This window comes from Spinacia oleracea, chromosome 4, assembly GCF_020520425.1.
Source record: "Spinacia oleracea cultivar Varoflay chromosome 4, BTI_SOV_V1, whole genome shotgun sequence".
NCBI lineage: Eukaryota > Viridiplantae > Streptophyta > Magnoliopsida > Caryophyllales > Amaranthaceae > Spinacia > Spinacia oleracea.
In genome coordinates this window covers 61896161-61968249 of record NC_079490.1, presented here as the reverse complement: position 1 = coordinate 61968249, position 72089 = coordinate 61896161, and the positions used below count along the sequence as shown (strand labels likewise).

The 72089-nt window shown below is 37.8% G+C and overlaps 1 protein-coding gene, 1 long non-coding RNA gene and 1 other non-coding gene across 3 annotated transcripts; 2 read left to right on the top strand and 1 right to left on the bottom strand.

The window, feature by feature from the left end:
- The first annotated feature begins 21745 nt into the window (after positions 1-21745).
- Positions 21746-27414, top strand: LOC110796850 (uncharacterized). The gene is made up of 3 exons (XR_002535687.2): positions 21746-22104; positions 23785-23858; positions 27089-27414. It is a non-coding gene; the product is annotated as an uncharacterized lncRNA (long non-coding RNA).
- Positions 22590-22681, top strand: LOC130460521 (small nucleolar RNA snoR69Y). Its single transcript, XR_008920378.1, has one exon. It is a non-coding gene; the product is annotated as a small nucleolar RNA snoR69Y (small nucleolar RNA).
- A 406-nt stretch (positions 27415-27820) lies between the features above and the next one.
- Positions 27821-30247, bottom strand: LOC130471581 (uncharacterized). Its single transcript, XM_056841789.1, has 6 exons — positions 29918-30247; positions 29748-29830; positions 29290-29681; positions 28860-29242; positions 28629-28772; positions 27821-28138 (listed from the first exon to the last, which is right to left on the bottom strand). Exons 1-6 carry the CDS (start codon positions 30245-30247, stop codon positions 27821-27823), a joined length of 1650 nt encoding a protein of 549 aa, XP_056697767.1.
- Between the last annotated feature and the right edge of the window lie 41842 nt (positions 30248-72089).

The following is a 72089-nucleotide window of genomic DNA, read 5'->3' as shown; positions in this document are numbered from 1 at the left end:
GTTTTCGCTCCTAACTTTCAACTAATGAACGAATATAGGAATTCTAATCCCTTTTCAGGTTTAATACACTTACTATTAGGTTTCCAATCCTGATTCTCATCTACTTTGTGAAGGAAATATGTCCTTCACCCAATGTGCATTAGTCTAATACCAAGGTTCAGATTAATTACGAACAATTAATTCAGTGAGATCAAGTTTACGATCAGTGAGTTCAAATCCTAATTAGGATCACATCTTACTCTTGACCGATCCTATAAGGTCACACCATTGGCATGAAACAGATCATCGGATTAAATGAATCGGAAATTCATTTAATATCTTTCGGGAAAATAGTTCGGAAAACATAATTATACGAAATGACCTTGGATCGGAATCTTATATCGTATTGCGTATATTCGTAAGCTAGGTGAAACAAATAATGGTATCGTACGACATTGGAGTGTATCGTACGACACGATAAATAAATTGTCGGACGATAATTTAAACGCAAGAAGAAGTGCAGCCCACGAGCCGAGTGCGCGAAGCACTCGAGGCCCATGGGCAGGAGTGCATGGCAGCACCAACACAACAGTGCTGGCCCATGGCCACGCGAGTGCTTGTGTTTGAGAGCTTATCACAGAAGCAATCGGTGATGCACGCAACAAGGCAAGGGCGCGGCCCAAGGCCCACTGCCGTGTAGGCCCATGGCTGTGTGTCTGTAAGTGTGGTTGGCCGGCTAGGCTTTGGCTTGGCGGTTGGCATACTTACTTAATAGGTTATTCTAATAAACCTAACACACAAGTTGTTTTCCACACTACCCTAATTCTCTATGTGCCTCCGTTAGAAGTGTTCTTCCCAAAAGCAAACAATGTTGAGTGACTTCTAAGCCATCGATCTCAAGAAGGATCTGAACGTGTCGGTGGACCAAGTAGAGGAACGACATCTGGAGTTCTTGTTCGTGTTCGTGATTCGTTGAACTAGGGTAAACATGCTACAAACGTAAGTATTGCTTAATATGTAATTTATACATGTTTCCTGGCTTTGGGGTTATTTCGCTATCATGTTATGTATTTAATTGTAAATCCCTACAGTGGTATCATGAGCAACATGTATTCAAAGTACTTATTAGCATGTTATATATATTTGTCATTATTGTCGAATTTCTCTGAATAATTTCGTGAATTTTGGAATTATTTCAGGATTATTGGATAAGTCGTCGAAAGTATTATGAATTCGTAAAATGTCAGAAATTCGATTTTTCTGACCCTAATCTGATTGGAAACAGCGTTTTAAGATCATTTTATGAGAAGAAAGTCTAAAAAAAGGCCTCGAAGTACGATGTTTTCGGCGTTTTTGGTAATTAATGAATTAAATCATCAAATTTGGAATTGTTTTCAATTAATTGCTCAACCTAATGAACTCGGACTTAATTGAAAATTTTCTCTACTATTCTTGGGTATATTATGAACATATGGTAATTTTTTCGTTCACGAATATTAACTATGAACCCTAAATTTATTCTTACCTAATTTAATGAATTTTAGATCGAAAATTAATTTTATTAATTTGTTAGATCTGGAAATTTATTTAGGTGAGAAGGGGAATATGATTTCATGTTTAAATGGCAAATGTAAAAATTCATGGATTTAAATTTTGATTGGATTCGTTAATTTTAATCGATCACCTAAACCAAATTTGATAAAAATCTAATTTTTAAATGTTTAGAACGATTTAGTTTTGGATTGGATTATCAAAATCATTCAAATTTTTGTTCATGATCATCTACGTTAAATTTGAATATAAGTTAGCCAACATTTATAAATTTCACGAATTGGATTGTTTGAAATTTAATAAAATCACCTAATATATTATTTTTCGTAATTAAAACGATGAATTTTGTTAAAATTATGAAAATAATTTTTCGTGCAATTTTTGTTTCGGATATAAATTTTTTTTTTTTTAATAATAATCGGACAACAAGCCACTTGCACGAAGCAAGGGTTGTTGCCCGTGCGAGACGAAAAGGGAAGCACGCACACGAAGGCAGCATGGGCGCTGGCCTTGTGTGCGGTGCGAGATTGGTACGAGCAATGATGTGTCTGCGTGCAGAGCTGGGCGAAGCCCTCGGTCGAGCTCGCGACATGTCACACACACCCTGTGCGCTGCGATGCCTCGTGCTTGCGCGCTGGGCCTTGTGCCTTCGCGTGGGTGCGATGGTGCGATTGCACTGCGCGTCGATGGGCTGGGCGCTTTCCTAGCCCACGATGCAATGATTGTGCGGTTTTCGCTTCGTTTTATTTCAAGGCTTAAAATTTGGGCTTTGGGCTTATTTTTGCACGAAGGGGCTAACGGTGGACTTTTTGTTTATTTTATTTTATTTGACATGGGCTGGGCTGCAAGTTTAAATATTTAAAATTATAAGGTCCAAATTAAATATTGGTTTAAGTGGGAGCCGTTTAAATAAAATTATTTAAAATAATTAATTTTAATTATTTTTGTAGGGCACCTTTATTTTAATTAAATGAATTTTTGATTAGAATAATTCTAAGGACTAATAATTCGGAATTGATTAATCTTTTAAGACACGTTTACATGAACGTGATTTTTTAATAAATGATGTAAATACTTGCATATTTTACTTGGGCCATTAGTTTTAGGACACGAATGGATGAATGCACAGAGATTATTTTATGTATTGCAGGTATTGAAGGTAACTAGTATTGCCAATCTAGGATATTTAAATACGGTATGCGTACCGTTTTATCTTTGAATGTAAAGTTTTAATTATGGTCTGCGTACCATTGAAGTTTTGATGTAATAATTAGATTATTAGGTTCAAGTTCTTCTAGATTATTTAAAATTTTAAGTTAGCTTTTGAATGGAGTTCAAGACGATGCCAAGCTAACAAGGTGAAGAGAAGATTGGATGCTTCAAGACCAAGTTTTTGGGCTATACTAGGTCACCAAAGTTATTTATGCACTTATATATTGAGTGAGTGTATATTATGCATGAATGGTTGTTTGTATGTTTGATTAAGATTTAGTTCACTAAGCAATCAAACCAACATAGGAACAACTAGGTCTAAAGTAATATTGAGTTTATAATTGCGTTCCAAATCAAGCACTTACAAAAATCTAAGGACCTAAGATAGTAGGTTTCCGCCAAAGCGAGGTGCTATTTTAGTATACTTAGATGGTAAGGTATCCCAAAGGAACACGTTGATTATGGTTTTAACTTAAACAATATTGGTAAATATTGTGTCAATGGGATAAATTATGGTATTAATTTATTAACCAAGAGTAATTTAGAAATTACTAGCTATTGGTTTTTCTTTCCTAGAATCTTAAAAGACTTAAGACATGCCAAAGCATGCTTAAGAATTTAGGACTTTGTTTCATTCATTCATTATGGACCATGTTTAAGAATTTAGGAATCGTTTCATTCATTATGGACCATGTTTTTTGCATGAATGCAATGTTGAATAGCTTTAATGATCGCATGATTGCTTTTATTTCAAAGTTATTAAAGGATTATGAATGGTTATTTATTGCAAATTATTTTCAATTGTAGAATGTCTAAAACAACACTCAAAGTATCATAAATTTTGGATGTAAAGTTGAACTTATCAAATTTTCTTGATTGGGAGAGGAAACTTCGACTAGTCCTCAGATGTAACAACATTGAATATGTTGTTGATAATCCCATCCCCAGCTATTACTGAAAGAATATGACTCTAGTGATGGATCTTATTCTTGGCTCAATCCCCAAATATTGGAGTGCAAGGTTTATTGCATATGAACCATGGGCACTTCTAAGGCATCTTAGGGACATATGTAGTGGTAGATTCCAACATGGGGGGTCAAGACGTTGACTAAAATGTCTTTGAATTGGTACATTCATTTAGGGATTTTAAGCTTAATACTCCACTAGGTTGTGGCTTTGAAGTAGAAAGACAAAAGGCAAGGGAAAAAGTCATTAATGTCGAAATGACTGTTGGAACACCAATTAAAGCTCATACGAAGAAAAATGGTTGGACTATTCAATCGCCTAGAGTTACTTGGTGATCCATTCCCAGATTCTACAGCTGCGGGAATATTATTGAATTCCCTTCACCCTGGATACAAGAAATTCAAGTTACTCTATTTTTCTAAAAGGAGAGAAAATACTGTTAGTGAGCTAATCAATATGCTTTATCACAATGAATTGGACTTTGTAAATTATAAGCAAGTATCAATAAAAGTAAAGAGTAAGAAAATCAAGAAAAAGGTTCTGAGGAAGATCCAAAGCAAGGGTGCATCTTCATCTACTCTAGAGGGCAAGTGGCGCCTTCCAAGAGGCAAATGAAGAGGGATCGTTCTCCATCTACATCGCAATGCTTCTATTGTAATGAAATTTGTCATTACAAAAGAATTTTCCTTAAGATAAAGGAAGATAAGAAGGACGGAAACGTTGCTTCTCCTTCAGGTATGTATGTTATACATTGTAATCTTGCAAATTCTACTTCTTGGGTATTAGATACTGGTTGTGGCTCACACTTATGTCCCAATTCACAGGGACTAAGGAGAAGTAGAAAACTTGATAAAGACGAGATGGATCTACGCGTGGGAAATGGAGCACGGATTGCTGCATTAGCCATAGGATCTTATTTTATATCTTTGCCTAGTGGGGTTTTTTTGGAACTAGAAAACTGTTACTATGTTCCTAGTATCACCAGAAACATCATTTCTATTTCAGGTTTGGATTCTAAAGGTTTTAGTTTTCAATTTAAATACAATAGTTGTTCTTTTTCTTTAAATGGAATGTTTTATGGTTCAACACAACAAGAAAATGGTCTATATGTGCTAGATACAAGCAAGAAAATCTATAACATAAATACCAAAAAGTCTACAACTGGTGATTCCGATCACATATATGTGGCATTGTTGATTAGGCCATATAAACACAAAACGCATGGAAAGACTTCAAAAGAAGGGCATTCTAGAATCATTCAACTTAGAGAAGATTGATCAATGCAAATCTTGTTTACTTGGCAAAATGACAAAGCAACCTTTCTCAAAAGTAGGAGAAAGAGTAAGAGAACTACTAGGGCTAATACATACGGACGTATGTGGGCCTATGAGTACGAAAGCTAGAGGTGATTTCACCTATTTCATAACATTTACGAACGATTTTAGTAGATATGGCAATATTTACTTAATGAAACACAAGTCTGAATCGTTTGAGAAATTCCGAGAATTTCAAAATGAAGTAGAGAATCAACATGGCAAGAAAATCAAAGCTCTAAGATCAGATCGAGGAGGTGAATATCTTAGCCACGCGTTTGATGACCATCTAAAAGAATGCGGTATTCTTTTCGAATTGACTGCTCCGGGGACACCTCAATGGAATGGAGTGTCGGAACGGAGAAATAGGACCTTACTTGATATGGTAAGGTAAATGATGGATCAAGGCGAACTTCCTTTACCATTTTACGGACATGTGTTGCAAACAACAGTACTCACACTGAATCGTGCTCCGTTTAAAGCTGTTGAAAAGACTCCATATGAATTATGGACTGGGAAGCTTCCAAAGTTGTCTTTTCTAAAGATTTGGGGTTGCGAAGCATATGTCAAGCGATTAATTTCGGACAAGCTTGCACCAAAATATGAAAAATGTTTCTTCGTTGGGTATCCAAAAGAAACTAAGGGGTATTACTTCTATAACAAGTCAGAGAATAAAGTATTCGTTGCTCGTGACGGTGTCTTTTTGGAAAGAAATCACATTTCCGAATTGACAAGTGGGAGAATAATAGACCTCGAAGAGATTCGAGACGAACAACGAACCAATAACTCTTTTGAAGCAGTTCAAGGTGAAGAACCTCCAAGGCTTTTAGAAGAGCCAGTGGGAGTATTTCCTTAAGAAGTTGTTGCCCCTCATAGGTCACAAAGAACTAATGTTCAACCGGATAGATGGACAAGTTTCCTCTTGACTGAAAACTTAGAAGTTCTCATATTTAATAGTGATATTCTACAAGCAAGATATCACGATCCCAAGCTCCAAGAAATGGTTAGAGGCCATGAAATATGAGATAGACTCCCTGTCTGAAAATTAAGTATGGGATCTTGTTGATTTGCCGGATCAGTTTACACCTATCGGAAGAAAATGGGTCTTCAAATTGAAGAAATACAAAGATGGAATTGTATAAATATACATGGCTAGATTGGTAGCAAAAGGTTACAGGCAAGTTTACGGCGTTGACTACGATGAAACCTTATCTCCAGTCGCTATGCTTAAGTCTATTTAGATAATCCTTACGATTACCGAGTTTCATGACTATGAAATATGGAAAATGGATGTCAAAACTTCCTTCTTGAATGGTGTTTTTGAAGGGACTGTGTTTGACACAGCATGAGGGTTTTGTCGATCCAGAGAATCAAGGAAAGGTATGCAAGCGTAAGAAATCCATTTATGGATTGAAGCAAGCATCAAGGAGTTGGAATATACGATTTGATGAAGCAGTCAATGAATTTGGCTTCATCAAGAATCAGGACGAATCTTTGAAGGAAATATGTCCTTCACCCAAGGTGCATTAAGTCTAATACCAAGGTTCAGATTAATTGCGAACAATTAATTCAGTGAGATCAAGTGATCGGAACAGCTAGCTCGAGCAATGCTTCCGATCAGTGAGTTCTAATGGATATTGAACTCACAACTTACTCTTGACTGAACCTACAAGGTCACACCAATGACACGTAACAGATCACCGGATTATAAGAATCGGAAATTCATTTAATAGCTTTTCGGGAATTAGTTGGAAAACGTATTATACGATACGACCTTGCATCGGAATCATATATCGTATCGCGAATATTCGTAAGCTAGGCGAAACGAATAAATCGTATCGTACGACGGTGATTCGTCGTATATGAAACGATAAATAATATATCGGAAATATATTTAATCGCGGATACGAAGAGCGACCCACGAGCCGAGTGCACGAAGCACTAGAGGCCCATGGGCGCGCGCTGGGCAAGCAAGCAAGGCCACGACAACACGACGGCGCTGGCCCATGGCCGAGCGAGCTGCGCGTGTGCGCGCGGGCCGAAGCAGCGACACAGCCACAGCAGCGAGGCCCATGGCCCAGCTCGCTGTGTTTGTCTCACGCGGGGCTTGCTGGCCGGCCTTGCCTTATGGCTTGGTCGGTTAGTAAGGTTATGTTAATAACCTTCTAAACTCTTTTCCAACATAACACAATTCATACACACAACCCTAGGAGAAAACAGAGAACCCTAATTCTCTCTGTGCCTCCACAGTGTGTTCATCCCAAAAGCAAAGTATCTTGATCGATTGTCTAAGCTACGATAATCATGACGGATCTGATCGTGTCGGTGAACCAAGTAGAGGAACGAAAACTGGAGTTCTAAGTTCGTGTTCGTTGACAGATTATTATGGAAAACACGCTTCGAATGTAAGTTTGCTTAATCTTTGCTTTATACATGTTTCCTGGCTTTGGGGATTGTTTCCGCACATGTTATTATGTTTAACTGTATTCCCCTACAATCTTGTGTATACAAGAAAGTCAGTGGGAGTAAAATTTCATTCCAAGTCTTGTATGTAGACGACATACTTCTTATTGGAAACGAAATTCCTATGCTGTAGTCTGTAAAGACTTGGCTTAGAAAAGTGTTTCTCAATGAAAGACTTAGGAGAGGCACAGTACATATTGTGCATCAAGATCAATTGGGATAGATCTAAGAGGATGATTGGACTAAGCCAAAGCACTTACACTGACAAAGTTCTAGCTAGGTGCAGTGTGATGGAAGCCAAGAAAGGTCATCTACCCATGTCACATGGCGTATATCTAAGCAAGACTCAGTGTCCCGAGACATTTGATGAGCGTAGAAAGATGAGTGGAATTCCATATGCTTCGGCTATTGGATCTATCATGTATGCTATAATTTGTACAAGGCCGAATGTTTTGTTCGTACTCAGTGCAACGAGCATGTACTAGTCAGACCCAGGTGACGCGCATTGGACATCTGCCAACAATATCCTAAAGTACCTAAAAAGGACAAAGGATCAATTTCTGGTCTATGGTGGTACATATGAGTTGATTGTTAAAGGCTATACGGACGCAAGCTTTCAAACCGACAGAGATAATTTCGGATCACAGTCGGATTTTGTGTTCTGCCTTAATGGCGGAGTAGTAAGCTGGAAAAATGCTAAGGAAAGCACTATTGCGGATTCTACAACTGAAGTCGAGTACATTGCTGCCTCAGAAGCAGCAAAGGAAGCTGTTTGGATTCATAATTTTATCGAAGGACTTGGTGTTGTCCCCTCCATAAAAGGACCAATGGCTTTATATTGCGAAAATAGTGGAGCCATTGCCCAGGCAAAGGAGCCTAGGAGCCACCAGAAGTCCAAGCACGTACTGCGGCGATTTGTAATACCTCATAATTTTCGTAATTTATAAATATATTTTATTGTATTTATAAAGATTTTTACCAATTTAATTGCATTTAATGTGATTTAAATGTATTTTATTTTAAATAATATAATTATTAATTATTTACGGAAACCGGATTTTATTAAATAAATTAAACAAATTTATTTTTTCGGGAGCCGTTGGGTCGTATTTTGAAAACGAATTTAATTTTAATTAAGTCCAATCCAATTTCGTTGGCAAACCCAACAAGGCTTGCAAGAAACTAATTTTAATTAAGCCCTTAAGCAAGCCCAACCCAAATTAAAAAACCTAGCCCATGAGGGACGGAAAAGCTATAAATACAACCCTTTCCCTCATTAAATCCCCACATTAATTTCTGAATTCTCTCTCTCTCTCTCTCTCTCTCTCTCTCTCCCTCCCTCTTGCGGCACTTTCCTCTCCTCTCGTGCCCTTGCCTTCGGCCGCAAGCAACCTAGCAACCAGCCTTGCTCGCTACCCAGCGCACACAGCCCATGCCTCGCCTGCCTGCCTTGCCCGTGCCTCTCACATCTCCCTCGCGTCCCTCTCGCGACAGCAGGCGCACATCGCTGTGCGTTGTTGCTGCGTTGTGCCGAGCACCCGCGCCCAGCTCTCGCCCATTGCTCGCCCCTGCTCGCAGCGCACCCGCGCACCACTGCTGCGACGAGGCCGAGTGTTTCGTGCTGCTGTTGTTGCTTCGTGTCGCTGCCCCACACGCAACACAATCGTGTTATGTGTGTGTGTTGTTGTTGATCGATTTCCGTATACATTTTAACTTTTCCAAATTCCGTTTTAAATTATTTAATTATGATTATCGTTTTGGATTATTTAAATTGTTGGGAACGGTTATGAACACCGTGTTTTAATATTGTCGTATTTAAATTGATGAGATTGATTTTAATCATAAGAACTATTATTTTTCAGATTTAATTATTAAATAAAGTGTCAATTTTATGGTCAAAACATGGTTTTATTGATGATCTATTGATAGGATTTTAATTCCAATTGTTCAAGCAATTGATTCACATAATTTAATAACGATTTAAATTATGGGAATCAGCTTAAATTTTCAGATTTATTATAAATCTTTAAAGTGTTTATTTTAATGATTATAAAGCCAAAAAGTCAAATTTTTTATGCTAAGACTTGAGTTGACTATTTGAGACTATTAAATTAACGAATAACGATTAATTTCTAAATTAAACAAAGGTTTAGAATCTTAAATAGTTGCTGGAAATTTAGTAAACATGGATAATAATTAAGTTTCTCCTTTGTGTTTATAGGAGTTGATTTCTAGCTTGAGTCGTGATTCGCACAGTGGCACCTATACTTAGTTATTCCAGGTACGTACATGACTAGGGTGACCACCTATCCCGTGAGGACTTTATGAAGTATATTGATTGTTAATCATGTGAACTTAAAGTGTTGAGAATTCATGTTTGATATGTAAAAAAGCATGTTGGGAATTATTATTGAATCTATGTATTCTACGTGAATAAGCATGTTATGGATTGATTAATGCTTTATAGATTCTACTGAACTATCATGTTATGGACAAAATATAATCGTTGAATTATGTCAAGCATGTTGTTCAAATTGATATGCATGTATGAGTGTTTCGCATGCAAGTTATTATGATTATGTTATTGTACGGGATGACTAGCATACATTGAGCCTATTGAATATTGCCTTAGTGCATTGTTGTAGGGGAATACAGTTAAAACATATAACATGTGTCGAACATCCCCAAAGCCAGGAAACATGTATAAAGCACAGATTAAGCGTACTTACATTCGAAGCGTGTTTTCCCGAGTTTAGTATCAACGAACACGAACAAAGAACTCCAATTGTCTTTCCTCTATTTGGTTCACCGACACGTTCCGATCCATCTTGATAATCGTAGCTTAGACAATATTCAATAGTGTTTGCTTTTTCGGGAAGAACAGGTTTAAGTAGAGTGCAAAACTGAAACAATGTAATTTCAGAATTAGGTTTAGGGTTGTAGAAAAACTGATTGGTGTGTGTGGAATATAACCCTAAGGTTATATTAGTCTAACCGGCCAAGACACAAGGCCTTGACCGGCCCCGCACACACACACCGCAAGCCACACACGCGCACGCCCATTGCAGGTCGAAGCCCACAGCAGGCGAGTAGCAGTGATGGGCCGCGGTCCTTGCTTGCTTGCTCGCTGCTTGCTGCTGCCCCTTCTGCGCGCACACTTGTGCCGCGGACCGTCTTGCTTGCTGCATGAGAGCTTGCTGGCTTGTTGGGCCTTGCGCGCATGCGCGCTTGGCTCGACCGGCCGGCAGCTCCGTTGCGGCTCGTATTCGCGACGAACGCCTTACGGCTATTATTTATCGTATCGTACACGACGAATCACCATCGTACGATACGATTATTTGTTTCGCCCAGCTTACGAATATTCGCGATACGATATACGATTCCGATGCAAGGTCGTATCGTATATTATGTTTTTTCGAACAAATTTCCGAAAAACTATTAAAAGAATTTCCGATTCATTTAATACGGTGATTTGTTACATGCCATTGGTGTGACCTTATAGGTTCAGTCAAGAGTAAGCTGTGAGCCTAATATAGATTACAACTCACTGATCGGAAGCATTGCTCCGGCTAGCTGTTCCGATCACTTCATCTCACTGAATTAATTGTTCGTAATTAATCTGAACCTTGGTATTAGACTTAATGTTGTTGGGTATATTTTAAAATTATGGTAAAATTATGAGCGAGCAAGCCAGGCAAGCCTTGGCTTGCGAGCTGCGAGCAAGCAACGGGCAAGGCTGCCTTGCCTTGCGCGAAGCGTCGAGCATCACAGCAACGAGCACATCGTGCCACGAAGCAGCGATGGGCTGCGGCAGTGTGTGCGATGGGCTTGCGGGGCATGGGAGACGAGCTCGTGGCCTCGTAGGCCACACGACACATGACACTCGCTTGCTGCTGCCCGCGTTGCTGCGCCTATGCTACGGCGAGGCAGCCCGCATGGCTACGACGAACCACACGCACCGCACACCCCTTTGTTCGTGCTAACGAAGCAACTAATAAAAAAAAATCAGTTTAAGAACATATTTGCATTTAGTTATTTTTCACAAAGTTAACAATTTTTATTTTCGTAAACTAACAACTTTACAATTTAATTAATTTTTACAACAATCCAAATTTGCAAAAGTTATTAAATCTAGGCTAACAATATTCAAATTTTAACGAAAGAACAATGTCAACAAAAAATTTGAACATTTTGATAATTGAATCTAAAATTTTAAATCGTTCTAAACATTTAAATTTCAGATTTTAACCAATTTGGTTCAAGTGTTGATTAAAATTAACGAATCTAATCAAAATTTTAATCCAATAATTTTTAAAATATGCCACTTTATATGAAATTATATTCATTTTCCCAATAACCAAATTTCCAGATCTAAATTATTTAAAAAATATATTAGCGATCTAAAATTTACGAATTTGGGGAAAGTAAAATTAGGGTTTATATTAACATTTATGGCCGAAAATTTTACCATAATTTTAAAATATACCGAACAACATTAGGTCAAAATTTTAATCTATTCCGAGTAGTTTAGGTTGACCAATTCATTGAAATACTATCCGAATTTGTTAATTTTAATTCGTTAATTAACAAAAACGCCCCAAAACTCATACTTCGAGGCCTACTTTTGCAATTCCGCTCTTGTGAATTGATCTTAGAAAATCGTTTTGAATCAGATTAGGGTCAGAAAAATCGAAATTTCGACAATTTATGAATTCAGAACTGTTTCCTGCGATCTATCCAATAATCCAGAAACATTCGAAAAAATTACGAAAAATATAAGAAAATTCGACAACATACAAAAACATCAGGCTAAAAAATGCTTTAAATACATAAGGCTCTGATACCACTATAGGGGAATACAGTTAAAACATATAACATGTACGGAACATCCCCAAAGCCAGGAAACATGTATAAAGCACAGATTAAGCGTACTTACATTGGAAACGTGTTCTCCCGAGTTTAGTTTCGACGAACACGAACAAAGAACTCCAACTTTCGTTCCTCTATTTGGTTCACTGACACGTTCAGATTCGTCTTGATAATCGTAGCTTAGACAATATTCAAGAGTGTTTGCTTTTTCGGGAAGAAAAGTATTGAGTAGAGAGCAAAACTGAAACAACGTAATTTCAGAATTAGTTTTAGGGTTGTAGAAAAGCTGATTGGTGTGTGTGGAATATAACCCTAAGGTTATATTAGTGTAACCGGCCAAGACACAAGGCCTTGACTGGCCACACACACACACACCACAAGCCACACACGCGCAAGCCCACTGCGGGCCGAAGCCCACAACAGGCGAGCAGCAGCGATGGGCCGCGGGCCTCGCTTGCTTGCTCGCTGCTTGCTGCTGCCCCTTGTGCACGCACACTTGTGCCGCGGGCCAGCTTGCTTGCTGCATGCGAGTTTGCTGGCTCGTTGGGCCTTGCGCGCATTAGAACTCACTGATCGGAAGCATTGCTCCAGATAGCTGTTCCGATCACTTGATCTCACTGAATTAATTGTTCGTAATGAATCTGAACCTTGGTATTAGACTTAATGCACCTTGGGTGAAGGACACATTTCCTTCAATTGTTTATTCTACCGTCGTGTAGAATACATTTAAGGAGTTTATGTGAATTGAACTAAAGACTATTCGTGCTAAGGGCACACCCCCGCTTGTTAACAGGCAATGTCGGGTTATCTCAAACAGTGTTTTTGAGAAGGAACAATGTCGGCTATGTTTGATCACAAGTCCTAAAGGATTAAAATTAAGTGTCATGGTTTAATTGTGTAATTGTTGAATTGCTTGCATGTTATGTCGTTGGGTGGAGTCTTGAACATAACATACTAATTAACGTAAAGTGTAACCCGAATGAGCTTCAAAACTCTTGTAACGTATATACATTGAGTATGAACAATGGGGGGAGTCGCGTCGGAGAAACTCGTACTCCTTGAATAATACAAGACGTTGTTTCATTCTTTTGGTTAATCGCTTAAAAAATTCGTAGGAATTCCGTCGGCATGGTCCGACTGTCGGTAGAATGCCCGACCTTAGTTATATGGTGCTTGGTGGGCTCCCAACACCCTCAGTTTCCCTCAGTGGTCTTTGTTATTATATTTTACGGGTTCGAAGCTAATTCGTATTAATCTATGAGATAAGAGTCGTGTCAAGTCTCGAGTATGTCTTCATGATTAATTGTTTAATTGAATGGCTTTTGCATGTGGATTATCATTATTGTTGAGTGAAGCATGTTAGACTAGTATTTCATTCTAGCTTGTTCGTACTCAGCTTTTGCTGACTTCGTGCTTCATGTCTTTCGGTCATGGCCTTTGACTTAATGACCCTATGATGATCCATTATTGCACTTGCATTGTTGGGGAGTAGTTTTCAATAAGCAGGTTGGTAGAGATAACTTGCGGGAGAAGTTATCATGGAAATAGTATCGAGAGACTATTTCATCTTTTGCATTTAATAACTCTGTTTTGATTTTTAGTCATGACTATCTCTATTATTACTTAAACTTTAGTTAATGGATTTTGAACTATTTAATACTTTGGTTTTGGGCCTTAATGGTTCCAGTTTGTTAAGTGATCATTAACTATTTAATTTGATTTGAAAGTTAGTTATTTCTGCTGCGTAATTCTGGTAAATAGCCTTAGCCGTTATCACGGTGGCGGTAATATCTTGGTAATTCTTTTATATTAGTCGGAAAAATGTAATTATAAAAATAAGGAATTATCAAGGTGTTACAAAGTGGTATCAGAGCATAGTTTCAATCCTTTTTTGTAGGAAGCTATACTACAAAGTGGTATTTGCAGAGCTCTAGTTTGAGAGCTGCTTTGCATTAATTAATAGTGCAAAGTGGTAAATCCTTAAACTACGATTTTAGAAACTACTTGATAGTAATTCATAATATTTGAGTAGGATTTGCGGAACTTTAGAATTTTCGAAAATTATTTTCGTAAAGTCAAAACGTTATTTTTTAGTATTCAATATTTTGAAAAGCCAAATACCAATTACTTAAAGTTATTGAAAAACTTATTTGATTTTATTTAAAATTTCTCGAATTTATTAAATTCGAACAATTTGAATTAAATTTTTTCTAATTTGTTTCCTTTTTTGGATTTTTCCGGATTTAAAAAAAAGATTTATTTTTGGATTTCCCGAATTTTTCAAAATATATATATATATATTATCTCTGAATTATTTACTTATTTCTTTCATTATTTATTTTCGGAAAATAATCGGATTAATTAATTAAAGGAAATTTTGTGCAACTCTACCTTTAAGTTTGGACTTTTTGTGAATTACTACCTTATAAAAAAGTTTTTTAATTTTGCTACCTTATAAGTTTGTTTAGTTTGAGTAACACTACCTTGTAACGATTTTTAATGATTTAATAAACTTTAACGACAATCCAATTTCGTAAAATTAATAAATCAAGGGCTAACAATATTCAAACTTTCAAGAACGATCGAATCAACTTTAAAGTTTGAACTTTTAATTAATAAAATCCGAAACTTTATATCGTTTATAAACAATTAAATTTCAGATTATTAATAATTTGGTTTAAGTGCGGTTAAAATTAACGAAACCATTCAAAATTTTAATCCAATCATTTTTAAAATTAGCCACTGACCCATGAAATTATACCCCCTTCCCCAATTAACCGAATTATTAAACCAAAATTAATTAAAATTCAATTAGGGTTGTAAATTTTACGAATTGGGGAAAGGAAAAATTAGGGTTTATACTTATCGAAAAAATCTGAAATTTTTACCATAGATCAACCATGTACCCAGGAACATTTTGTCAAAATTTCAAGCAATTCCGAGTAGTTTAGGTCGACCTTTTAATTGAATTACTGTCCGACACTTTTAATTTTTAATGAAAAATTAACAAAAACGCCCAAAAAACGATGCTTCGAGGCCTGTTTTCGCAATTCTATTCTCATGAGTTGATCTTAGAAAATTGTTTTCCATCAGATTAGGGTTTTAAAAATCGAAAAAGCGAATATTTTTTATTTCGGAACTGCCAATTTCGCAATTAATCCCATAATTCGAAAAAATTCCGAAAAATCAACAAAAATTCCAAAAATTTCGACAATGCAAAAACAATAAAAAATCATGCTAATTCATGCTTTGAATACATAAGGCTCATGATACCACTGTAGGGGAATACAGTTAAACATAATAACATGTGCGGAACAATCTCCAAAGCCAGGAAACATATATAAAACACAGATTAAGCAAACTTACATTCGAAGCGTGTTTTCCACAATAATCCGTCAACGAACACGAACAAAGAACTCCACTTGTCGTTCCTCTACTTGGTTCACCGACACGATCAGATCCGTCTTGATTATCGTAGCTTAGACAATCGATCAAGAGTTTGTGCTTTTGGGAAGAACAATTCTAATGGAGGCACAGAGAGTTTAGGGTTTCTCTTGCCTTAGGTTAGAATCTGATTTTTGCATTAGGTTATTGGAAAACGTGAGTTGGAATAATATTATAACCCTTAGGTTATAATATCAACCGGCCAAGGCACATAGGCCATGCGCCAGCCAGCCACGTCCGTGCAAGCCCACACGCGCACAGCCACACAGGCGCTGGGCCTTGGGCCGCGCTGTGTGCGCTGCTGCTGCTGTACCTCGCGTGCGCACGCGCGCCCAGCCAAGGCTTGGGCCTTGCGCGCTGGCTCGCTGCTACGCCCAGTGGGCCTTGCGCGCTTGCGCGCCTTGGCTCGTTGGGCTGGCAGCGTTGCCCCTTTCCGTATCCGCGATTAATATATTTCTGATATATTATTTATCGTTTCGTATACGAAGAATCACCGTCGTACGATACGATTTATTCGTTTCGCCTAGCTTACGAATATTCGCGATACGATATACGATTCCGATGCAAGGTCGTATCGTATAATACGTTTTCCAACTAATTCCCGAAAAGCCATTAAATGAATTTCGATTCATTTAATCCGGTGATCTGTTACGTGTCATTGGTGTGACCTTGTAGGTTTAGTCAAGAGTAAGTTGTGAGTTCAATATCCATTAGAACTCACTGATCGGAAGCATTGCTCCAACTAGCTGTTCCGATCATTTGATCTCACTGAATTAATTGTTCGCAATTAATCTGAACCTTGGTATTAGACTTAATGCACCTTGGGTGAAGGACATATTTCCTTCACGGGCCTCGCTTGCTTGCTCGCTGCTTGCTGCTGCCCCTTGTGCACGCACACTTGTGCCGCGGGCCAGCTTGCTTGCTGCATGCGAGTTTGCTGGCTCGTTGGGCCTTGCGCGTATGCGCGCTTGGCTCGACGGGCCAACAGCTCCGTTGCGGCTCGTATTCGCGACAAACGCCTTACGGCTATTATTTATCGTATCGTACACGACGAATCACCGTCGTACGATACGATTATTCGTTTCGCCCAGCTTACGAATATTCGCGATACGATATACGATTCGGATGCAAGGTCGTATTGTATATTATGTTTTTTCGAACTAATTCCCGAAAAGCTATTAAAGGAATTTCCGATTTATTTAATCCGGTGATTTGTTACATGCCATTGGTGTGACCTTATAGGTTCAGTCAAGAGTAAGTTGTGAGCCTAATATAGATTAGAATTCACGAATCTGAAGCATTACTCCGGCTAGCTGTTCCGATCACTTGATCTCACTGAATTAATTGTTCGTAATTAATCTGAACCTTGGTATTAGACTTAATGCACCTTGGGTGAAGGACACATTTCCTTCAATTGTTTATTCTACCGCCGTGTAGAATACATTTAAGGAGTTTATGTGAATTGAACTAAGGACTATTCGTGCTAAGGGCACACCCCCGCTTGTTAACAGGCAATGTCGGGTTATCTCAAACAGTGTTTTTGAGAAGGAACAATGGGAGTAATTTCACTCGAGTCCTATGTTTGATCAGAAGTCCTAAAGGATTAAAATGAAGTGTCATGGTTTAATTGTGTAATTGTTGAATTGCTTGCATGTTATGTCGTTGGGTTGAGTCTTGAACATAACATACTAATTAACGTAAAGTGTAACCCGAATGAGCTTCAAAACTCTTGTAACGTATATACCTTGAGTATGAACAATGGGGGGAGTCGCGTCGGAGAAACTCGTACTCCTTGAATAATACAAGACGTTGTTTCATTCTTTTGGTTAATCGCTTAAAAAATTCGTAGGAATTCCGTCGGCATGGTCCGACTGTCGGTAGAATGCCCGACCTTAGTTATATGGTGCTTGGTGGGCTCCCAACACCCTCAGTTTCCCTCAGTGGTCTTTGTTATTATATTTTACGGGTTCGAAGCTAATTCGTATTAATCTATGAGATAAGAGTCGTGTCAAGTCTCGAGTATGTCTTCATGATTAATTGTTTAATTGAATGGCTTTTGCATGTGGATTATCATTATTGTTGAGTGAAGCATGTTAGACTAGTATTTCATTCTAGCTTGTTCGTACTCAGCTTTTGCTGACTTCGTGCTTCATGTCTTTCGGTCATGGCCTTTGCCTTAATGACCCTATGATGATCCATCACTGCACTTGCATTGTTGGGGAGAAGTTTTCAATAAGCAGGTTGGTAGAGATAACCTGCGGGAGCAGTTATCATGGAAATAGTATCTAGAGACTATTTCATCTTTTGCATTTAATAACTCTGTTTTGATTTTTAGTCATGACTATCTCTATTATTACTTAAACTTTAGTTAATGGATTTTGAACTATTTAATACTTTGGTTTTGGGCCTTAATGGTTCCAGTTTGTTAAGTGATCATTAACTATTTAATTTGATTTGAAAGTTCGTTATTTCTGCTGCGTAATTCTGGTAAATAGCCTTAGCCGTTATCACGGTGGCGGTAATATCTTGGTAATTCTTTTATATTAGTTGGAAAAAGGTAATTATAAAAATAAGGAATTATCAAGGTGTTACAAAGTGGTATCAGAGCATAGTTTCAATCCTTCTTTGTAGGAAGCTATACTACAAAGTGGTATTTGCAGAGCTCTAGTTTGAGAGCTGCTTTGCATTAATTAATAGTGCAAAGTGGTAAATCCTTAAACTACGATTTTAGAAACTACTTGATAGTAATTCATAATATTTGAGTAGGATTTGCGGAACTTTAGAATTTTCGAAAATTATTTTCGTAAAGTCAAAACGTTATTTTTTAGTATTCAATATTTTGAAAAGCCACATACCAATTACTTAAAGTTATTGAAAAACTTATTTGATTTTATTTAAAATTTCTCGAATTTATTAAATTCGAACAATTTGAATTAAATTTTTTCTAATTTCTTTCCTTTTTTGGATTTTTCCGGATTTAAAAAAAAAGATTTATTTTTGAATTTCCCGAATTTTTCAATAAAAAAAATATATATATATTGTTTCTGAATTATTTACTTATTTCTTTCATTATTTATTTTCGGAAAATAATCGGATTAATTAATTAAAGGAAATTTTGTGCAACACTACCTTTAAGTTTGGACGTTTTGTGAATTACTACCTTATAAAAAAGTTTTTAAATTTTGCTACCTTATAAGTTTGTTTAGTTTGAGTAACACTACCTTGTAACAGTTTCTGTCAAATTCCTCCGTTTGTGGGCCCCACCTCCAACGGCTATATTCAACTGCTTTAACTCCATTTCCCCCTTATTTAAACTTCCTGTAAAGCTTTATCAACCACATTCAGCCAATTTTTCGAAAAAAAATCAAGAAATCTGGGTAATTTTTTTTCTCAAAGCAAGATTCGCAATTTGGTTGAGGAATCGAGTAACCTAAAGGTGAGTGCATTAAATTCGTTCTTGTTCTTCAATTTCTGGGTTTATTTTTTCAATTTAGGGTTTTTGTTCTTGTTCAATTTTATTAAATTCGAATCATTTTGCTAAATTTAGCGTTTGAAACCTTTGAATTGACATGTGAAAACAACTACATTGCAAAATTGGGTTCTTGAATTGACTAAAAATGTGGGTGTTCGTGGTTTGAATTTTCAATTGTGATCGTTATTTGCAATTTGGGGGTTTTCAATTGAGAAATCGAATACTAATAATTAGGTGTTTAACTGTTGCAGGATGTCGAGTGGGTCTCCTTGTGCTTCAAAAAAATGTTATTGTGGCATTCCATCCAAGATGTTGACATCGTGGACAATTGATAACCCGGGGAGGAAATTCTTGACTTGTAAGTTCTTTGATGTTCACACTGGTAGAAAAGGTTGTGGCTGGTTTTATTGGGTTGATCCTGATGTTGTGGAGTGGCAAAGAGTCGTGACGAATGAATTGGTGGTGGAGAAGAGATTGCTGAAAACAGAGTTGAGGATCATGATGACTGAATTGCAGAAGTTAGAGGATGACATAGTCCTTCTTGTTGCTGCCAATGAGAGGCTTGAAAGGATATGCAATGGTGGAGTGGCTGGAATGAAGGGGACAGAGGATAAGGGCCAACAAATTGCCCATTCTGTATTCTGGTTTGTTGTAGGATTAGTTGTTTGTTGCGTGTTGAAGTTTGTAATGAAGTTCCTCTAGTGTAAACGCGACAATGGAACGGGAAATTGGATGGAATGTAATGTAATGTTGTTGACATTAGTTGACTCTAATCATTTAATAATGGTAATTCTAGCTTATGACAATATCTTTTTGCATTAACTTGTGTTCGATTATTAGCTCCGTTTAAATTGTGTACCAATTAAAACTTGGTTAGTATATGTGCTTGTTTCACCTATCATTCACCACAGAGGATAAACCTATAAATTAGGTAAAGTAGCCTATAAACTCAAACATTCCTCGAAGTCAACGGGAGTCAACTTTGGTCCATTGACTTAGTTTAAATGGAGGACAAATTTTTTTCAATGAACCACACCTGAACATCATCTTATTTTCCTTAACAACAATTCAACAACTGAACAACAAGAACAACAACTTGTTAAACCTGCACTTAACTGAAACGAGCCACGCGTGAGCCGAGCTCGAACGTCAAATATAATTAAGGGGCAAATGAATATTTACACAATGCTCCAATGTAAACCTTGCACCTAATTAGAATTTTCATTGCCAAAATGTAACCTTGTTGCTAATTAGAAACCAACACAATACTTAACTACTTGTTCAAAGGAATTACAACCAACACAATACTTAAATATGCCACACTGGTTTCTTTGTTGTCTGCAATTTGTGTCTGAGTTTTGGAGGGAGTGATTTTTGAGGTTGATGAGTTGATATTTGGCTGGATGGACCTGGATGTTGACTTGCTGTCTGAGCTGGTTGCTGACTTGAGGTCTGACTGAGTGGAGGAGGTTGATAACTCCCTGTCTGACTGGATTGAGGTGGAGCATTAAATGTGTATTGCATGGTAGATGCACATAAGTTTTGTTGCTCTGATTGAGTGACTGATTCAGCATTATACCTCTGCATACACAACAGGAACATATATTGTTAATGACAACAGAAACACAGAAACAGATTCAACTCTAAACTCTTGCAAACAGTGTAAATACATGACAAAAACTCACCCTTAAAACTCTTGCAGCCCTCTTGTTTCTGTCAGCAACAACCCATGGGTTCTTGGAGGGATCCCTCCCTGGTTCCTTGGGCTGAATAACACCAGGTGGATTATTGCACTTTCTTTTGTTGTGGCCTGGTTGTTTACAGTTTGAGAAGTTATTCGGCTTTTTCCCTCGCTTCACAAACCTCTCCTCAGCATCCTCACCTGCTTCTTTCTTTCTCTTGTGTGACATAGGCCTTCCTGGCATTTTCCTTAACAGTGGAGGCAAAGGTCGAGGCAAATCTGTTTTCTTCCACTGCTTCATCCCGGGCATTGGCTTGATATGAGGCGAGTAAGTTGCTAAGTATTTGGCCTTTGAGTAACACTCATGAACAAAATCTTCAGGCCTCCACCTCTTCTTCACAATACATGCATAAGCATGTGGACATGGTATTCCCGTTAACTCCCACCTAAAGCATGTGCATGTCAACTCCTTCAAAAATATCACATGCCTATCAAAAGCAGTTTCCACCTCCCACTCATCTAATTTAGAAGGGTAGACTATACAATTCAAAGATGCTTCAGAAACCCAAGCTACACTACAACATAAACAAGCATATGCTACGGTCTATTGCAACGGTTAATTCTATTGCAACAGTTGTTTTCAACTGTCTGTGCTTTTGTAACGGTTTGTTGTAACGGTCTACTCTATTGCAACGCTGTTTTGCAACGGTTCCCTTGAACCGTTGCATTACTCCATCTAGCCCAACGGTTCTATATATTATAGCAACGGCTGATGCATTTGATTGAATTTTTATGTACATTACACTAGCTAGCGCGCTGATGCAATTTACCCTAGCGCGTAATTTCCCTCCTAAACTTTGGGAAATTCTAGAACCCAAATTCCTTACAGAAGAAAAAAACACTAAAGCAACAAAATTTCTGGAACCCAAATCCTTCTTCTTTCTCGGACAAAAAACCTAAACCCTTTTTGTTCGTTTCTTCGCTCAATTATCTGCCTGACCTTGAATTATTCTTCCCAGACTAAAGCAACAAAATTAAGAAAAAAACCATAAAGATTCCAAAGCTTCCATTGCCGGCGACCTTTGCAGATACACGACCATTGCTGTAATACAAACGCCGACGACCTTCTCAACGAGGACTGCTCTTTGTCTCAGGTATGCTCTCAACCTTTAAATTCTTAAGTTTTTTCATCCTTTAACCCCTAAAATATCATCAATTTTCACGAATTATACTTGCATAGAGTTGCCTCAATTTAAGCTATTCCTAACCCATAAAATTGAAATTATCATAGTGTTTTTGTTCTCCATAAATGTTTAACAACAATACTACACGAATTATACTCTTTTGATTAGTGTTTTAGGGTTTAAGATGTAATTTTGATAGTGCCCAACAATTGTTCGACGAAATGCCTAGTAGAAATTCTAATATTTTTTCTGGTTGCCTTGTTGTTGCCTTCTGGATTGGTTCTTGGCTTGCTGTTGGGCTTCCCCGTTTCTCTGTGCTGTTGTGTTGCTGCTTGGAAGTGGGAAACATAATCTTTTATTCTTCCTTCTGAACAAGGGCAATTGGATGATGTATTAATCTGTTTTTATCTTATCTGTTGTTGTTGTTGTTGTTGTTGTATTTTTTATTTTTTTTGTGTGATGCAATGATGACAAATGTCTAATCCCAACTCTTTGAGACCTTTTGTAGATCCGGGAAAATACTATGTTAATTTGTCTGAGTTTTAGAATGAATCAATTCGCACAAACCTACATCCCTCCTCACAAAAGATGAACAGGACTGTGGAAACAATTGGACACACTAATGCTGCACTGCGGTTTCGTTCAAAGTTTTTCAAAATTAATAACACCGTTTTCAATTCTTCATAAAACAAACATGGTGTAAGAAGACCCCTTAAGGCTCTAACAATATGCATTGTTTTAAGTTGTATTTTTAAATGTTCTGTGAGCAATTATGACAAATATCTAATCCCAGCTCTTTGAGATCTTTTGTTCTTCTTGTTGCTGGTGCGAACTGGTGAGTGAAGTAAAGATGGGGAGAAACTGCTAGTTTAGTTCTTTAGGCTGTTTTTTCTTGCTCTATCTGGCTGTTTGGTCGTTCTTGTTGTAGGTTGTTTGCCTTTCTTTTGGTAGGTTAGCCTCTGTTGTGTTGTTTTTTGGGAGGGAAATAGGACAGGTAATACATATGTATTCGTCCTGTTTTGTGGCTGTAAGGACAGAGGAGAGAGGAAGGAGACATTACGGGAAGAAACAAAGTGCAAATTGGCTATCTTAGTTCGTTGCTGCAAGGCCTTTTGGGGCGTTGAGTCTTGGCAGTGAGATCATAGCACTGTTGGTCTGTCCGAATCACAAATTGTCTGGCTTAGGGGGTGACACAGATCATGGTAGTACAATCCAAAGAACAATTCCTCAACTTCTTTCCTATCTTGGATTTTATGGTCTCCAATTTGTTTGTATCTGAGCATAAATCTGTGGAGCTGCATTGCTGATTTGTTTTCCGATTGGCTGATTAGTTGGATTTGGGCTAATTAAGTTAATTAGGTAGTTAGCTTTGCTTTCCATTCCTTGTGTTAATAATGGCCTTCCTGTTTTAACAAGGCAGGTTTTAAGCATTACGGGTGGGCAGTGGGTGGGTAATTGTTAATTTGTTATTTGCTTTCTATTCAAGTTAACTTAGGAGTAATCACGATGTTTTGTGCGTGAGGAGTGCAATTAATACTATTGTATGCTATGTTTTTAAAGGTTATCCGATTTAAGAATTAAGTCAGTCCATTCGGATTTATCTTGAATAGAACCACAACTAAGTGTTTTTTGCTACTGCTTTTCTAACAGTAAGCTAGGAGACTTATCCCGGAGGATTGCCAGTCAACCAAAAGAGGATCAACAAGGGGTTGTCCGAACTGAAGGTATTCTCTTTGACCTGCAAACTTCATTTATTACTGAGTATATGTTTTTCTCTAAATTGAGCCCTTGCACAAAACTTACTGCCATATCCTTGTGTGGGTCTAATTGTAGATTGAAGTTGTAGATTTAGTACATGAGGCAACAACTGGTAATAAGCTGAGTTCGACCACCTTAAGAAAGCTTGAAATTCTGGGAATGATCCGTTTTCATTTATGAAACTGATGTACACCATAGTTCGTATGTATATATATATGTACAAAAACTTGGCAAATATAAAAATCACAATTTGCAGTAATCTATTTACAGTATTTTAAGTTTTGAACCTGGAAAATCCATTGCACAATAGTCAGACAAACACAAGGAGTTTAGACTTCACAATGTGTTATGCATCCTAAGAGTTCTTAGTTTCAATGGATATTATAGGGGAACTAGTTTTAACCCCGTGCAATGCATGATTTACATTTGTATCAAAGTCATTCTTTCGAATTTTATCAAATGAGAATATTATATTTTATCAAATGGTCGATTTTTTAATTTATTTTGTAATATTTTTTTGAGTCTTTATTGAATTTGGTTTTTCAATTTTAATTTTTCCTCATGTCATTCACTGTTTGTAGGGTTTTCATTTTGGTTAATTAAGATAAAATATTACATAGTAGAGTATAGAATTAGATTGTTAAAGGGATTGAAATGTTTTAGAAACCAAGATGAAAACTGAACGATTATTAAGTAAACTAGTTTTAAACCCGTGCGTTACACGGTTTATATTTCGTTTTAATATTTTTAATTTGATCAAATGACCTATGGAGTTTATTTTACAAAATGACAACCTTTTTTTTAAAACATTTGTGGGTCTTTATCGAACTGAGAAAAACACAGAAAATTGTACTTTGTATTAAATTTTTATAATATCTGAAATGTGTTTAAAAATCAAGAGGGGTAGTAAAAGATTATGGACTTAAAGTTTTAGCAAGGTAAGGGTTAGAATAAAAGTTATAAAAAATCTCAAATATGAAAAGGTAATGCCTTTGAATTTAGGAATCTCTGATGTAATGAAGAAATGTAGAGTTGTAGACACCCTATATATGTCCATATGGATGCAAAAAACAAAGATGATGTGAGAAAAAGAATCAATAAAAACCTTATAACTAACTAATCTTGAGATAAAATAAACTTCAACCATTCAAACTCCAACCGTTTAACCTTCAAAAAAAAACTCCACCGTTTAATTTTAGTTCAATACTCTGTATTAACATATAAAAAAAGATATTGAAAGAACCTGATAATCCTCTCTCTTCCATTATAATCCTTATTTTGTTTGCATCTTTCCATCTTCCAGCACCAGCCTAGATGTCATGAAGTGTCACATATCCTGCTACATTTTCAAGCTCCGTATAAATAAGAAACTCCCCTACTCTTTCTCTAATTTTAACAATTCCAAGGACCATACAAGCACCTGTCAAAGAATCGAGTATTGAGGCTCCACCCGTCATTCTCTTAACAATGTGATATGCTCAAGCATTTCTACTAAGAATATCCAGAACACACTCATAATCTTCAATAGTTGGTTAAATCCCCTTCTTTTGCATTGAATTAAATATAATATTCCTTTGATCAGTTAACCGAGCATGACTGCAGGCTGGTAAGATACTACGATATGTTGCTATCAGGTTTGATTCCTGAATCTTCCATCTTTGAGAAAAGAGAAACTGCACCTTCTCCGTCTCCATGTAATCCATACCCATTTATAATCATACTCCAATAGATAGTGTCCTTTTCCAGCAAATCCTTACTGGTGAAAATGATCCAAATAGACTGGTTCAATTTGAAATCCTAAGTAACTTTGTTTTTTTTTTTGTCTGAAATTACAAACTTTACCCATATTTTCTAGCCTCAGTATCTAGCTCATGGGAATTTCTAATTCTATCTCTGTTACACTTAACAATAGTACAACTGTCGAATATGCCAACCATGCTCTTAATTTCACTGCAAAGAGCAACCAGTTCAAGTTTGCAAGTGGTAGAGTTCTTCAATGCAGTGATTACTTCCATACAGTATGTAAAGACTTTAACTCTTCTGGTCTGTAGCTCACTCACACTCTTCATCCCTATCAAGACAACCTTCATTTCCGTTTGCCAAGCATTGCAAGCTTCAACTCTGATCTCGTTCCTAGCAATTACTTCATTATTATTTTGCTGCCCTAGCATAGTTTTTCTTCCTTATTTTCTTCCATGATCCATCCACATAAAGGATAGCCTCGTCTCCATCCTTTGAACTTGCCAGGACACCCTCAAGTCTTGCATTAGGATCATGAACTGCTACCGCTTCATGCTTATGTCCCACCAGGTGCTTCGTAAGCGTGGCAGCATTTAGAGCCTCCTTTATCTTCTTCTCGGCTATTCGCATAACCTCTTATGGATCAGTATTATTGTGCCTAAATATCACATTATTCCTATGGATTCAGATGGACCAGAGCACGGCAACAAACATCATTGATCTTGTCTTTCCCTTCCCTATTCTTTCCAGAAGAATTGCAGGAAGTTCCTAACCCAAACAAGAAAATCTAAATGTTCATTGTTGAGGGTTGAGATACCTAAATCAGAAGCCCTCCAAATGTGAGTAGCAAAGAGACAGTCTCCAAAGAGATGAGAGTTAGTTTTGTCATGGTCTGCATAGAATACACACATTGCATTTACGTTTATCTGTCTTCTACGAAGATTATCTTTAGTAGCCAGAGCTCTATTCAAAATACCAAATAAAAATCTTCCATTTCGGAAGAATTTCATGCTCCACAAACTCTTCCAAAACTTATCTTGTCTATTCATATACTGACTTTCTTCCTTGTTCAAAACTAGATAAATATACACATCGTTAGTAACCTTGTTAATGTAGACAACATGAACCTCTTTGACCCGAAGGTTCTCCTCCTTTCTCTCAACTGCCCAGACGTGCTTCCCGATGGTGCTTGGTTCTATAAAATTGCATTTGTTGTCTTGTAAATTCTGATCCCGTGTGTAGTAATTGTGGCTCAACAACTTGACGTTTTACGATTGAGTTTACTAAAGTTAACTAGCAATGTGAAAGTGAGATGTGTCCTCATAATTGCTAAGAAAATAATGGAAATATTTGTGTTACGTTGTGGCCCTTTTTGACATTTAACGGAAATGTTTATGTTCTATAAGACTTGACTTTTGAGTCTTGCGCCTTACTTTCCTTATATTTTAATCTACAGGTTGTTGAAGAACAAATGGATTAGATATGGAGGAAAAATAACTTTTTGGTGGTGCATGGATCTCGGATGTGTAATTAGTTGGCCATTTTGATGTATGTTTTTGTGATCGTAGATACGTAAGTAACTTGTAATACGTTACTTTGGGGATGCTTATATAAGTACTAGGAAAGTACTTAAATTCATTTTGTAGAATTTCAAGAGATTGGAAATGTTTATATTTATGGTCTCATTAAAAATGTAAATTTATCATCTTAGATTTGCATTTTGACTTTAAACAGTGTGTTATTATAGGTATTAATTAAAAAAGCAGGTGTTTAATTTTTATATATGCACTATCCCAATTACAAATGCATGCAATAATCTAGTACTTCATATCCGTTGCATTTTCAAAAAAATAGCTAGTAGTCACTACCCCTGTTTCAACGGTCAAAAGCAAATGGCGGTAATGGTTAATGAATGTTGCATTAGATGTTAACGACCGTTATAACACATGTAATGCAACAGTTCTTGTAAAACTGTTCTAGCCGTTACGATTGGAAAAATGGGGCGTTACAATAGAGCCTAAAGCAACGGTCTATACCTCTTGTCAAGGCACCGTTGTGTTAGCTGAAGGATACCGTTGCAATACACCTAAAGCAACGACAACAACTGCAACGGTTGATAGACCGTTGCAATAGGTCTATATCAACATTTATTTGGCCTTTTGTAACGGTTATGAGGCGTTGCATATGCTCATTTATGTTGTAGTGCTAAAACCTTCTCAACAAATGGCATAAACCTCCCCTCATAATTTTGAATACCCTCCCACTTCTCACCATTCCTTCTTATTACGTACCTCCTAATCCAATCTAGGCAGGTTATTATTGGTTTATCCCTAGCTTCCCTTATCACAGCATTAAATGTCTCACAAATGTTGTTGAGAAACATGTTAGACCTAGAATTCGATCCAAATGCATGTCTACACCAATGCACAGGAGGTATGCCACTAAAGTAGTTATACGCATCCTCGTTTAGCTCTTTGTTTTCAGCCATGTAAGAATCATGCCAATGCTATACATTTAACAAACAAAAACAAGGATGACATCAACAAACAATAATAAATCTTTAGTGAGACTAAGTCCCAACTCGGGTACGTGTCCAAGTAACGATTCGCGAACGTGTCCAAGAAGCATGCTTTACTTTTCAACCCTAAACACATATGCTTTTAAAATAAAATCACAAGTAACCAAATTTAAGAATACGAGTCGATTTCTAAAATAAAATCACAAGTGCAACCAAATTTAAGAACACGAGTCGATTTCTAAAATAACATCACAAGTGCAACCAAATCTAAGAACACGAGTCGATTTCTAAAATAAAATCACAAGTGCAACCAAATCTAAGAACACGAGTCGATTTCTAAAATAAAATCACAAGTGCAACCAAATCTAAGAATACGAGTCGATTTCTAACATGAAACCCTAAATGCAACTAAATCTAAGAATACGAGTCGATTTCTAACATGAAAGCCTAAATGCAACAAAGTTGAAGAATAGCAAACCTTAGTTGTTGATCTTGCTGCTGCCCAAAACAGGTCCTTATAGGCTGTGCCACTGAATTTATTCTTGAAGTTAGCCCATATGTGTCTAGCAAAAAATCTGACCTCGGCTTTTGAACTCACAACAAATATAGCATCCAATAGTCCCTGAATTGAAACAACAAACAGAAATACAGGGTTAGTAAACCATCCAGAAACTGTACCTCATTGAACAAAAGAATAGAACTAGATTACCTTTTGCCTATCAGACATAAGAGTCAATCCTTCTCCGTCATGGTGTCCTATGTCCTTCATCAGCAAATCAAGAAACCATGTCCAACTGTCAGCATTCTCAACTTCCACCACTGCCCAAGCTACGGGGAAAATATTGTTATTTCCATCTTTGCTCACAGCCGCTAAGATCATTCCTGGATGAGCCCCTTTATGGTGACAACCATCTACTCCAATTAGAGGCCTACATCCACTCTTAAAACCCACTTTGACAGCCTCAAAACAAACATACAATCTTTGAAAGAACGGAGTGGGGTTGTCTCTAATCTGGCATTGTACATAGGCTGAAGAACCAGGATTGTATTGAAGAATTGCATACCCATAGTCATACACAGCAGCATACTCATCTGCAGCATCCCCATACAGAATCAATTTGGCTCTAGCCCTAGCAAACATGACTTGTAGTATCCAATATGTAGCCCCGTTTCCTCGTAAACCCTTTCCCTAAACTTCACAAGCCTCCAATATGGTTTTGACCTCCACTCCTCCAAATACTTCTCAGCTAACCACTTTGATGTGATTTTAGAACTTGAATGAACCACACCACAAGTATGCTTTAACCTTAAAGACTTGATCTGAAACGTTTCTTCTATCCTTAGTTTCTTCACATGAATCTTAAACCTACACTTATTAGGATCATCACACACACACTTTACAAGATTCGCATGCTTTTTATACCATGGACAATTACATCTATACCTACAATACACACTCACCCTCTTCCTTCCATTATGAAGAAGGTAGTAATCGTAGTGGTTCTCGATCGAATGATACCTTATCGCTTTCCTAACAGCATGAACACTCGGGAACTTCAAACCCAAACTGAGCACAATCTATTTCTTGAAGTCTGACTCTGGATTAAAGGTAGGGTATGGATCTACTTCATCATCTGAACCACAAAGACTTCTAAGCTCCTCTGAATCATAATCCACCTCCTGTTCTAGATCCACTTGTTCTTCTACAATTGATGGCCTAGACTGCCCTCCTGTCTCCTCATTTACTTTCTCTTCCTAGTTCTCTACCTTACCCTCAGGTACTGCCACCCTATCTACCTCCACCTCAGGTGCTGCAACCTTATCTACCCTCTTATTTCCCCTCAACACAGTAGACAATGACTCACAGAACAACTCATCCTCCTCTAGTTGTTTTTTGTCCTCTTCCCATGGTTCAAATTCCGCATCTAAATCTGAAAAGTCTAAATCACTTTCAGACCAATAACCAAACTCATCATTGCATCCATCTTCCAATAAACAGCCCCCAGGATCCTTTTTCTTTCCTTTCCCCTTCTTCTTCCCTACTTTTCCTGCTTTTCCTTTCACCTTTTTCCCCTTCTGTGCTACACTCTTTCTCATAGGGGTAGAGTTCTTCAAATCTGGTCTAAGAAGAGGTGGGTTTGCAGGCAGAGGTGTTTTTGAAGGTTTTGTGGGAGTGGTGGTCGTATGAGGAGGGATTTTTGTTGGTTATGTACTTGGAGTGTGAGTATTAGCTGAAGATATATTTGAGGGAATGGGTTTAGGAACACTTGCTTTGACAGTGGCTGAAGCAATTGGTTTTTTTAATTGGGTTTTGTTGGGTTCTTTTATAGTGGATGGATTCTCACTTGGCCCTGTACCCTTTTCCATGTAAATACATCTGGATCAAAACCAAGCCTCGGGCTTCTCCTAACTGGGGAAAACTTCTGTGACTGAAGTGGTTCCATTTTCACTTGTTTTAGGCTCACTGTTGATGGGCCAGCAGGTTTGGTTGTAATGGGCTGGGTCAGTGTTCTTTGTGGCCCAGAAGGATTGCTTTGTGTAGCCTGTTTCAGTGGTCTTGGTGGTTTAAAGGTAGTAGTTTTGTAGGTAATAGATGGGCTAATAGAAGCTGGTTTGGATTCCTCAATAATGTACAAAATCACCCTGTTAGACCCATCTTTTGTCTCCAATAACCTCCCTATATCATCATGAGTGTGTATAATTTTCCTACCCTTAGTCAAATTCATCCCATGTAGCCTAAACCATACACTGAAATTCTCAATAATCCTCCCTATGTTTCCACTCATCCCTTTCATTACAAGCTCCTTCAAACTAAAAACAGTTAACTCATGCAACCACACTGTCAATCTAGTATACAACTTCCCACCAACATAATCAGTTTCCCCCTTATTGAAAACAAACTTCCCCCCCATCCATATTGCAAGATCAATGTAACCCAACTGCACATTCCTACAATTTTAATTACCAAAAAAAATTAACTGCAAATCAACAGTGATTACAAAAAATTAAAAAAATCCCAAATCGAGTACATGTCCAAGTCCCGACTCGGGTACGTGTCCAAGTGTTCGACTTGGTTACACAACACGAACAAAAAAGTAACCACATGTAATCACTGTAAACTACTAAACTAATCAGTTATACTAATCTAATTTTTCCAATAATAAACAATTATTTCACAACACTAATCCAGAAACCTTAGACATTAAAAAATTAGGGGTTTTTCAATTAAACAATCAATTAATCATTATTCACATTAAACAATCATTTAAACAATCATATTAAGGTTTCCAACAACATTAAACAATGAATTCGTGGATTTCAATGACAATAAAAAATTAGGGTTTTTGATACAAAATTTCACAGTGCAATTAAAAAATTAGGGATTCCTAATTAAACAACTAATTAACCAATAATATCACATTAAACTACTAAAATCTCATTGTTTTAACTGTTTAATACCTGATTTGGGATCCACCTTGTCGGTTAGTTGTCATTATCCCCTTTCCCTTATCCTTTGGACCACTTCCTGTCGTTTTCATCTTTCCAAGATCTCCTTTTGGACCACTGCGCGTAAAAAAGAGAAGAATCTCTTGACTTGAAGATGATTCAGAAGTGCAGCATCATCAATTATGGCTTTAGGGTTTGTGGTTGAGATTGAAGGAGAGAAGAATAAATGTGAGAGAAGAGGAAAAGAAAAATGACAGAGAAAAGAGAAAGGAGAAGATAGAAGTTGGTGGGAAAGTAAATGGGGGGACAGAGGGGTAATTTCAATTCTGAAAATGGAGGGAAACGTTGGAGGTGGGGCCCACAAACGGAGGAATTTGACAGAAATGTTACAAGGTAGTGTTACTCAAACTAAACAAACTTATAAGGTAGCAAAATTAAAAAACTTTTTTGTAAGGTAGTAATTCACAAAACGTCCAAACTTAAAGGTAGTGTTGCCCGAAATTTCCTTAATTAAATTATTCGATTAATTATTTTAATTTTCGATTTTAATCTTAATAATTTCGCTTATATTTGAACTTATTTATTTAATTAATTTCGAAAATTATTCATATTTCTAAGTGAGAAAGGCTAGATTAAGAAGGGTCTATTTAGATTAAGTATGCATTTAATTTTTAGAAAAGACAAATTTGGAAGTTTCCCAGTCCATAATTCGTATGGAGTCTTTTCAACAGCTTTTGACCGAGCACGGTTCAATGTGAGTACTGCTGTTTGCAACGCATGTCCCCAAAATTTTAAAGGAAGTTTGGCTTGACCCATCATTGACCTGACCATATCGAGTAAGGTCCTGTTTCTCCGTTCCGAAACTCCATTCCATTGAGGTGTCCCAGGAGCAGTCAATTCAGAAAGAATACCGCACTCTTTTAGATGGTCATCAAACTCGTGGCTAAGATATTCACCTCCTTGATTTGATCTTAGAGCTTTGATTTTCTTGCCATGTTGATTCTCTACTTCATTTTGAAATTCTCGGAATTTCTCAAACGATTCAGACTTGTGTTTCATTAAGTAAATATAGCCATATCTACTGAAATCGTCCGTAAACGTTATGAAATAGCTGAAATCACATCTAGCTTTCGTACTCATAGGCCCACATACGTCCGTATGTATTAGCCCTAGTAGTTCACTTGCTCTTTCTCCCACCTTTGAGAAAGGTTGCTTTGTCATTTTGCCAAGTAAACAAGATTCGCATTGATCAATCTTCTCTAAGTCGAATGATTCTAGAATGCCCTTCCTTTGAAGTAATTCCATGCGTTTTGTGTTTATATGGCATAATCGACAATGCCACAAATATGTGAGATCGGAATCACCAGTTTTAGCCCTTTTGGTATTTATGTTATAAATGTGTTCGCTCGTATCTAGCACATATAGACCATTTTCTTGTTGTGCTGAACCATAAAACATTCCATTCAAAGAAAAAGAACAACTATTGTCTTTAAATTGAAAACTAAAACCCTTAGAATCCAAACTTGAAACATAAATAATGTTTCTGGTGATACTAGGAACATAGTAACAGTTTTCTAGTTCCAAAACAAAACCACTAGGCAAAGAAATAAAATAAGATCCTACGGCTAATGCAGCAATCTGTGCTTCATTTCCCACGCGTAGATCCATCTCGCCTTTATCATGCTTTCTACTTCTCCTTAGTCTCTGCGAATTGGAACATAAGTGTAAGCCACAACCAGTATCTAATACCCAAGAAGTAGATTTAGCAAGATTACAATATATAACATACATACCTGAAGGAGAAGCAACGTTTCCGTCCTTCTTCTCTTCCTTTAGTTTGGGGAAATCTCGTTTGTAATGACCAATTTCATTACAATTGAAGCATTGGGATGTTGAAGGAGAAGCATTCTTCCTCATCTTTCTCTTGTAAGGCTCCATTTTCCCTCCGAGAGTGGATGAAGATGCAACCTTGCTTTTCTTCCCCTTGCATACTTTCTTTAATTTAGTGCATTTCACATTCAAAGGGTTTTGCTTGAACTTAAGGATTCTCTCGAATTTCTCGAGCAATACCATAAGTTCACTGAATGTGTTCTCTTTCTGGTTAAAGAGATATTGCATCTTAAACCCCTCATAATCCTTATGAAGAGAATTCAGCACAAGTGCAATAGCTATTGGCTCTCTAACGGAACCACCAAGTCTCTCAATTGTGAAGAATAATCCAGTCATCATATTCACATGAGACCGAATTGGTGTGTTTCTGTCCATCTTATTTGAGTAAATGCGCTTTTGTGCCTCTAGAAGCTCGTTCTCTAGACACGACTTGTGTGGGGTAATGAGCTTGAGATTGCTCATTGAATTAGCCAATTCATCAACCCCGTTGCCACAATTTTGGCCCTTGGGTTGATACCTCACACGACATCTATTCCTAAGTTGACTTAGGAGACCATGAGGCTCAAAGGTAATGAACCTCCCTCTCCAATTTTCGGGAATAGACTTTAAGATAAACTCCGAGACAAGGTACTTCTGAAGTGCCCAATTTCTGTATCTTTTTGGAGTCGTACCCCGCGCATAATAGCTAGGAAAAGGTTGTTCGATGACATAGCCGCATTTCGTTAACATTTAAAACTTCGATAAGTTTCCTTTCCCATTCAAGATAGTTAGTTAAGTTTAACTCGACATCCAGAAATTCCGATGATTAGATTGTTGTTTTGTTTGCGGCCATTTGATTACTACATTTGAAAAGAATTTGCAATAAATAACCATTCATAACCTTAATAACTTTAAAATAAATGCTAACATGCAATCATTAAAGCTATTAAACCATTCATTCATGCAAAAGAAAAACATGGTCCAAAATGAATGAAACGACTCCACGCCCTGCGGGCTGGCTTCTTGCTGCAAGCGAGCTTGCTGGCTCGTTGGGCCTTGCGCGCATGCGCGCTTGGCTCGATGGGCCGGCAACTCCGTTGTGGCTCGTATTCGCGACTAACGCCTTACGTCTATTATTTATTGTATCATACACGATGAATCACCATCGTACAATACGATTATTCGTTTCACCTAGCTTACGAATATTCGCGATACGATATACAATTCCGATCCAACGTCATATCGTATATTATGTTTTTCCGAACTAATTCCCGAAAACTTATTAACTGAATTTCCGATTCATTTAATCCGGTGCTCTCTTACACGTCATTGGTGTGACCTTATAGGCTCAGTCAAGAGTAAGCTGTGAGCCTAATATATATTAGAACTCACTGATCGAAAGCATTGCTCTAGCTAGCTGTTCCAATCACTTGATCTCACTGAATTAATTGTTCGTAATTAATCTGAACCTTGGTATTAGACTTAATTTACCTTGGGTGAAGGACACATTTCCTTCAATAAGAACCACTATGCAGGGAATGGAACGAGAGTCTATGAGTGTAGGCGTTGCCATAATAATCACCCAGGACAAGACTGTAATGGAAACCCAGTTGTTTGTAGGTTCTGTGAGAAACTAGGCCATAGAGAATTTGAGTGTTGGGCCAAGAATGGGAAACACCCAACCAAGGCAACCGCCAGTACAACAACCGGAATAACCAGAACCGGAATGGAGGAAATAATGGTGGAAACCAAAAGGGCTACGAAAATGGTAACAACGGGAATAATGGCCAGAGTAATGGAAAGTCTGGGGGAAACTATCAACAGAATGGGAACCGAAACACCAATGGAAATTCCAATGGAGGTGGCTATAACAAAGGAGTTGCCCAAGGAATACTGAATGTAATCACTAGGCAGGAAGCTGAAACCTCGTCTGACGTCATAGCTGGTACTTTTTCTTTTAACTCCATTTTAGTTAAAGTACTATTTGATTCCAGTGCGACATATTTGTTTATATCGAAGGGTATCTTAGAGAAGTTAGAGTTGAAAGAACCTGAGGGAATTGAAGTACCCATAGTGATATCAACCGGTGAGATCGTAAAGTGTACTAAGGTCCATAGAAACGTACCTTTGATCATAGCCAAGACCATATTCTTGTCTAGCCTAATTGAGTTTGAGTTAGGAGATTTAGATGTGATTTTGGGAATGGACTGGTTGGCAATATTCAAAGCCAATATTGATTGTGAGAAGCAGAAGATTCACTTGAAGTCTAGTTTAGGAAAGGTAGTATCCTATCACCGTTTTGGGAAACCTAGAAGTGTAGGGATCATCACGGCAATGGAACTCGTGAATCTAGTCAGTAAAAGGGAACCCTGTTTTCTTATGTAATGTGAAAGACATAGAGCATGTGATGAAAGAGCAACCATAGGACATTGCAATGGTAAATGAGTTCTTGGACGTGTTTCCGGAAGAGATCCTGGGAATGCCGCCCAACCGACCTATTGACTTTACCCCATACAGGATGGCTCCAGCAGAAGTGAGATTGAAAGGTCAACTGGAAGAATTACTAGGGAAAGGCTATATTAGAACAAGTGCATCACCTTGGGGAGCGCCAATCTTGTTTGTGAAGAAGAAGGATGGAAGCATGAGACTCTGTATAGACGATAAGGAGCTCAATAAAGTCACAATCAAGAATAAGTATCCTTTGCCTATGATAGATGATATGTTTGACCAATTGAAAGGAGCAGGAATCTTTTCAAAGATCAATTTGAGGTCAGCTTATCATCAGTTGAGAATCGCAGAGCACGATATACCAAAGACTGCATTTAGGACTAGGTACGGTCATTATGAGTTCACTGTTATGCCTTTTGGATTAACCAATGCGCCTGAAATTTTTATGGACTTAATGAACCGAGTATTCCATGCATTCTTGGACAAGTTTGTAGTGGTTTTCATAGATGATATTCTGGTATATTCTAAAAGTGAGGAGGATCATGCTAAACACTAGATGTCAGTGTTGAGTACCCTGAGAGACAACCAGTTGTACGCCAAATTCTCGAAGTGTGAATTTTGGTTTGAGAAAGTTGCATTTTTGGGACATTTTGTGTCTAAGGAAGGAGTTTCAGTGGATCCTGCAAAGATAAAAGCTGTTAGTGAGTGGCCTACGCCTAAGAGTGTCACCGATATTCTGACTTTTCTTGGTTTAACGGGTTATTATAGACGCTTTGTGCAAGAGTTTTCTTGAATTGCCAAACCAATGACAACCTTGATGAAGAAGGAAGCGAAGTTTGAGTGGAATGACCAGTGTGAAGAGGCATTCTAAGCCTTGAAGACGCGATTGACAACCGCGCCGGTGTTAACCTTACCAGATGAGAGTGGTACATATGATGTGTATAGTGATGCCTCTAAGAATGGCTTAGGGTGTGTATGATGTAGAACGGGAAGGTGATTGCGTAGGCATCAAGGCAGTTGAAACCATATGAATCCAATTACCCTACCCATGACATAGAACTAGCCGCCATAGTGTATGCATTAAAGATATGGAGACACTATCTGTACGGTGTGAAATGTAGGATATTCACGGATCATAAGAGTTTGAAATACATTTTCACACAAAGGGTTTGAATATACGCCAAAGAAGGTGGTTGGAATTGATCAAGGATCATGATCTGGACATTCAATACCATGAGGGAAAAGCCAATGTAGTCGCAGATGCCTTGAGCAGGAAATCAAGTCATAGTGTGAATGTGTTAGTAGTTGCTAACGAGATGTGCAAGGACATGCAACGACTGAATCTAGAGATAGTGAATGGAGAATGTCTTGAAGGAATGATGAATGCCTTAACTATCCAACCGTCTGTATTTGATGAAATCAGGGAGAATCAGGCTGGAGATGTTAAGCTAGAACGAATTAAGGAAAAGATTTTGCAAGGAAAAGAGATGGATTTTAAGATCCACGATGATGGAAGTTTGAGGTACAAAGTTCGATGGTGCGTGCCTCAAAAGTGTGGTGAACTAAAGGAAAAGTTGATGAGAAAAGGTCACAATACACCATATTCTGTTCACCCAGGTGGTGATAAGCTGTATAAGGATCTGAAAAAGGTCTATTGGTGGCCAAGAATGAAGAATGAAGTGGCTGAATTTGTGGCAAGATGCTTGACTTGTCAGAAGGTTAAGATTGAGCATAGGAGACCTCAGGGAAAGGTCAACCCTTAGAAATTCCGAGTTGGAAATGGGACTGTATCTCAATGGACTTCGTCACTTGTTTACCCAAGTCGAAAAGCGCAAATGACAACATTTGGGTGGTAGTAGATAGGTTGACTATGTTAGGTTATGATACATATGACAAAACATAAATCATGCGGAAAACCTTAATGCCAGGAAACATATTATTTACACATAATCAGTTAGCATAGTTTAGGTGCATACACTTTGTAGCGTGCCCTCCCTAGCTGCGCCCGAACCGAACAAGAACAAGTCTTTAGGACTCCAAGTGTCGCCCCTCCGTAGATAGTCCACAGCAGGTCCGGAACCGCCTTAAGATTGACCAACTAGAATCGCACTTAAGGTACTATAATTTTCGGCTAATTATGGGCAAGAATGTGACAGATTTTTCTGCTCAAAAATCACTGTTTTATTGTATGAATACTTGTTGAAAAACTCGTATGTAAATTATGACCCTAGGCATATATTTATAGAACCATGGAAAGGATTTCGAATCCTGTTAGAATACTAATTAATTAATTAGAATGCTTTTAGAACTCTAAATAATTAATTTAATCTTTTAGGATTAGGATTTAATCAATGCACGAAATCCGATAGCTTTAGGATTCGTATAGAACGTACACACGCACCGCACGAGCACCGCACGCCAATGCGCAAGCCTCGCAGCCCACGCTGAGCGTACGGCGCACAGGCCCACTGCCCGCAGCCCATTTGTTTGATCCGTGCGCGTGCGCCAAGCCTTGGTTGGGCCTGGCCTTGCGCTGGGCCTGGTTGAGGCCTTGGCGTGTTTGCTTGATGCGTGTGGCTTGCTGGGCGACTGCTTGGCTTCGTGCTGGGCCTTCGTCTAGCAAGCCTCGTCCGATGCTAATTCGTACGATACGCTTCCGATTAAATTCTCGATTCCGAAATTTATTTCCGATACGAACAATATTTAACATTTCCGATTCCGAAATTAATTTCCGTTTCGAACAAATATTTAATATTTCCGTTTCCGGAATTATTTTCCGATTCCGATAATATTTCCGATTCTGACAATATTTCCGTTTCCGACAATATTTCCGATTCCGGCAATATTTCCATTTCCGAAAATATTTTCCGATACGTACCATGTTTCCGTTTCCGGCAACATCTACGACTTGGATAATATTTATATTTCCGATACGATCCATATTTCCGTTTCCGGCAATATCATCGTTTCCGGAGTATTCATTTACTTGCCTTTGACGATTTTAGCTCCCACTGAAACCAAGATCCGTCGATTCCGAATAACCATAGATGGAGTATTTAATGCCATTCAATACTTGATCCGTTTACGTAATATTTGTGTGACCCTACGGGTTCAGTCAAGAGTAAGTTGTGGATTAATATCATTAATTCCACTTGAACTGAAGCGGCCTCTAGCTAGGCATTCAGCTCACTTGATCTCACTGAATTATTAACTTGTTAATTAATACTGAACCGCATTTATTAGACTTAACATTACATCCATACTTGGACCAAGGGCATTATTTCCTTCAGTCTGTGCATTTCCTAATTCCTTTGTCGCTTGATGCTTGCTCTTGAACATAAGGTAAGAGTTTTCATCCTTATTATGTCCAGATGTGTTTCTCGGTTTCAGAGTTCAAATGATCAAATAAACAGATAATCATATGCTATGATTCATCTGAGCACGGCCATGCATTTTACAGTTTCTAGCTCTCCGAGTGGCCTTGTACAACTTTCAGCATCTCGTCCCGATTAATGGGAGGACAATCCCAATCTTGCAATCTTGAGATTAGACTTCGTTTGATAGGTGATTACCTGAGCGTTGCCTGTATAGCCTCCTTTTACGGTGCGACGGTTGACAACGTCAAAGTAAGCAGTTCTCAAACAAGTAATCTCAAATCACTCAGGTATTGAGGATTAGTGTCTAATAATTTTATTGAAATTTACTTATGACAAATTTTCATCTCTTACAGTAAAGTTTCATAGGTCTGTCCGATACTAGTCTTCCCAAAGTAAGTATCTATGCAAATGATTATGACATTGCCATGTCCACATAGTTCAAGAAACAGAACTATTAGTCATCTTGCATTCTAGTCGTCTAACGTTTTCTATGCGTCCATCTTTATAGAAAACTCCGACCAGGGACCATTTTCAACTTTTGACATTCAAGTTCACTTGGTAGACATTTCTTAGTCACAGGACTGGTCCTGACAGTCTATCTTGAATATATCGTCAAATTGAAGGGACTCGTCATTTAATAGTAAACCAAGATTAAATGGCATATGAAAATACATTTCATATTATGATAAATGTTCAACCCCAATGTTTTACAACCATGGGCCTCAAACCCAGTTTTAAAACAGTTCATGGAATTCAAAGCTATGCTTGATTTCCAGTGCTACAACGTGAGTGTTGCTTCTCACTTGTTGCATAGGTTTGGTTATCATTCTTTGCCAATCTTAATATCCTTTTCATCGAATGTTCTTCGAGATATGATGATAAGATCTTTTGAGTATGTTTATTTTGTGATCCAGTCTTTCTTGCTACATTGGTGGTTCTACGCATTTCTCAATGAAGAACAATCAAGTCAGCAGACGTCTTTCTTGCTTCAAGAGTGGTTCTACGCATTTTGCAATGAAGAACCATCAAGCCAACAGACAGGTGATCTACCCAAGTTCAGTGAAGAACTTTAAACAACCCTGTTTTATTGCTTCTTAGGCAATAAGTACTTTTACTTCAACTGTTTAGGTTGCTAGTGATGCTTTGTTTGGATTTACTTATCCAAGAAGTTCACAGATATACGGAAGACTTTCCAACTATATCTTGGAACATAGAAATTATTATTTTAATTTCCCACGCAACAACTCATGGTCTCCAATCCATGTTGCCATTTCAAAACACGATGCTCTTTAGCTCGTCCTTGTCAATGGTTAACTCCAAAGGAATCTTGCTTGATCCTTTGCCAGTGTTTATGCGTGTAGCATCAATATTTAGCATATCTTTATTTCCTTGAATCAAGAACTAATCCTATGTACCTTTTCAAGTACCATAAGTTTTTCTTGATCTCAATCCAGTTGATCTTCACTTAGATCAATAGAGATTGGTATATGTTCGTATCCCTAAAGTCATACGATACATTTTTGGCGATCCATATATTATATTATACATGATAAATTATTTTGCAGAATAATTCCCAATTGAATTGTATTCATGTAACTTTAGCTCATCTAGTTTCAGTAGATACTAATTCCAGCTAAATTCTTTGACATATAATTATAGGATAAAAATCTCATTTAGACTCTTTGATGTTTAACTTAGTAAATGCTTATACATAGTTCAAACATTCATTACTTAGATTTATTCATATGGGTCGAATATCTCCAATGGAGTCTTTCGTGTTTGATTTAGTAAATATCATTTACTTAATCCAAAACAATAATATAAGATCTTTGTAAATAGATATTAATACCCAATATGTACTAAGTTTCGCCTTGGTCCATCATTGATGAAAAATTTCAAATCTAAGTCTTTAGCATTTGAATGTCATTTCACAATAGAGAGATTTATGTGTGATACACATAGGACCAATTAAGTTTTTTTTTACGTACTCCCACTAAACTTCTTATATATCTATAAGAATCATGTACATTTTATGAAACTAAAATACTTATTAGCTTCATTAAAATACAGTTTTAATTCCCAATTTGCTTGCTTAAATCTGTACTTAGATTTCATAAGTTAGCTTTCCTTTTCAAGTATTTATTTGGATCCACAAATCCTATGACATACCATGTACATAGTTTCTTCCAACATTTGACTGAGGAAGATGTTTTGTCATCCAATTGCCATATGTACCAATATGCAATCATTGCTTGAATTATAGACTTGAGCATTACGATTATGCATGAGGTTTCAACACAATCCATGCCATGAATTTGCTTGTAACCTTTAGCAATTAATCTAGCTTTGTGTGTGAACACAATTCCATGTTTGATGGTTTTTTATCCTTAAAAACAATTTGCAACCAATAGATGTAAATCATTCTTGCAAATCAACAAAATTTCAATTTTGTCATCAGAACATTGAGTATGTTTTTATGGCCTTTAACCAATTAAACATTAAGTCTATTTATGGCCTCAAACCATTTTAGGGAATCTAGGTTTCGTCATAGCTTTCTTACAAGTCATAAACTCATTAATCTACATGATAATAGTTTGACTGCAAGTTGTAGGTTTCTTCGCTATCTAATAGAAGAATTTCATAGCTTCAGTGACCTGAACTCCATGTTTTTTTTACTATCTAATAGAAGAATCTCATAGTTTTAGTGACTTGAACTCTATGCCTACTTGGATATAGAACATCAAACAATAGAATATCAACAGACACTTTGAAAGTCCTTTGAATATTCTGTTCTCCTTGAAGCACTTGTAAAGTCTTCTAAGAGATGTCTATTCTTCAAAGCCACTTCTAAAGTCTTTAAGAATATGTGTTCGGATTTTCTGAAGAACTTCGAAAAGCCTCCGGAATGTCCGTTTATGTTTGTTGTTCGACTCGAAGACTTTCGAGGTCTATTTTCTCCCACTTGTCATTTTGGAAACGAATCTCCAAAAGGACACTATTTCGAGCAAACAAACATTATGTTCTCAAAAATTCGTGGTACAAACAATACCCTTGTGTCTCATTTGAATAAATCACAATGAAACATATATCTAGACTTGGGCCTTAGTTTGTTGAATAACAAACACTAAGCTCCCACTGAGTTTAGGAACTCTTTAAATATATTATGAAAAGATATTCTGAAATTACTTTTCAATAGCTTTGACGAATTTGGTTTAGTTTGGTGGTAGTTGAGCATTTTGTTTAGAAATTATAGGAAAATTATTTATGATTCATCATTGATCGAATCAAGTACTAATTGACTTCCATTATTCCAACTTAGATATGCCATATCTTATGGAGCTAGATCGTGAAATTACAACACACAATCATTGATGATCATTTTTGGTCTCAAGTAATCATCAACATGATCTAACCTAGATCTTTATGATTTCTTGCCAAGTGGATTTTATACTTCTGAATCTTTAAACTAGCCAAACAGATTCAAACTTATATCACATTTGAGTAAATAAACCTATATTCACTCAATTCCATGTGAAATAATAAAGTCATAAAATCTTTCTTTAGATTTGAACTCTATTGTCTAGGCGTTCTAACAATAGTTCATATCTTTTGTTACTTTCAACAAGTAAGACTAGCTTGTCTTGAATGATCTAGAAATCAATCAACTTTCAAAAGTCCATCAAAATAGAGCTTTTGAATGTTAACTTGTTGATATGGTCTAAGCAACAATGCCAAAGATTAGTGGAACTCATATCAAAAGATTGATTTGAACCTAGTAAAGTTTTAATTTATTGTTAAAGAGTTGTTTGTTTTTAATCAAGCATATTGACTCAAACCGTAAATGACCATTTCATTCAAATAAACAAACAAACAAGCATTGTTTTCGTTCTTCTGAATGTGAGTATTTCTGTGTTTGAAGCAGAAATTTAGGTATGCTGATTATGGAACAAAATAACCATTAAGTTCCAGCCTTGGAAAGGACTTAAAACAAACTAGATGACCCTACAACTAATGTAGCATTGCCATGCTTCATTTCCCACTTGTAGGTCATTAGTGTATCCTAGCTTCCATTGTTTGAGTTATTACCGAAGTAAGAACCTCAAGCGGTATATGATACCAAGGAAGTTTGATTGCTAGATCACTTATCTTTAAATATTAACTTATAGGTAGAAACGAAGTCGTAAAATTTCTTTCATTTGTTCCTTATTTTCCTATTTCTTATACCCTTTCTTATAGTCTAAGAATTAAATTTTTTAGTGTTGAATTTTATACATTGTTTAGACATGTCCAATGCCACTCCAACAAAGTTCTTACCATTTATGTTGAATATTCTGTTTCAACTAGATGATCTTACCAGAAGCTTCTAAAGTTCTCTAAGCATCGATCTATTCGAATGTCTAGGGACTAGACTCATTCGAGAATTAAATGGACAAAGATATTAGGTTGTTAACCATTGGTAAAGCTGAGCGTTTAAACTTAATGCTTTATGATCTCAAAACTACATTGTATTTTGAATTCACAAGCACCAATCGGTTCGCCATTCGACTTTGATACTCGAAAACAACCATAAAAGTCGCTAAAAGAAACGTACATCTTAAATTGCTCATTTTCTCTCATTTCCGTGAATCGTCCTTGGATTCACTACCAATCGAGGAAATTTACTGTTACCTTTCTAAAAGGATTTACTGCAGGCAAGATATTTATTTATAAACAATAATTAAAACATACATTGAAGCATGCAAAGTCTAAACATTTATCATGAGTAATAACTTGAAATTTAAAGCAATCATGCAATTTAAACAAGTCATTAACATTTTATTCGATTTTATTGTTCCGGCAGGTGTGAATAAAATAATTCCAAGTCCCTAAAACCATTGAAGAATTAAGCACATTAATTATTTAGACTCAATTCTAAAATCTTTTAGGTAAGCAAAAGCCTTTTGCTAATAGTCTAGAAACTACTCTTGGTTAATAGGTACGTCTAAGAGCTTATTAGGTAAACCTATCAATTTTGCCATGACATAAAAGGACTCCTTACTTATATCATTGAGTTTCACCAAAACTAACATGTACTCACAATTATTTGTGTACCTTACCCCTTTAGGATCAATAAGTAACACCTCGCTCAGCGTAAAACTATTACGAGATTGAAGTAAAGGTTATCCAAGTAAGTGTTATTTTGGCATGGCAACTTTTAACTCAATTTTTAAAGTTTGGAACTTAAGGCTCTTACTATGTTGGTTAGATTTTAAGTGAACTAAAATCCTTAATCATGCAACATAATCAAGTCATAATCTCATGCATAATTAAGACATATTTAAAGCAATAAATAACTTAAAGCATGCATAAGATAAATGTGATCTAGTATGGCCCGACTTCATCTTGAAGCTTCAACTTCAAAGTCCGTCTTGAAAATGGATTGGAAACTTCTTGAATTTCACCGTGGGAGGCGCCATTTTCTTCAAATAGGATCAGCTATAATTAAACTAATTACAACTATTTGATGGTACGCAGACCATATTTGAATTGAAAAATAAACTTTGGTGCATTAGACCAATTACATTCAAATTAATGGTACGCAGACCATATTTTCTATCCTATTTGGGCCATACTAGTCACTTCATAACCTGCAAAACAGTACATATACAATATATACCATTTACCCATTCATTATCATGAATGACCCACATAGCTGGTTAGTAAAACACATTGTATGCATCACATAAATATTTGCAGCAATTAATCAAGGGCACCAATAATCTACCAATTATTCAGTCCTTATTAATTCTAATCAAGTTGTTTAACCTTAAAGGATTTGTAGACCTAATCAAGAGTTTATGACTAAAGGCTCCCACTTAAACCAATAACTTTATATGCTTTATTAATTTTAAACATAAAAATGTATTTCTAGTCTAACCGGAAACATACAAGTTTAATTAAAATTTAAAGCTCATATAAAATTATAATCGAATCCATTTAGTTTAATTTATTTTCAGTTGATTTAAACGAATTTAAATTAATTCAAGGTTTAATTTTAGTAAAATAATTAGTATAAATTAAAATTTATAATAATTATAATATTCAAAATTAAAATCCAAGAAAACAATTTAAATTATTAATTTTAAAATTAATTAAAATTATTTCCGAACTGAAAATTCAAATTAAAATTGAAAACGACTCAATTGTAACACGACGAGGCACTTGGGCTTGCGCCCAAGCCCCATCGAGTGCACGACTGATCGCACGGCCATGGCACAATGCAGCAACAGCTACACGCAAAGGATGCACCGCTCGCTAGGCGCGAGCAATCTCTCATGGCGAGGCAGCGCTCGTTGGTGCGCGGAGCAGTGCTCGCTGGGCGACCCAGCTTGCGCTCTCCCGCGCGCGCGCCTCGACTTGTGCCACACCCCATCGCCCACCGCCCATGTACACAGCACACACGCCCAAGCAGCCTTGCCTCGCACGCGCGCCATGATTGGTTGCTCGCTGCATTCGTACCGCACGAGCGACGAGCTCCCTTGCTCGCCGTCGCGTGCCCGCCCTATACAACACCCCTTAAGGGTAACACGTAGCGTCCTTTGCTTTGTGCGTGCAACTTTTATGAGCAAATTATACAAAAATTAAAACTTTTTAATTTAAAATTAATGACAAAATAATAAATCATATTATTTTCATAATTTTAGGGCGAAAAATCTAAAATTTATTAATCAATTAATTTCCGATTAACATGGATTCAAATCTAGGTCATAAAAATTTAAAATTTATCACAAATTAACAATTTTTATGGTGGTTTTTAATCATGGATACCTAATTAAATCATTAATTAATTATGAAAATCAAATCAATTCTACATTATTCGAATTTCAACAAATTAATCATAATTACAAATTAGGTTGTATAATTATCAAGTCTAGGCATTCAAATTTGTTAAACATATACAGTAGGTCAATAAAAATTCAAGATTTATCAACAAGAATCGCAAATATTCAATTTAACATCTTAAATTTACAAACTTTTGCGTTCGAAAAACTAAAACCTTCGAAAAGTCATAGTTAGGCTTCGAATTTGAGAATTCTGGGTTCGGCCGAAAAATAGTCTAATCGTCAAAATTTTAGAATGCTTTTTACGTGCGGAATTGACACAAAAATCACTCGATTTGGATGAGTAACGAATAAACTGCCGAAAAACTGCGTACATATAATTAAATAAACGCAATTTGCAATTAATTAACAATTACGAAAATTAATCACCCCTTTTAATTCTTTGCAAATTTGTAAAATTTAACCATGTCATGCAATTTAGATTATGTAAATAATAAGAGGCTCGTGATACCACTGTTAGGTTATGATACATATGACAAAACATAAATCATGCGGAAAACCTTAATGCCAGGAAACATATTATTTAAACATAATCAGTTAGCATAATTTAGGTGCATACACTTTGTAGCGTGCCCTCCCTAGCTGCGCCTGAACCGAACAAGAACAAGTCTTTAGGACTCCAAGTGCCGTCCCTCCGTAGATAGTCCACAGCACGTCCGGATCCGCCTTAAGATTGACCAACTAGAATTGCCGTTAAGGTACTATAATTTTTGGCTAATTATGGGCAAGAATGTGACAGATTTTTCTGCTCAAAAATCACTGTTTTATTGTATTAATACTCGTTGAAAAACTCGTATATAAATTATGACCCTAGGCATATATTTATAGAACCATGGAAAGGATTTCGAATCCTGTTAGAATACTAATTAATTAATTAGAATGCTTTTAGAACTCTAAATAATTAATTTAATATTTTAGGATTAGGATTTAATCAATGCACGAATTCCGATAGCTTTAGGATTCGTATAGCACGTACACACGCACCGCACGAGCACCGCACGCCCATGCGCAAGCCTCGCGGCCCACGTTGTGCGCACGGCGCACAGGCCCACTGCCCGCAGCCCATTTGTTTGATCCGTGCGCGTGCGCCAAGCCTTGGCTGGGCCTGGCCTTGCGCTGGGGCTGGTTGAGGCCTTGGCGTGTTTGCTTGATGCGTGTGGCTTGCTGGGCGACGACCTGGCTTCGTGCTGGGCCTTCGTCTAGCAAGCCTCGTCCGATGCTAATTCGTACGATACGCTTCCGATTAAATTCCCGATTCCGGAATTGATTTCCGATACGAACAATATTTAACATTTCCGATTCCGGAATTAATTTTCGTTTCGAACAAATATTTAATATTTCCGTTTCCGGAATTATTTTCCGATTCCGATAATATTTCCGATTCTGACAATATTTCCGTTTCAGGCAATATTTCCGATTCCGGCTATATTTCCATTTTCGATAATATTTTCCGTTACGTACCATGTTTCTGTTTCCTGCAACATCTACGACTTGGATAATATTTATATTTCCGATACAATCCATATTTCCATTTCCGGCAATATCATCGTTTCCAGAGTATACATTTACTTGCGTTTGACGATCTTAGCTCCCACTGAAACCAAGATCCTGTTAGTTTATGATACATATGACAATACATAAATCATGCGGAAAAACCATAAAGCTAGGAAATCATATTATTTACACATAATCATTTAGCATAGTATAGATGCATACGCTTTATAGCGTGCCTTCCCTAGCTACGCCCGAACCGAACAAGAACAAGTCTTTAGGACTCCAAATGTCGTCCCTCCGTAGATAGTCCACAGTACGTCCGGATCCGCCTCAAGATTGACCAACTAGAATCGCCCTTAAGGTGCTAGGAATTTTCGGCTATTGTTGTTCAAGTGTATGGCTGAATTTTCTTTCAAAAACTTACTCTTTGAATACTTCAATCGTGTTTATAAATTATGACCCTAGGCCCTTATTTATAGAGGTTTGGAAAGGGAATTGGAATCCTAGTAGGATACGATTTAATTAAACTTAGAATCCTACAAGGACTCTAATTAATTAAATAATCCTAATAGGAATAGGAATTTAATCATACACCAAATCCTAATAGATTTAGGAATTATGCATGGACACAAACACACACACGCACGGAGCCACGAGGGCGCCCGCACGCGTGCGTTCGGCCCACGCAGCCCACGCCGGGCAGCCTTGCCTTGGCGCACTGGGCCTGCCTTGCGGTGGGCCTGGCGCTGCCTTGGGCTGGGCGTTGGTGCGCGTCTTTGCTTGCTGGGCGATGGCCTGGCTTCGTGCTGGGCCTTCGTCCGGCAGGCCTCGTCCGATGCTTATTCGTACGATACGCTTCCGATTAAATTCCCGGTTCCGGAATTCATTTCCGATACGAACAATATTTAATATTTCTGATTTCGGAATTAATTTCCGTTTCGAACTAATATTTAATATTTCCGTTTCCGGAACTATTTTTCGATTCCGATAATATTTCCGATTCTGACAATATTTCCGTTTCCTGCAATATTTACGATTCCGGCAATATTTCCATTTCCGATAATATTTTCCTATACGTACCATGTTTCCGTTTCCGGTAACATCTACGACTTGGATAATATTTATATTTCCCATACGATCCATATTTCTGTTTCCGGCAATATCGTCGTTTCCGGAGTATTCATTTCTTGCTTGTGACGATCTCAGCTCCCACTGAAACCAAGATCCGTCGATTTCGAATATCCATAGATAGAGTATTTAATGCCATTAAATACTTGATCCGTTTACGTATTATTTGTGTGACCCTACGGGTTCAGTCAAGAGTAAGCTGTGCATTAAAATCATTAATTCCACTTGAACTGAAGCGGCCTGTAGCTAGGCATTCAGCTTACTTGATCTCATTGAATTATTAACTTGTTAATTAATACTGAACCGCATTTATTAGACTTAATATTGAATGCATACTTGGACCAAGGACATTATTTCCTTCAGTCTCCCACTTGTCCTTAGGGACAAGTGTGCATTTCCTAATTCCTTTGTCACTCGATGCTTGCTCTTGAACATAAGGTAAGAGTTATCATCCTTATTATGTCCAGAGGTGTTTCTCGGTTTCAGAGTTCAACTGCTCAAATAAGCAGATAATCATAGCCTATGATTCATCTGAGCACGGCCATGTATTTCACAGTTTCTAGCTCTCCGAGTGGCATTGTACAACTTTTAAGCATCTCATCCCGATTTATGGGAGGACAATCCCAATCTTGCGATCTTGAGATTAGACTTCGTTTGATAGGTGATTACCTGAGCGTTGCTTTATAGCCTCCTTTTACGGTGCGACGGTTGGTCAACGTCAAAGTAACCAGTTCTCAAACAAGTAATCTCAAATCACTCAGGTATTGAGGATTTAGTGTCTAATAATTTTAATGAAATTTACTTATAACAGATTTTCATCTCTTACAGTAAAGTTTCATCTATGCAAATGATTATGACATTGCCATGTCCACATAGTTCAAGAAACAGAACTACTAGTCATCTTGCATTCTAGTCGTCTAACGTTTTCTATGCGTCCAATTTTATAGAAAAATCCGACAGGGACCATTTTCAACTTTTGACATTCAAGTTCACTTGATAGACATTTCTTAGTCACAGGACTGGTCCAGACAGTCTATCTTGAATATATCGTCAAATTGAAGGACTCATCATTTAATAAACCACAAATTAAATGGAAAAATGAATTCTATTCATTTATTGTGAATGATTAACCAATAATGTTTTACAAAGATTTAAACTCTAAAACTTTAAAACATTAAATAAGGACATCAAAGCCATTCTCCAATATGCTTGATTCCCATGGCTGCAGTGTGCGAGTTGTGCTTCGCCTGCGGCAGAGGTTTAGTCAATGGATCTGATATGTTGTCATCAGTTCCAATCTTGCTTATCTCGACTTCTTTTCTTTCAACGAACTCTCGTAGAAGGTGAAATCTACGAAGTACATGCTTGACTCTTTGGTGGTGTCTAGGCTCCTTTGCCAGTGCAATAGCTCCGTTATTATCACAATACAGGGCTATTGGTCCTTTAATGGAGGGGACTACACCTAGTTCACCTATGAACTTCCTTACCATATAGCTGTTAGGTTATGATACATATGACAATTCATAAATCATGCGGAAAAACCATTTAGCCAGGAATACATATTATTTACACATAATCATATAGCATAGTTTAGATGCATACTCTTTGTTGCATGCCTTCCCTAGCTGCGCCCGAACCGAACAAGAACAAGTCTTTAGGACTCCAAGTGTCGTCCCTCCGTAGATAGTCCACAGCACGTCCGGATCCGCCTTAAGATTGACCAACTAGAATCGCCCTTAAGGTACTAATAATTTCGGCACTTTTAGGCAAGGTATGTGACTGAATTTTTCTCTCAAAAACTCACTTTGAATACTTGAATAATCTATGTAAATATGTGACCCTAGGCACCTATTTATAAAGTTATGGAAAAGGTTTTGGAATCCTATTAGGATACTAATTTATTTAATTATAATCCTACTAGGACTCTAATTAAATAATCATTATCTAATAGTTTTAGGATTTAATCATATTTCGAATCCCGATTGCTTTAGGATTCCCGCACAAGCATTGCATGAGCACCGTACACCCGCGCAAGCCTTGCGGCCCACGCTAGGCGCACAGCGCTCGGCCCACTGCTGTGCTCTCGCGCGCGCGCCCCAGGCCTTGGCTGGGCCTGGTCGAGGCTTGGCATGCGATGGTGCGTGTTGGCTCGCTGGGCGATGGCCTGGCTTCGTGCTGGGCCTTCGTCTAGCGGGCCTCGTCCGATGCTAATTCGTACGATACGCTTCCGATTAAATTCCCGATTCCGGAATTCATTTCCGATACGAACAATATTTAATATTTCCGATTCCGGAATCAATTTTCCGTTTCGAACAAATATTTAATATTTCCGTTTCCGGAATTATTTTCCGATTCCGATAATATTTCCGATTCTGACAATATTTCCGTTTCCGGCAATATTTCCGATTCCGGCAATATTTCCATTTCCGATAATATTTTCCGATACGTACCATGTTTCCGTTTCCGGCAACATCTACGACTTGGATAATATTCATATTTCCGATACGATCCATATTTCCGTTTCCGGCAATATCATCGTTTCCGGAGTATTCATTTCTTGCCTGTGACGATCTCAGCTCCCACTGAAACCAAGATCCGTCGATTCCGAATATCCATAGATGGAGTATTTAATGCCATTAAATACTTGATCCGTTTACGTACTATTTGTGTGACCCTACGGGTTCAGTGAAGAGTAAGCTGTGGATTAATATCATTAATTCCACTTGAACTGAAGCGGCCTCTAGCTAGGCATTCAGCTTACTTGATCTCACTGAATTATTAACTTGTTAATTAATACTGAACCGCATATATTAGACTTATCATTGAATGCATACTTGGACCAAGGGCATTATTTCCTTCAGTCTCCCACTTGTCCTTAGGGACAAGTGTGCATTTCCTAATTCCTTTGTCGCTCGATGCTTGCTCTTGAACATAAGGTAAGAGTTGTCATCCTTATTATGTCCAGAGGTGTTTCTCGGTTTCAGAGTTCAACTGATCAAATAAACAGATAATCATAGCCTATGATTCATCCGAGCACGGCCATGCATTTCACAGTTTCTAGCTCTCCGAGTGGCCTTGTACAACTTTTAAGCATCTCATCCCGATTTATGGGAGGACAATCCCAATCTTGCGATCTTGAGATTAGACTTCGTTTGATAGGTGATTACCTGAGCGTTGCCTTTATAGCCTCCTTTTACGGTGCGACGGTTGGTCAACGTCAAAGCAACCAGTTCTCAAACAAGTAATCTCAAATCACTCAGGTATTGAGGATTTAGTGTCTTATAATTTTAATGAAATTTACTTATGACAGATTTTCATCTCTTACAGTAAAGTTTCATAGGTCTTGTCCGATACTAGTCTTCACAAAGTAAGTATCTATGCAAATGATTATGACATTTCCATGTCCACATAGTTCAAGAAACAGAACTACTAGTCATCTTGCATTCTAATCGTCTAATGTTTTCTATGCATCCAATTTTATAGAAAACTCCGACTAGGGACCATTTTCAACCTTTGACATTCAAGTTCACTTGATAGACATTTCTTAGTCACAGGACTGGTCCTGACAGTCTATTTTGAATATATCGTCAAATTGAAGGGACTCATCATTTAATAAACCACAAATTAAATGGAAAAATGAATTCTCTTCATTTATTGTGAATGATTAACCAATAATGTTTTACAAAGATTTAAACTCTAAAACTTTAAAACATTAAACAGAGACATCAAAGCCATTCTCCAATATGCTTGATTCCCATAGCTGCAGTGTGCGAGTTGTGCTTCGCCTGCGGCAGAGGTTTAGTCAATGGATCTGATATGTTGTCATCAGTTCCAATTTTGCTTATCTCGACTTCTTTTCTTTCAACGAACTCTCGTAGAAGGTGAAATCTACGAAGTACATGCTTGACTCTTTGTTGGTGTCTAGGCTCCTTTGCCTGTGTAATAGCTCCGTTATTATCACAATACAGGGCTATTGGTCCTTTAATGGAGGGGACTACACCAAGTTCACCTATGAACTTCCTTAGCCATATAGCTTTCTTTGCTGCTTCATGTGCAGCAATGTACTCCGCTTCAGTTGTAGAATCCGCAATGGTGCTTTGCTTAGCACTTTTCCAGCTTACTGCTCCTCCGTTGAGGCAGAAGACAAACCCAGACTGTGATCTGAAATCATCTTTGTCGATTTGGAAACTTGCGTCCGTATAGCCTTTAACAATTAATTCATCATCTCCACCATAGACCAGGAAGTCATCTTTGTGTCTTTTCAGGTACTTCAGAATATTCTTGGCAGCAGTCCAATGCCCCTCTCCTGGGTCTGACTGGTATCTGCTCATAGCACTGAGTGCGTACGCAACATCCGGGCGTGTACATATCATAGCATACATCATTGAACCAATCAATGATGCATATGGAATCCCATTCATTCGTCTACGCTCATCAAGTGTTTTTGGGCACTGAGTCTTGCTTAGAGTCATTCCATGAGACATGGGTAGGTAGCCTCGCTTGGAGTCCGCCATCTTGAACCTATCAAGCACCTTATTGATATAAGTGCTTTGACTAAGTCCAATCATCTTTTTAGATCTATCTCTGTAAATCTTGATGCCCAATATGTATTATGCTTCTCCTAGATCTTTCATCGAAAAACATTTCCCAAGCCAAATCTTGACAGAGTTCAACATAGGAATGTCATTTCCGATAAGTAATATGTCGTCGACATATAATACCAGGAAAGCAATTTTGCTCCCACTGACCTTCTTGTATACACAAGATTCGTCTGCGTTCTTGATGAAACCAAAGTCACTGACTGCTTCATCAAAACGTATATTCCAGCTCCTGGATGCCTGCTTCAATCCGTAGATTGACTTCTTTAGCTTGCATACCTTTTTAGCATTCTTTGGATCCTCAAAACCTTCAGGCTGTGTAATAAATACAGTTTCTGTTAAAACGCCATTTAAGAAAGCAGTTTTGACATCCATCTGCCATATTTCGTAATCGTAATATGCAGCGATTGCTAACATTATCCGAATAGACTTTAGCATTGCAACTGGTGAAAAGGTTTCATCGTAATCCACACCGTGGACTTGCTTGTAACCTTTTGCAACCAATCTAGCTTTGAAAACTTCAAGTTTCCCATCATTGTCCTTTTTCAGTTTGAAAACCCATTTGCTTCCAATGGCTTGGTAGCCATCTGGCAAATCGACCAAATCCCATACTTGGTTTTCAGACATGGAGTCTAATTGAGATTGCATGGCTTCTTGCCATTGCTTGGAGCTAGGGCTCGTCATAGCTTGTTTGTAAGTCGCAGGTTCATCACTTTCAAGTAATAGAACGTCATAGCTCTCGTTCGTCTAAATACCTAAGTACCTTTCCAGTTGAGATCTATATCTTTGCGATCTACGCGGGGTAACATTTCTAGATTGACCATGATTCTCACCAGATTCTTCTAAAGATCTCTGAGTTTCATCCTGAATGTCATCTTGAGCATTCTCTAGAGTTTGTTGTTCGACTCGAATTTCTTCGAGGTCTACTTTTCTCCCACTTGTCATTTTGGAAATGTGATCTTTCTCCAAAAAGACACCATCTCGAGCAACAAACACCTTGTTCTCAGATGTATTGGAGAAGTAATACCCCTTTGTTTCCTTTGGATAGCCCACAAGGATACATTTGTCAGATTTTGGATGAAGTTTGTCTGAAATTAATCGTTTGACGTATACTTCACATCCCCAAATCTTAAGAAAAGACACATTTGGAGGCTTTCCAAACCATAATTCATATGGAGTCTTTTCGACAGCTTTAGACGGAGCTCTATTTATAGTGAGTGCAGCTGTATTTAGTGCATATCCCCAAAATTCTATTGGAAGTTCGGCCTGACCCATCATTGACCTGACCATGTCTAGCAAGGTTCTGTTCCTCCGTTCCGACACACCATTCCATTGTGGTGTTCCAGGAGGAGTCAATTCTGACAGAATTCCACATTCTTTCAGATGGTCATCAAATTCATAGCTCAGATATTCACCGCCTCTATCAGACCGTAGTGCCTTAATCTTCTTGCCTAATTGATTCTCTACTTCACTCTGAAATTCCTTGAATTTGTCAAAGGATTCAGACTTATGCTTCATTAGGTAGACATAACCATATCTACTGAAGTCATCAGTGAAAGTGATAAAGTAGCTGAAACCACCTCTAGCATTTGTACTCATTGGTTTACATACATCTGTATGGATTAAACCCAATAGTTCAGTTGCTCTTTCTCCAACTTTAGAGAAAGGTTGCTTTGTCATTTTGCCAAGTAAACATGATTCGCATTTACCATAATCCTCTAAGTCAAATGGTTCTAGAATTCCTTCCTTTTGAAGTCTTTCTAAGCGTTTCAAGTTTATATGGCCTAATCGACAATGCCACAGATAAGTGAGATCTGAATCATCCTTTTTGGTCTTTTTGGTATTTACGTTATATACTTGTTTGTCGTGATCTAATAAATAAAGTCCATTGACTAATCTAGCAGATCCATAAAACATCTCTTTAAAATAAAACGAACAACTATTGTCTTTTATTAAAAAAGGAAAATCCCTTAGCATCTAAGCAAGAAACTGAAATGATGTTTTTAGTAAGACTTGGAACATGGAAACATTCTTCCAGTTCCAAAACTAGCCCGGAGGGCAACGACAAATAGTAAGTTCCTACAGCTAATGCAGCAATCCGTGCTCCATTTCCCACTCGTAGGTCGACTTCACCCTTGCTTAACTTTCTACTTCTTCTTAGTCCCTGTAGATTGGAACATAAGTGTGAGCCACAACCTGTATCTAATACCCAAGAAGTTGAATTAGCAAGTATACAGTCTATAACGAAAATACCTGAAGATGGAACGACTGTTCCGTTGTTCTGATCTTCCTTTAGCTTCAAGCAATCTCTCTTCCAATGCCCCTTCTTCTTGCAGTAGAAGCATTCGGATTCAGAAGTGGGTTGACTGACCTTCCTCTTTACAGATTTGGCGCCAGTTTGCTTAGTTAGGCTGGCCTTGTTGCCACCTTTCTTAGCATTCCTCTTCTTTCCAGATTTCTTGAACTTGCCCCCACGCACCATAAGCACATCCTGCTTATCACTTTTGAGCGTCTTTTCAGCGGTCTTCAGCATATCGTGAAGCTAAGTGAGCGTTTTGTCCAGACTATTCATACTGTAGTTCAGTTTGAACTGATCATACCCGCTATGAAGAGAATGGAGGATGGTGTCTATAGCCATTTCTTGAGAAAATTGCTGATCCAGCCGACTCATATTCTCAATGAGTCCAATCATTTTGAGAACATGTGGACTTACGGGCTCGCCTTTCTTAATCTTGGTCTCAAGAATTTGCCTATGAGTCTCGAATCTTTCGACTCGAGCCAGATCTTGGAACATATTCTTCAACTCACTGATGATCGTGAAAGCATCTGAGTTGATGAACGTTTTCTGCAGATCCGCACTCATGGTGGCGAGCATTAGACATTTCACATCCTTGTTGGCATCAATCCAACGATTGAGGGCTGCCTGAGTGACCCCGTCGCCTGCGGCTTCGGGCATCGCCTCTTCTAGGACATACTCATTTTCTTCCTGCATAAGAACTATTTGCAAGTTCCTTTGCCAGTCAAGGAAGTTTTTCCCGTTCAACTTCTCCTTTTCGAGAATTGATCGAATGTTAAATGAATTGTTGTTTGCCATATTAAAAACTACAATTGAAAAGAATAAACAAATAAATAACCATTCACAGTTTCTCTTAATAAACTTAAATTCTAGCATACATGCATAATTCAATGTTTATTAAGCATTTTATTCAAGTTATGTGTTCCGGCAGGTGTGAATAAAATGATTCCAAGATCCTAAAATCATTGAAGAACTAAGCACAGTTTGTCAACTTAATCCTAAAACATCTTAGGTAAGCAAAAGCCTTTTGCTAATAGTCTAGAAACTATTCTTGGTTGATAGGTACGTCTAAGAACTTATTAGGAAAACCTATCGATTTTGCCACGACATAAAAGGACTCCTTACTTATATCGTTTAGTTTCACCAAAACTAACATGTACTCACAATTATTTGTGTACCTTGCCCCTTTAGGACCAATAAGTAACACCTCGCTGAGCGAAAACTATTACTAGATTGATGTAAAGGATATCCAAGCAAGTGTATATTTTGGCATGGCACCTTTTAACTCAATTTTTAAGTTTGGAACTTAAGGCTCTTACTATGTTGGTTAGATTTTAAGTGAACTACAATCCCTAATCATGCAACATAATCAAGCTTTTGATCTCATGCATTTTAAGACATATTTAAAAGCAATAAATAACTTAAAACATGCATAAGATAAATGTGATCTAGTATGGCCCGACTTCATCTTGAAGCTTTAACTTCAAAGTCCGTCTTGAAAATCTCCGTGGGAGGCACCATTTTCTTCAAATAGGATAAGCTATAATTAAAACTAATTACAACTATTTGATGGTACGCAGACCATTTTTGAATTGAAAAACAACTTTGGTACTTTAGACCAATTACATTCAAACTAATGGTACGCAGACCATATTTTCTATCCTATTTGGGCCATACTAGTCACTTCATAACCTGCAAAACAGTACATATACAATATATACCATTCACCCATTCATTATCATGAATGGCCCACATAGCTGGTTAGTAAAACACATTATGCATCACGTAAACATTTGCAGCAATTAATCAAGGGCACCAATAATCTACCAATTATTCAGTCCTTATTAATTCTAATCAAGTTGTTTTAACCTTAAGGATTTGTAGACCTAATCAAGAGTTTATGACTAAAAGGGCTCCCACTTAAACCAATAAATTCATATGCTTTACTAATTTTAAACATAAAAATGTGTTTCTAGTCTAACCGGAAACATACAAATTTAATTAAAATTTAAAGCTCATATAAATTTAGAATTGAATCCAAAAAGTTTAATTTAATTTCAGTCGTATTTAAATTAATTCATGATTTTAATTTTAGTAAAATAATTAGAATAAATAAAATTACAATATTCATAATTAAAATCCAAGAAAATAATTTAAATTATTAATTTTAAAATTAATTAAAATTACGTAAACTGAAAATTTCAAATTAAAATTTCAAAACGATCTAATCGCAACGCAAACACCTCACGCATCACACGCCCATGGGCCACACGCACACAGCCATCGCTGGCCATGTGCGCGCAGCCCATGCGCTGCGTCGCATAGCTGCTGCTTCTACCCTTCGCAAGCCATCGCGCGAGCTGGTGCTCGCTGCGCGCGCGCCAGCGCTCGATGCACGCGAGCCATCGCTCGCTGCGTTCGCTCGCTGCACGCGGGCCAGCGCTCGCTTCGTGCACTCGCCAGCGCATGCTGTGCGCGCTCGCTAGCGCTCGCTTGGTGCGAGCCAGCGCTCGCTGCGCGCGGCATCGTCGCTGGGCGCAGCACTCGTGGCACGCGAGCTTGCGATCGCTGCGCGCGAGGCTGCGCGCGTTGTGGCGCAGCTCGCTTGCTGCCCACACGCGACTGCCGTGCCTTGCCTTCGCCCATGCCCATTCGTCCATTGCTCATAGCCCACGACACAAGGCAGGGCTGCTGCCTTGTGCTCGTGCACCATGCCCTTGCTCATTGCATTCGTGCCGCATGGGCGACGAGCTCCCTTGCTCGTCGTCACATGCCCGCAATATACAACACCCCTTAAGGGTAACACGTAGCGTCCATTGCTTTGTGCGTGCAAGTTATATGAACGAATCGCATAAAATTTAAAAAATTTATATTTAAAATTAAATGACAAATTAATAAATTAATATTAATTTCATAATTTTAGGGCGAAAAATCGAAAATTTATTATTCAATTGATTTCCGATTAACATGGATTCAAGTTTAGGTCATAAAAATTTAAAATTTATCATAAATTTACAATTTTTATGGTGGTTTTTAATCATAGGTATCTAATTAAATTATAATTAATTATGAAAATCAAATTAATTCTAAATTATTCTAATTTTCAACAAATTAATCATAATTACAAATTAGATTGCATAATTAACAAGGCTAGGCATTCAAACTTGTTAAACATATACAGTAGGTCAATCAAAAATTCAAGATTTATCAACAAGAATCGCAAATATTTAATTTAACATCTTAAATTTACGAAATTTTGCATTCGAAAAACTAAAACCTTCGAAAAGTCATAGTTAGGCTTCGAATTTGAGAATTCTGCGTTCGGCAGAAAAATACCTTTTTTTGTCAAAATTTTAGAATGCCTTTTACATGCGGAATTGACACAAAAATCACTCGATTTGGATGAGTAACGAAGAAACTGCCGAAAAACTGCGTACGTATAATTAAATAAACGCAATTTGCAATTAATTAACAATTACGAAAATTAATCACCCCTTTTAATTCTTGCAAATTTGTAATATTTAACCATGTTCATGCAATTTAGATTATGAAAATAATAAGAGGCTCGTGATACCACTGTTAGGTTATGATACATATGACAATTCATAAATCATGCGGAAAAACCATTTAGCCATGAATACATATTATTTACACATAATCATATAGCATAGTTTAGATGCATACTCTTTGTTGCGTGCCTTCCTTAGCTGCGCCCGAACCGAACAAGAACAAGTCTTTAGGACTCCAAGTGTCGTCCCTCCGTAGATAGTCCACAGCACGTCCGGATCCGCCTTAAGATTGACCAACTAGAATCGCCCTTAAGGTACTAATAATTTCGGCACTTTTAGGCAAGGTATGTGACTGAATTTTTCTCTCAAAAACTCACTTTGAATACTTGAATAATCTATGCAAATATGTGACCCTAGGCACCTATTTATAGAGTTATGGAAAAGGTTTTGGAATCCTATTAGGATACTAATTTATTTAATTATAATCCTACTAGGACTCTAATTAAATAATCATTATCTAATAGTTTTAGGATTTAATCATATTTCGAATCCCGATTGCTTTAGGATTCCCGCACAAGCATTGCATGAGCACCGTACACCCGCGCAAGCCTTGCGGCCCACGCTAGGCGCACAGCGCTCGGCCCACTGCTGTGCTCTCGCGCGCGCGCCCCAGGCCTTGGCTGGGCCTGGCCTTGTGCTGGGCCTAGTCGAGGCTTGGCATGCGATGGTGCGTGTTGGCTCGCTGGGCGATGGCCTGGCTTCGTGCTAGGCCTTCGTCTAGCGGGCCTCGTCCGATGCTAATTCGTACGATACGCTTCCGATTAAATTCCCGATTCCGGAATTCATTTCCGATACGAACAATATTTAATATTTCCGATTCCGGAATCAATTTTCCGTTTCGAACAAATATTTAATATTTCCGTTTCCAGAATTATTTTCCGATTCCGATAATATTTCCGATTCTGACAATATTTCCGTTTCCGGCAATATTTCCGATTCCGGTAATATTTCCATTTCCGATAATATTTTCCGATACGTACCATGTTTCCGTTTCCGGCAACATCTACGACTTGGATAATATTCATATTTCCGATACGATCCATATTTCCGTTTCCGGCAATATCATCGTTTCCGGAGTATTCATTTCTTGCCTGTGACGATCTCAGCTCCCACTGAAACCAAGATCCGTCGATTCCGAATATCCATAGATGGAGTATTTAATGCCATTAAATACTCGATCCGTTTACGTACTATTTGTGTGACCCTACGGGTTCAGTCAAGAGTAAGCTGTGGATTAATATCATTAATTCCACTTGAATTGAAGCGGCCTCTAGCTAGGAATTCAGCTCACTTGATCTCACTGAATTATTAACTTGTTAATTAATACTGAACCGCATATATTAGACTTATCATTGAATGCATACTTGGACCAAGGCCATTATTTCCTTCAATAGCTTCCTTTGCTGCTTCATGTGCAGCAATGTACTCCGCTTCAGTTGTAGAATCCGCAATGGTGCTTTGCTTAGCACTTTTCCAGCTTACTGCACCTCCGTTGAGGCAGAAGACAAACCCAGACTGTGATCTGAAATCATCTTTGTCGGTTTGGAAACTTGCGTCCGTATAGCCTTTAACAATTAATTCATCATCTCCACCATAGACCAGGAAGTCATCTTTGTGCCTTTTCAGGTACTTCAGAATATTCTTGGTAGCAGTCCAATGAGCCTCTCCTGGGTCTGACTGGTATCTGCTCGTAGTACTGAGTGCGTACGCAACATCCTGGCGTGTACATATCATAGCATACATTATTGAACCAATCAATGATGCATATGGAATCCCATTCATTCGTCTACGCTCATCAAGTGTTTTTGGGCACTGAGTCTTGCTTAGAGTTATTCCATGAGACATGGGTAGGTAGCCTCGCTAGGAGTCTGCCATTTTGAACCTATCAAGTACCTTATTGATATAAGTGCTTTGACTAAGTCCAATCATCTTTTTAGATCTATCTCTGTAAATCTTGATGCCCAATATGTACTGTGCTTCTCCTAGATCCTTCATCGAAAAACATTTCCCAAGCCAAATCTTGACAGAGTTCAACATAGGAATGTCATTTCCGATAAGTAATATGTCGTCGACATATAATACTAGGAAAGCAATTTTGCTCCCACTGACCTTCTTGTATACACAAGATTCGTCTGCGTTCTTGATGAAACCAAAGTCACTTACTGCTTCATCAAAATGTATATTCCAGCTCCTGGATGCCTGCTTCAATCCGTAGATTGATTTCTTTAGCTTGCATACCTTTTTAGTATTCTTTGGATCCTCAAAACCTTCAGGCTGTGTCATGAACACAGTTTCTGTTAAAACGCCGTTTAAGAAAGCGGTTTTGACATCCATCTGCCATATTTCGTAATCGTAATATGCAGCGATTGCTAACATTATCCTAATAGACTTTAGCATTACAACCGGTGATAAGGTTTCATCGTAATCCACACCGTGGACTTGCCTGTAACCTTTTGCAACCAATCTAGCTTTGAAAACTTCAAGTTTCCCATCCTTGTCCTTTTTCAGTTTGAAAACCCATTTGCTTCCAATGGCTTGGTAGCCATCTGGCAAATCGACCAAATCCCATACTTGGTTTTCAGACATGGAGTCTAATTGAGATTGCATGGCTTCTTGCCATTGCTTGGAGCTAGGGCTCGTCATAGCTTGTTTGTAAGTCGCAGGTTCATCACTTTCAAGTAATAGAACGTCATAGCTCTCGTTCGTCTAAATACCTAAGTACCTTTCCAGTTGAGATCTATATCTTTGCGATCTACGCGGGGTAACATTTCTAGATTGACCATGATTCTCACCAGATTCTTCTAAAGATCTCTGAGTTTCATCCTGAATGTCATCTTGAGCATTCTCTAGAGTTTGTTGTTCGACTCGAATTTCTTCGAGGTCTACTTTTCTCCCACTTGTCATTTTGGAAATGTGATCTTTCTCCAAAAAGACACCATCTCGAGCAACAAACACCTTGTTCTCAGATGTATTGTAGAAGTAATACCCCTTTGTTTCCTTTGGATAGCCCACAAGGATACATTTGTCAGATTTTGGATGAAGTTTGTCTGAAATTAATCGTTTGACGTATACTTCACATCCCCAAATCTTAAGAAAAGACACATTTGGAGGCTTTCCAAACCATAACTCATATGGAGTCTTTTCGACAGCTTTAGACGGAGCTCTATTTATAGTGAGTGCAGCTGTATTTAGTGCATATCCCCAAAATTCTATTGGAAGTTCGGCCTGACCCATCATTGACCTGACCATGTCTAGCAAGGTTCTGTTCCGCCGTTCCGACACACCATTCCATTGTGGTGTTCCAGGAGGAGTCAATTCTGACAGAATTCCACATTCTTTCAGATGGTCATCAAATTCATAGCTCATATATTCACCGCCTCTATCAGACCGTAGTGCCTTAATCTTCTTGCCTAATTGATTCTCTACTTCACTCTGAAATTCCTTGAATTTGTCAAAGGATTCGGACTTATGCTTCATTAGGTAGACATAACCATATCTACTGAAGTCATCAGTGAAAGTGATAAAGTAGCTGAAACCACCTCTAGCATTTGTATTCATTGGTTTACATACATCTGTATGGATTAAACCCAATAGTTCAGTTGCTCTTTCTCCAACTTTAGATAAAGGTTGCTTTGTCATTTTGCCAAGTAAACATGATTCGCATTTACCATAATCCTCTAAGTCAAATGGTTCTAGAATTCCTTCTTTTTGAAGTCTTTCTAAGCGTTTCAAGTTTATATGGCCTAATCGACAATGCCACAGATAGGTGAGATCTGAATCATCCTTTTTGGCCTTTTTGGTATTTATGTTATAAACTTGTTTGTCGTGATCTAATAAATAAAGTCCATTGGCTAATCTAGCAGATCAATAAAACATCTCTTTAAAATAAAACGAACAACTATTGTCTTTTATTAAAAAGGAAAATCCCTTAGCATCTAAGCAAGAAACTGAAATGATGTTTTTAGTAAGACTTGGAACATGGAAACACTCTTCCAGTTCCAAAACTACCCCAGAGGGCAACGACAAATAATAAGTTCCTACAGCTAATGCAGCAATCCGTGCTCCATTTCCCACTCGTAGGTCGACTTCACCCTTGCTTAACTTTCTACTTCTTCTTAGTCCCTGTGGATTGGAACATAAGTGTGAGCCACAACCTGTATCTAATACCCAAGAAGTTGAATTAGCAAGTATACAGTCTATAACGAAAATACCTGAAGATGGAACGACTATTCCGTTCTTCTGATCTTCCTTTAGCTTCAAGCAATCTCTCTTCCAATGCCCCTTCTTCTTGCAGTAGAAGCATTCGGATTCAGAAGTGGGTTTACTGACCTTCCTCTTTTCAGACTTGGCGCCAGTTTTCTTAGTTGGGCTGGCCTTGTTGCCACCTTTCTTAGCATTCCTCTTCTTTCCAGATTTCTTGAACTTGCCCCCACGCACCATAAGCACATCTTGCTTATCACTTTTGAGCGTCTTTTCAGCGGTCTCCAGCATTCCGTGAAGCTCAGTGAGCGTTTTGTCCAGACTATTCATACTGTAGTTCAGTTTGAACTGATCATACCCGTTATGAAGAGAATGGAGGATGGTGTCTACAGCCATTTCCTGAGAGAATTGCTGATCCAGCCGACTCATATTCTCAATGAGTCCAATCATTTTGAGAACATGTGGACTTACGGGCTCGCGTTTCTTAAGCTTGGTCTCAAGAATTTGCCTATGAGTCTCGAATCTTTCGACTCGAGCCAGATCTTGGAACATGTTCTTTAACTCACTGATGATCGTGAAAGCATCTGAGTTGATGAACGTTTTCTGCAGATCTGCACTCATGGTGGCGAGCATTAGACATTTCACATCCTTGTTGGCATCAATCCAACGATTGAGGGCTGCCTGAGTGACCCCGTCGCCTGTGGCTTCGGGCATCGCCTCTTCCAGGACATACTCCTTTTCTTCCTGCATAAGAACTATTTGCAAGTTCCTTTGCCAGTCAAGGAAGTTTTTCCCGCTCAACTTTTCCTTTTCGAGAATTGATCGAATGTTGAATGAATTGTTGTTTTCCATAATTAAAACTACAATTGAAAAGAATAAACAAATAAATAACCATTCACAGTTTCTCTTAATAAACTTAAATTCTAGCATACATGCATAATTCAATGTTCATTAAGCATTTTATTCAAGTTATGTGTTCCGGCAGGTGTGAATAAAATGATTCCAAGATCCTAAAATCCATTGAAGAACTAAGCACAGTTTGTCGACTCAATCCTAAAATATCTTAGGTAAGCAAAAACCTTTTGCTAATAGTCTAGAAACTATTCTTGGTTGATAGGCATGTCTAAGAACTTATTAGGTAAACCTATCGATTTTGCCACGACATAAAAGGACTCCTTACTTATATCGTTGAGTTTCACCAAAACTAACATGTACTCACAATTATTTGTGTACCTTGCCCCTTTAGGACCAATAAGTAACACCTCGCTGAGCGAAAACTATTACTAGATTGATGTAAAGGATATCCAAGCAAGTGTATATTTTGGCATGGCACCTTTTAACTCAATTTTTTAGTTTGGAACTTAAGGCTCTTACTATGTTGGTTAGATTTTAAGTGAACTAAAATCCTTAATCATGCAACATAATCAAGCCACAATCTCATGCATAATTAAGACATATTTAAAGCAATAAATAACTTAAAGCATGCATAAGATAAATGTGATCTAGTATGGCCGACTTCATCTTGAAGCTTCAACTTCAAAGTCCGTCTCGAAAATCTCCGTGGGAGGCACCATTTTCTTCAAATAGGATAAGCTATAATTAAACTAATTACAACTATTTGATGGTACGCAGACCATATTTGAATTGAAAAACAATTTTGGTACTTTGGACCAATTACATTCAAATTAATGGTACGCAGACCATATTTTCTATCCTATTTGGGCCATACTAGTCACTTCATAACCTGCAAAACAGTACATATACAATATATACCATTCACCCATTCATTATCATGAATGGCCCATATAGCTGGTTAGTAAAACACGTTATGCATCACATAAATATTTGCAGCAATTAATCAAGGGCACCAATAATCTACAAATTATTCAGTCCTTATTAATTCTAATCAAGTTGTTTTAACCTTAAGGATTTGTAGACCTAATCCAGAGTTTATGACTAAAAGGGCTCCCACTTAAACCAATAAATTCATATGCTTTACTAATTTTAAACATAAAAATGTATTTCTAGTCTAACCGGAAACATACAAATTTAATTAAAATTTAAAGCTCATATAAATTTATAATTGAATCCACATATTTAATTTATTTTCAGTCGTATTTAAATTAATTCATGATTTTAATTTTAGTAAAATAATTATAATAAATGAAATTTATTATAATTATAATATTAAAAATTAAAATCCAAAAAATTAATTTAAATTATTAATTTTAAAATTAATTAAAATTACGTAAACTGAAAATTTCAAATTAAAATTTTAAAACGATCTAATCGCAACTCAAGGCACGCAACATCACCACGCAACGCACATCCATAGGCCACACGCACGCAGCCATCGCTGGCCATGTGCGCGCAACCTATGTGCTGCGTCGCATCTGCTGCTGCTCAGCATCGCAAGGCGCGCGCCAGCGCTCGTCGCACGCGAGCCAGCGCTCGCTGCGCGTGAGGCTTCGATGCTTCGTAGCGCTCGTCGCACGCGAGCCAGCGCGCGCTGCGCGCGAGGCTTCGTTCGCTGCGCGAGGCAGTGCGCGTTGCACGCGACTGCTCGCTGCCTTGCTCTCGCCCTTGCCCACTCGCCCATCGCACACAGCACACGACACAAGGCAGGGCTGCTGCCTTGTGCTCGTGCACCATAGCTTTGCTTATTGCATTCGTACCGCATGGGCGACGAGCTCCCTTGATTGTCGTCTCATGCCCGCACTATACAACACCCCTTAAGGGTAACACGTAGCGTCCATTGCTTTATGCGTGCAAGTTATATGAGCGAATCGCTTTGTGCGTGCTAGGCATTCAAACTTGTTAAACATATACAGTAGGTCAATCAAAAATTCAAGATTTATCAACAAGAATCGCAAATATTTAATTTAACATCTTAAATTTACAAAATTTTGCGTTCGAAAAACTAAAACCTCCGAAAAGTCATAGTTAGGCTTCGAATTTGAGAATTCTGGGTTCGGCCAAAAAATACTGTTTTGTCAAAATTTTAGAATGCCTTTTACATGCAGAATTGACACAAAAATCACTCGATTAGGATGAGTAACGAAGAAACTGCCGAAAAACTGCGTACATATAATTAAATAAACGCAATTTGCAATTAATTAACAATTACGAAAATTATTCACTCCTTTTAATTCTTGCAAATTTGTAATATTTAACCATGTTTATGCAATTTAGATTATGAAAATAATAAGAGGCTCGTGATACCACTGTTAGGTTATGATACATATGACAATACATAAATCATGCGGAAAAACCATAAAGCCAGGAAAGCATATTATTTACACATAATCATTTAGCATAGTATAGATGCATACGCTTTGTAGCGTGCCTTCCCTAGCTGCGCCCGAACCGAACAAGAACAAGTCTTTAGGACTCCAAATGTCGTCCCTCCGTAGATAGTCCACAGTACGTCCGGATCCGCCTCAAGATTGACCAACTAGAATCGCCCTTAAGGTGCTAGGAATTTTCGGCTATTGTTGTGCAAGTGTATGGCTGAATTTTCTTTCAAAAACTTACCCTTTGAATACTTAAATCGTGTTTATAAATTATGACCCTAGGCCCTTATTTATAGAGGTTTGGAAAGGGAATTGGAATCCTAGTAGGATACGATTTAATTAAACTTAGAATCCTACAAGGACTCTAATTAATTAAATAATCCTAATAGGAATAGGAATTTAATCATACACCAAATCCTAATAGATTTAGGAATTATGCATGGACACAAACACACACACGTACGGAGCCACGAGGGCGCCCGCACGCGTGCGCTCGGCCCACGCAGCCCACGCTGGGCAGCCTTGTCTTGGCGCGCTGGGCCTGCCTTGCGGTGGGCCTGGCCCTGCCTTGGGCTGGGCGTTGGTGCGCGTCTTTGCTTGCTGGGCGATGGCCTGGCTTCGTGCTGGGCCTTCGTCCGGCAGGCGTCCTCCGATGCTTATTCGTACGATACGCTTCCGATTAAATTCCCGGTTCCGGAATTCATTTCCGATACGAACAATATTTAATATTTCCGATTCCAGAATTAATTTCCGTTTCGAACAAATATTTAATATTTCCGTTTCCGGAACTATTTTCCGATTCCGGTAATATTTCCGATTCTGACAATATTTCCGTTTCCGGCAATATTTCCGATTCCGGCAATATTTCCATTTCCGATAATATTTTCCGATACGTACCATGTTTCAGTTTCCGGCAACATCTACGACTTGGATAATATTTATATTTCCGATACGATCCATATTTCCGTTTCCGGCAATATCATCGTTTCCGGAGTATTCATTTCTTGCTTGTGACGATCTCAGCTCCCACTGAAACCAAGATCCGTCGATTCCGAATATCCATAGATAGAGTATTTAATGCCATTAAATACTTGATCCGTTTACGTACTATTTGTGTTACCCTACGGGTTCAGTCAAGAGTAAGCTGTGGATTAATATCATTAATTCCACTTGAACTGAAGTGGTCTCTAGCTAGACATTCAGCTTACTTGATCTCACTGAATTATTAACTTGTTAATTAATACTGAACCGCATTTATTAGACTTAATATTGAATGCATACTTGGACCAAGGGCATTATTTCCTTCAGATCCGTCAATTCCGAATAACCATAGATGGAGTATTTAATGCCATTAAATACTTGATCTGTTTACGTACTATTTGTGTGACCCTACGAGTTCAGTCAAGAGTAAGCTGTGGATTAATATCATTAATTCCACTTGAACTGAAGTGGCCTCTAGCTAGGCATTCAGCTCACTTGATCTCACTGAATTATTAACTTGTTAATTAATACTGAACCGCATTTATTAGACTTAACATTAAATGCATACTTGGACCAAGGGCATTATTTCCTTCAGACTAAGTCGGCAGTGTTCATACCATTGAAAGAAACCTAGAAAATGGAACAACTTGCCAAAGCATACATCAAATATGTAGTGAGACTACATGGAGTTCCTAAGGATATCGTATCAGATAGGGATTCAAGGTTCCTTTTGAATTTCTGGAAAAGTGTATAGAAGAAGTTTGGTACGACATTGAAAATGAGTAGAGCGTTCCATCCAGCCACAGATGGACAAACCGAACGGACTATCCAAACCTTAGAGGATATGCTAAGAGCTTGTGTGATAGATTTTCAAGGTGGATGGGAAGATAGCCTAGATCTGATTGAGTTTTCATACAATAATAGTTATCATGCCAGTATTATAATGGCACCATTCGAAGCCTTTTATGGGCGAAAATGCAGAAGTCCCTTATGTTGGAGTGACATAAGTGAAACCACCGTTGTACTAGGTCCCCAAATGATAGAGGACACAATAAACCAAGTTGGGACTATTCAATCCACAATTTAAGCCACGCAAGATCGTCAAAAGAGTTATACGGACTTGAAACCTAGGGACGAAGAGTTCCAAATAGGTGATATGGTGTTACTTAAGGTTTCACCAATGAAGGGTGTAATAGAGATTTGGGAAGAAAGGAAAGCTAAGCCCAAAATATATAGGCTCATATGAGATCCTGGAAAGGATAGGAAAGGTGGCATATAGATTAGCCTTACCCATGAACTTTCATAGAGTGCACAATGTGTTCCAAGTATCTTAGTTGAGAAAGTATGTCCCGGATAAGTCGCATGTACTGCAACCGGAGACCATAGGGTTAGACCAGAGTTTGACATTTGAGGAAAGACATGTCAAAATCCTTGATAGCAAAGTGCGTAGTACACGGACTAAGGATGTTCAGATTGTTAAAGTGTTATGGTCTAACCAAGAATTTGAGGAAGCTACTTGGGAAGTCGAGGAAGAAATGAGGAAGAAATATCCCGAGCTTTTTCCCGAGGTTAGTTGAGTTACGGGGCCGTAACTCGTTTTCTTTAAGAGGGGTAGAGTGCGGTAGAATTTCGCGCTTTTTACCTTATTTACCTTATTTTCCCCTTACGATATCCCTAATTTAGTGCTTTTCAGTGAAGTTTCACTCTATATTGTCATGTTGAATTAGTTAAAGAATACAACAACAAACATTTCCTACAAGAAAACGCATTCAAGTCTCATAAAGTCTCAAGTCTAGATTTTCAAATTGTGATTTCCGTGCCCAAGTTTTGGGACGAAACATCTTTTAAGGAGGGTAGCAGACTGTAATACCTCGTATTTTTTGTTATTTATAAATATATTTTATTGTATTTATAAAGGTTTTTACGAATTTAAGAGCATTTAATGTGATTTAAATGTATTTTATATTTAATAATTTAATTATTAGTTATTTACGGAAACCGGATTTTATTAAATAAATGAAACGAATTTATTTATTCGAGAATTGTTGGGTCGTATTTTGAAAACAAATTTAATTTTAATTAAGCCCAATCCAATTTCGTTGGCAAACCCAACAAGGCTTTCAAGAAACTAATTTTAATTAAGCCCTTAAGCAAGCCCAACCAAAATTCAAAAAACCTAGCCCATGAGGGAAGGAAAAGCTATAAATACAACTCTTCCCCTCATTAAATCCCCACATTAATTTCTGAATTCTCTCTCTCTCTCTTCCCTCCCCCTTGCGGCACTTTCTCTCTCCTCTCGTGCCCTTTCCTTCGCCCGCAAGCAACCGAGCAACGAGCCTTACTCGCTTCCCAGCGCACAAAGCCCGTGCCTCGATCGCCTGCCTGCTTTGCCCGTGCCTCTAGCATCTCCCTCGCGTCCCTCTCGCTGCAGCACGCGCACATCGATGTGCGCTGTTACTGCGTTGTGCCGAGCACCCACGCCCAGCTCTCGCCCATTGCTCACCCCTGCTCGCCCCTACTCACAGCGCACCCGTGCACCACTGCTGCGACGAGGCCGAGTGCTTTGTGTTGTTGTTGTTGCTTCGTGCCTCTGCCCCACACGCAACACAATCATGTTGTGTGTGTGTGTGTGTTGTTGTTGATCGATTTCCGTGTACTTTTGAACTTTTCCAAATTCCGTTTTAAATTATTAAATTATGATTATTGTTTTGGATTATTTAAATTGCTGGGGATGGTTATGAACACCGTGTTTTAATATTGTCGTATTTAAATTGATGAGATTGATTTTAATCATAAGAACTATTATTTTCAGATTTAATGATTAAATAAAGTGTCAATTTTTATGGTCAAAACATGGTTTTATTGATGATCTATTGATAGGATTTTAATTCCAATTGTTCAAGCAATTGATTCACATAATTTAATAACGATTTAAATTATGGGAATCAACTTAAATGTTCATATTTATTATAAAGCTTTAAAGTGTTGATTTTAATGATTTTAAAGCCAAAAAGTCAATGTTTTTATGCTAGGAGTTGAGTTGACTATTGGAGACTATTAAATTAACGAATAACGATTAATTTCTAAATCAAACAAAGGTTTTAGAATCTTAAATAGTTGCTCGAAATTTAGTAAACATGGATAATAATTAAGTTTCTCCTTTGTGTTTACATGAGTTGATTTCTAGCTTGAGTAGTGATACGCACAGTTGCCCCCGTACTTAGGTATTCCAGGTACGTAAATGACTAGGGTGACCACCTATCCCATGAGGAATTTATGAAGTATATTGACTGTGAATCATTTGAACTTAAAGTGTTGAGAATTCATGTTTGATGTGTGAACAAGCATGTTGGGAATTATTACTAAATCTATGTATTCTACGTGAATGAGCATGTTATGGATTGATTAATGCTTTATAAATTCTATTGAACTATCATGTTATGGACTAAATATAATCGTTGAATTATGTCAAGCATGTTGTTCAAATTGATATGTATGTATGAGTGTTTCACATGCAAGTTATTATGATTATGCTATTGTACGGGATGTCTAGCATACATTGCGCCTATTGAATATTGCCTCAGTGCATTGTTTATTCTACTTCCGTGTAGAATACATTTAAGGAGTTTATGTGAATTGAACTAAGGACTATTCGTGCTAAGGGCACACCCCGCTTGTTAACAGGCAATGTCGGGTTATCTCAAACAGTGTTTTTGAGAAGGAACAATGGAAGTAATTTCACTTGAGTCCTATGTGTGATCACAATTCCTAAAGGAATAAAATGAAGTGTCATTGTTAAATTGTGTAATTGTTGAATTTCTTGCATGTTATGTCGTTGGGTTGAGTCTTGAACATAACATACTAATAAACGTAAAGTGTAACCCGGATGAGCTTCAAAACTCTTGGAACATATATACCTTTAGTATGAAAAATGGGGGGGATTCGCGTCGGAGAAATTCGTACTCCTTAAATGATACAAGACGTTGTTTCATTCTTTTGGTTAATCGCTTATAAAATGCGCAGGAATTCCGTCGGTATGGTCCGACTGTCGGTAGAAAGCCCGACCTTAATTATTTGGTGCTCGTGGGCTCCCAACATCCTCAGTTTCCCTAAGTGGTCTTTGTTATTATACTTTACCCGTTCGAAGCTAATTCGTATTAATCTATGAGTTAAGAGTCGTGTCAAGTCTCGAGTATGTCTTCATGATTAATTGTTTACTTGAATGGCTTTTGCATGTGGATTATCATTATTGTTGAGTGAATCATGTTAGACTAAGATTTCATTCTAGCTTGTTTGTACTCAGCTTTCGCTGACTTCGTGCTTTATGTCTTCCGGTCATGGCCTTTGCCTTAATGACT

Bases quoted from the DNA above. Each gene is read 5' to 3' on its own strand.
- LOC130471581 (XM_056841789.1), bottom strand. From the start codon at position 30,247: ATGAGAAAGAGTGTAGCACAGAAGGGGAAAAAGGTGAAAGGAAAAGCA. The intron at 29,243-29,289 runs GTTTGCTAGGGC...GGGATGCTGCAG, and splicing joins TATTGGATACTACAAGTCAT to ATGAGTATGCTGCTGTGTAT. The intron at 28,139-28,628 runs GTTTGCTATTCT...TTAAATGTATAG, and splicing joins CAGCAAGATCAACAACTAAG to CATTGGCATGATTCTTACAT.